A 60,948-nucleotide genomic window follows, 5' to 3' on the forward strand; every position below is an offset into this window, starting at 1 on the left:
ACGCTATATCATTTTATAGCTTTACTGAATATGGTTACCTAGCTTGCTACCCTTAGAATGTGTCTGTAACGTTAGCTCTGCAGCTAACAGCTGAGTTACTGTCGCTAATGGAAAGGTAGATAGCATCAAGTATGTGTGTGAATACACATGCTGTAACGTGAGTTTTGTACACTTCTTTGTTATTTGGATAACCGTTCTGCTGTTGGTGTTATGGCGCGCGCGATATCCGCCTTTCCCCTCATTGAAATGACTGAGTGTGTACCTCTGCAAACCAGGGTTATCAGATGAGAATGGGCAAATTCGAGGCATCTTACAGCAACGGGGCTACAGCCATTGCTATACATCCATTGTAAACATTAGCGCATGGTGCCGCCCCTCCGCTCCTCATTAGCATTTAAAGCTACAGACACCAAAACAGCGCGTTCTGAGGAAAGCTCCTTGTGGGACTGCTAGTAGTGGCTGTAATTCTGCACCAAGGCTGAATTTCGGGAAAGAGACTTCTGATACAGTATTAGGGGACCACTAAGGCCTATATAAAAGCATCCAAAAACTGCATGTCATGTCACCTTTAAGTACCGTTGTACTCCCGGAACAAGTGCATCTTTAGCCAGACAGACAGAGATTCCTGACATTAATAGAGAGATGTAATTATAAGCTGCACCTACTTTCCCCATCAAAAATTATTGGTGTTTAATTCTCTTGTTATCATTTCTTCTATATCTATATTGGATTTCACAGCCATACAATAAATTGCAAATATGGGTCAATTTCCCGTTGTGAAAACAGGCGTCTTTGGGTGTAAAATATAAATGTATGAATGTAATTCTTTTCTTTTTTCTTTTCATCTCACACACCTGCCACTGAGTTGGAATGTAAGAGAAACTAATAGGCTGTTTCTTTTCATGTTACCACCACGGAGCATGAGCCTCATTGAGCAGATGTCTTGTCTTCAGCCAGCTGTTGCTGCTGTGCTTCATAACAGCATGCTGTATGTAGCCATTCAAGATGGCTGCCAGACAACGATGATAAAGCCTCCAACAGGCTCTCAAACGATAATAAACATGGGAAGACGGGATAGATGGGTAGATAAGATGTCATCAACAGAGACCAAGACCTATAAACATGTATTTTAGAGATGTAAGAGTTAAGGTTGGAGACACTGGCCAGAGAAACATGGGCGAAAGTGATTTCAAGAGTGTCTTAAAGGATGGATCTCACATAACAAGTCACCACATTGTCAACACAATCTTCCAACCCTTCCGGCTAATGAACATTGCACGCTACGATTGCCCACTCGAATGCATGTTGTGTGCCTTGTTTCTCATTGTGCCTATTCCAGCGTAGTGTGACTTCCTGCCAGTGCAGTGCTGCCTCTGGGGAATCTCTGAGGTTTCAGCCAGACAGAACCAGAGCCAAGCATTACAAGCTCACTTTTCAAACCCAGCTATAAATACCTGGTGTTCGAGAGCCCTGCAACATGCTAACATGCGTGTCTAGAAAGGAAAGCTGATACTCAGTTAATGCTTGAAATATGTCATTTATGAGTGATGTATGTTGGATGATACCATTCAACCCATTCTGCAGGGGAAGACCTCTGACATAGGATGTTTTAGAATCTGTAAAATGTTAATGAGTTGGAATCCTGGTCTTTAGTTTATTGCCTCTGATTGCCCTTCTAGTTGGATCAGAGTGCCATCGTGGAGTTGAAATCTGATTTAGTTAATTTTGTCTGTATGGCCAAATGACCTGTACTGTAGTGCCTTGCCAATACACAATAGTAGCCTGTGGCTACATATCCTGATGTGTTGGTTTGATGTAATCCTCTGTGTCTGCAGCCCAGAATACAAAGGAACACATTTTTACTGACCTCTTACTGGTTCTCAGACACAGCCTGAGGTCAAGATAGGAGGACAGTCTAGCTTTCGTTTCCGCATAGCAGACTAGACAACGCAGGCAGGCTGAGAGATGCTCTGTGGTCAGGCAGGCCCTGGGGGATCTGAGTAAAGGGTGTGGGGGTGGGCCTGGAAACAGGGTGACAGGGTATCACACCAGGCCACCCTTGGGTAGGTACAACTGGGACATCACTCTCTGTAGTGTCATTGTTCCCATCACAGGTGCTGGCAGTGACTCGTGCCATCCTTGCCTAGCCTGCACAGATGTGTTCTACGATCCACTTAAGCTTATCTTTTTTCCCTTGTTTAATCCTGACCTCTGATGAAAAATAGTGTTTGTTTTTTCCAGCCAAGCCACGTCTTCTAAAATGGTGGTCTTTAGTATGCGTGTTAGCCTTGGAATACATCTGTCTTGCATGGAGACATTTCGTTTTTTTAAATGTTCAGTCAGATATGTGTGTTGGGCTACAGCCTCCATACAGGTCTGCATATTCTCTAGTGTCTGACCAGGCTGTGTTTGTGTTGTAGATGATGAAGCACGCCTGGGATAGCTACAGACAGTACGGATGGGGCCATAACGAGCTGAAGCCCCTCGCCAAGAAAGGACATTCCACTAATATCTTCGGTAAGTGACTCTCGCAAAAACATTATTACCAAATAATTGCACACACAGGAAAACACAACGACAGATACACTTTCTAGCAAAGACATACTTTTCCACCAGAATGTGAGCACCCACTCCGGTTTTCTGTTTTTGCTGTTTTGCTCTGCAGCTGCTGAAAAACAGGCCGGTTGAACTTTGTGTGCGTGTCAAATTTGTTTTCAGACTTCCAAATGGAGCATATCCTTGTTATTTAATGAACAGCTTTTAATTGGTTTCTGAGCTGCTGTGTGGTTCTCCGTAATGTGGACGTCCCTGTTGGGCAGTGGTGTCATGTTAGGCAGTTGGAGGCGAGGCAACAGGTTACGCCCACATGCTAGTTCACCTCAGGCTCTCATTGACAGGGCTCTCTCTGCTTTTAACCCCGCTTTTTGTTCCCCTCACTGTCTGTCTGGGACAAATCGTCTCGACATGAAACTTGCTGGCTGTGTGAGTGAGAGGGGGAAAGGAAATTGGCGAGATTTTTTGAATGTGTCTTCCCTACTTGCCCATGGGGCTTCTTACATATTATACTAACACGCACAAGCACCATGTCACTGCAGCAAATGCAGTTTGCGAATAACATCCTTCGCCTCTTGCTTGTTATGTTTTGGATGCCTTGAAACAGGAAGGCTTTGTGTGTACTTTGCCAGCCTCACTCTGACACAGCAGACTAGAGCCTTGGTAACAAGAGGACTGGGCACTTTAGTCTCACGTAACCATGAGTGCTTTGTTGAAGGGGAGCAGCAGGAACTGGTGTTTACTGTAGAGATTTAGGCCTTTGTCTAACAGAGAACAGTTTTAGCCAGCACATAGAGCTTGCTAAACATTGCACAGTTCAGCCGGAGGTAGCTAAACACTGGTGTTTAGCTATGGATATAATTGAATGGATACATTTTGTTTGCAGTGGATGTTGTTACCATATTTGTTTGCACCTTCTGTCAGTTCACTTGATCATGTTGGTGTCTGTCCTGACCCTTATTGACCCATCTGTTTAGACAGAATGTGACCTGTAGTGGGGTTGTGACAGCGTCACCATGGGAGGCGTCCTGTTGGACAGCATGGGCTCAGATCTCTTTGTAGTGTCTGGAGGAAAGCTCTCCCTGGGGACCTGCGTCAACCTGCATTGATCCGGACTGTAACCAACTCCACTGGCTACGGGAGACACAATGCTTCCCTGTCATGTGAACACCCTGCTCAAGTTTCCCAACATTTGTAGCATGTTGTGTTTTCTGGTCAAAACAGAGTTTTAAATGCTCTCCCTTGATCATTTAGAATTTAGTTTTCAAACGTATCTTTGCAGATATGTGGAATTTGCCTTTGTTGAGCTCACTCTCGTCTCTTACCTTGACGAGCATTTTCACAGCACCTACATGTTGATGGAGGGGAGGGGGTCAGATAAAGCCCTCTCATTGGGTAACTCCCATTGACTGCTGGGTAGGCTTATACAGTGTGAGATCACAACTATTTGCCACACTCATAGGCCTGCCAGGTCCAAGCATTGAATTATAGTCCTGGACCAGACATCAGAACATTCTCCTGTCACATTCTCTTCCAGCAGTGGAAAAATCCAGCAGTGCAAAATCCTGGCTGACCAGTACATTCAGAATCCTGGCTGACCAGTACTTTCAGAATTCTGGCTGAACAGTATCTTCAGAATCCTAGCTGATCAGTACAGAATTCTGGCTTATCAGTACAGAATCCTAGCTGATCAGTACAGAATCCTGGCTGATCAGTACCTTTAGAATGCTGGCTGATCAGTACCTTTAGAATCCTGGCTGATCAGTGCCTGCAGAATCCTGGCTGATCAGTGCCTGCAGAATCCTGGCTGATCAGTGCCTGCAGAATCCTGACTGTAACTCCTCACACTGCTTCTCAAGTTCTGGATGCCAGCTCCCCATTCCAGAAACTCACTCGATGTTGTTTTTCTACATGTAGGTCATGTCTTGATATCATTGGTTCCCTGGGCGGAATAGCAAAGTGCATCCTGGGAAGGGTTATGAACAGGCGCCATGGCAACCTGCCTGTGGGAGTGGGCGGATTCATACAGTTGAGGAGAGGCAGAAGCAGTCTGATTATAGACTGACTGGATAACCTGATCAGCGCATTCAGAAGATAAACACTACCTAACATTGGAGTATATAGCATGAAAATACAGTCTAGAAGGATAGAAGAGAGAGGGTGAGGGGGCGATAAAGGATAGAAAGGGGCAGAAGGAGTGGGGGGAGGGGAGGGGAGAAAATGGATAGATGTGAAATGAGCAAAGAGAGAAACAGTATGAAGGAGGTGTGAAGTTGGAAATGTAGATGTTACTGGAAGTTCGACAGATGGACAGACACAAGGGAACATAACAGAACTTGTTTATGTGGAAAACGCCAAGATCATTGGGCACATGCGCTGTCCATACCAACCACAAACATATTCCACTTCAGTTACTCTCAAGTGCCTAAATGACATGCTAAACATGACATTTAGGGCTTGCTTGCATAGTATTTGATTGCAAACGTGACAACTGATGTATACATCTATATAACGGTATACATCCATGTTTCCCCCCACTGAATGTGAACTTCTGCCCCGAGGTTAATCCACTCGATGAACACGATGATACCCTCGCTAAGTGCTGTAGTCACGGCACAGGCTTCTCTTGGGGACACAGTGATGCTACTCAATGTGTTTGTCCTGTCTACTGAGGCATGCAGTGCCGTTAACTGCTGTAGTGGATAATGCCTCAGTGTGACTGCTCATGTGATGACTACCATAAGGCCAGATCTGCATGATAAGTGGAAGGACAGTACTATCCAGTGCTCAGAAAAGAGCACACACCTTGAAATCTGCACTGATGGCTAAATCTCCCCAGAGGTGTTCATTTGGGTGAATGTACTCAAACGTTTGACCAGGTTTATGTTGATTATGTTTGCATTTACAGTTGAAGTGCTATAGGCACAATTTAGCATTTTCACTAAGTACTGTGTTGCAGAGTACCTGTCGGTGTATATCTATGATCTCTATAGTTTCCCAGGCTGCAGAAGTTTCAGAGGGTCTGTCTTGCAGGGTCTTGTCCTTGTCAGAGTAATTGCTGTGTTCTAAATAGTACTGGTCCCTCTGGATGAATCTGTGGGGACTAGTAACTGCATAGTGCCCTGATTTAAGTAACTTTCTTTCTCTGTTGCTGTAGTTTGGTGTTGGCAGCAGTATAGAGCAGTGAGGGAAGCGCTCCCTACAGGACTACAGATCTCCCTTATGCCCAGCGTTTCTCTCCGGCTAAACTTTTAACACGGCCACTGTGACGCAAGCATGGTGGCCAGAAAGGGTCAGATTTGCCTGCCGCTAAGTCCATGAGGAATGTCTTTAAGGCCCACAATCAGTTTAACTCCGTAGAACAATCCACTTTAATGACAACTACAAGCTATGTATAACTATTTACAGTTGTTGGTTATGACCAGTTTAGCTAAGGGACCAGATGAGTGGAGTTCGTTAGCGATGCTGTGATTGGATTAGTCATAGAGTGGGCTGTTGGTTGTGTAAATGTTATACTTGACTCGCAAACTACACAAACTACAAAATAGTGTTCATACACCTCCCACACACATATTCACACAGTGATGCTAACCCGGTGACTTTGTTGTTAGAACAGAAATCGCTCCACAAAAATCAATTCCATTACACATTGTACACATTAAAGGAAATAATAATCTATTCTCGTGCATTGTGAATGGTTTGGCTGTTTATTTCTGTGACATAAATGCGTAACTTAATTAAAGGGAGTTTTATTTTGTGGGAGTGGTCCAATCTGAGCACTAATGGACAGATTATTATTATCTATTTACCCACATTACTTTTAAATTAATTTGTTGGCTTTATTTATAGAGACAGTTGGAGAGAAAGACAGGAAAGCAGGGAGAGCGAGATAGTAAGACTTGTGAAATGTCCCGGGCAGGAATCGAATCCAGGCCCCTCTGCGGCCTTAGTGGTACGCAATGAGCCCCTGAAGCTATGTATTTATTTATCTGCAGGTCTATGCAGGGAATGCAGACCCTTGCATTTTGTCCCAACTTTGTGTATTCATCCAAATACCTTTCCTCAAGTTCCAGAACTTTGCCACTAAAGTGGACTGATTTGACATAGGATATGGAAATTTGAAGGGCCCCAGGCCACTTGGAGGAACACAAATTGGACATTACAAAGACCTCTTAAGAGAGCTCTACTGCACAAAGGAACCCAGAAGGCAATCCCCCCCCCCTCCCCTTCTAGTTAGGAGTTCAAAGTCCTGCATGATCAGTACTTTAGTCTTGCATATGGGTAATTTGACTTATTTGGTTCTCCTCTTAAGAGAAAACGCAGAAAGAAAGCCAGAAACTTTTCCAGACAGTTCTTTGTGGTGTGCTTGGACCAATCATTTGAAACCTTTGGGAGGTACAGTATGAATCCCCTCCATTTTTGCCATAGAACAATGGACCTTATTGTTAACAGCAGGTTACACAGGCCTCCTCAAACATATTAACCACCCTCCTACTCCTTCGCTGCTCTGAGTACACTCCCGACTTTGTTTATGCAGTGCTTCTTTGTAGAACAAGAGGGTCCTCCGCTACTCTATTGACCTGAAGCATTGGCATAATCACACTTCCATAGCACTATGAAAGGAGCGCCACTTCAGTAGCTTACACACTTCCTTGGGAGCAGCTGAACCTGCCAGTCATGTGTCGCTAGGTGCTTAAACAGGACGTGTGGGCGGGGCCATGGGGCTAGATCACAGCACTGTGGGCGGGGCCATGGGGCTAGATCACAGCACTGTGGGCGGGGCCATGGGGCTAGATCACAGCACTGTGGGCGGGGCCATGGTGCTATAGCACCCACACAGCAGAAGCTCTGCTCTTTTGCCAAATAAGTTTAGTAATTTGGGTACTCTTGTGGATGGAGATGGAGCACGTTCTGACGTGGCCACGGTATGCTTTGGTTGCTCAGCCAGTGTTAAATGATGTCCCAGCAGAGAGGAAAGAGAGAACCGGAAGAGGGGAAGAAAGAGGGAGAGGGGTGATGCAGCCAGAAGTGGATATGTCTAATGTCTCCTGTAGGAAGAGGAGGAGAGTGCTTGCAGTGGGGACAAAGAAGAGAAAGAGATGGCAGGAAAGAAGAGAGGGCTTAACCCTGAACCCTCTGCTTAGGCCCTCTGGCTCGCCTCTATTCCTCCATCCCTTCTCTATCTGACCCAACACACAGAGACAATGTAGCCTGAATTATGAAATCATAATGTTGGATTCATACTGGAGCCCTAGCGGAACTGCTAGGGAGGGTGGGGGGTGGGGGCGGTGAGGGGAGGGGAGGCTTGTGTGTGTGTGTGTGTGTGGTTGTGATTAGTCTCTAAATAAACCTCATCCCAGTCAATTTGTTTAAGATAAGCAGTGTCTGGCATATCTAAATGTTATCTGCTTTAAATGCCAATCCTGCTCCCGTTAATTTGATTTGCCCAATTTGAGAGGTTGCAGTGTGTGACAAGTAAAGGGATGGGTTTAAAGGAGTTGTTGATGATCAGACTGATGAAGTGAGAAATGTACCCAGGAATGTTACATGGGAAGATAAATAGGACTCGGGAACAGAGAGATTTCATACAGGAGAGAGAGAGCTTTAGCACGGTGGGGCAAAAAAGCAGAAGTTAGTGCCAATGGGAGTCAGATGGCTGAGCGGTGAGGGAATCGGGCTAGTAATCCGAAGGTTGCCAGTTCGATTCCCGTCATGCCAACTGACGTTGTGTCCTTGGGCAAGGCACTTCACCCTACTTGCCTCGGGGGAATGTCCCTGTACTTACTGTAAGTCGCTCTGGATAAGAGCGTCTGCTAAATGACTAAATGTAAATGTTCTTTAAATGTGTAAATAAATGCTTTAAAAATGATAAAGGTTGTAAACTGACGATGGGAAAAGAGGAAGGGTAGATGGAGGTGTCAGACAGAGCTGTCTCTGCCAGCGTGTGTAGATCACTCACTGCCTACAGGAGGGCCAATCTGTCCAGATTAGGAAGGCAGAGCCAGTTTCAGAAAGGGCTGTACTGGTTAGAGTAGAGAGAGTACAGGGCTGTACTGGTAAGAGTAGAGAGAGTACAGGCCTGTACTGGTTAGAGTAGAGAGAGTATAGAGCTGTACTGGTTAGAGTAGACAGAGTATAGGGCTGTACTGGTTAGAGTAGACAGAGTATAGGGCTGTACTGGTTAGAGTAGACAGAGTATAGGGCTGTACTGGTTAGAGTAGACAGAGTATAGGGCTGTACTGGTTAGAGTAGACAGAGTATAGGGCTGTACTGGTTAGAGTACAGGGCTGTACTGGTTAGAGTAGAGAGAGTATAGAGCTGTACTGGTTAGACTAGAGAGAGTACAGGGCTGTACGGGTTAGAGTAGAGAGAGTACAGGGCTGTACGGGTTAGAGTAGAGAGAGTACAGGGCCGTACTGGATAGAGTACAGGGCTGTACTGGTTAGAGTAGAGAGTATAGGGCTGTACTGGTTAGAGTACAGGGCTGTACTGGTTAGAGTAGAGATAGTACAGGGCTGTACTGGTTAGAGTACAGAGAGTATAGAGCTGTACTGGTTAGAGTAGACAGAGTACAGGGCTGTACTGGTTAGAGTACAGGGCTGTACTGGTTAGAGTACATTTACAGTTAGGTCCATAAATATTTGGACATTGACACAATTTTCATCATTTTGGCTCTGTATACCACCACAATGGATTTGAAATGAAACAATCAAGATATGCTTTAAGTGCAGACTTTCAGCTTTAATTTCAGGGTATTTACATCCAAATCAGGTGAACGGTGTAGGAATTACAACACATTTTATATGTGCCCCCCCCCCCCCCCCTTTTTAAGGGACCAAAAATAATTGGACAAACTAACATAATCATAAATCTAATTGTCACTTTTAATACTTGGTTGCAAATCCTTTGCAGTCAATGCCTGAAGTCTGGAACCCATAGACATCACCAGACGCTGGGTTTCGTCCCTGGTGATGCTCTGCCAGGCCTCTACTGCAACTGTCTTCAGTTCCTGCTTGTTCTTGGGGCATTTTCCCTTCAGTTTTGTCTTTAGCAAGTGAAATGCATGCTCAATTGGATTTAGGTCAGGTGATTGACTTGGCCATTGCAGAACATTCCACTTCTTTGCCTTAAAAAACTCTTTGGTTGCTTACGCAGTATGCTTCGGGTCATTGTCCATCTGCACTGTGAAGCGCCGTCCTATGAGTTCTGAAGCATTTGGCTGAATCTGAGCAGATAATATTGCCCGAAACACTTCAGAATTCATCCTACTGCTTTTGTCAGCAGTCACATCACCGATAAATACAAGGGAACCAGTTCCATTGGCAGCCATACATGCCCACGCCATAACACTACCTCCACCATGATTCACTGATGAGGTGGTATGCTTTGGATCATGAGCAGTTCCTTCCCTTCTCCATACTCTTCTCTTCCCATCATTCTGGTACAAGTTGATCTTGGTCTCATCTGTCCATAGGATGTTGTTCCAGAACTGTACAGGCTCTTTTAGATGTTTTTTGGCAAACTCTAATCTGGTCTTCCTGTTTTTGAGACTCACCAATGGTTTACATATTGTGGTGAACCCTCTGTATTTACTCTGGTGAAGTCTTCTCTTAATTGTTGACTTTGACACAGATACGCCTACCGCCTGGAGAGTGTTCTTGATCTGGCCAACTGTTGTGAAGGGGTTTTTCTTCACCAGGGAAAGAATTCTTCTGTCATCCACCACAGTTGTTTTCCGTGGTCTTCCGGGTCTTTTGGTGTTGCTGAGCTCACCAGTGCGTTCTTTCTTTTTAAGAATGTACCAAACAGTTGATTTGGCCACACCTAATGTTTTTGCTATCTCTCTGATAGGCTGAAAAATCAAAACAAACCTAACGATGGCTTGCTTCACTGATGGTGACAGCTCTTTGGACTTCATATTGAGAGTTGACAGCAACAGATTCCAAACACAAATACCATACTTGAAATGAACTCTAGACCTTTTATCTGCTCCTTGTCAATGAAATAACGAACTCCCATGAGGGAATAACATACACCTGGCCATGGAACAGCTGAGCAGCCAATTGTCCAATTACTTTTGGTCCCTTAAAAAGGGGGGGGCCACATATCAAATGTGTTGTAATTCCTACACCGTTCACCTGATTTGGATGTAAATACCCTGAAATTAAAGCTGAAAGTCTGCACTTAAAGCACATCTTGATTGTTTCAAATCCATTGTGGTGGTATACAGAGCCAAAATGATGAAAATTGTGTCAATGTCCAAATATTTATGGACCTAACTGTACATTTACATTTAGTCATTTAGCAGACGCTCTTATCCAGAGCGACTTACAGTAAGTACAGGGACATTCTCCCCGAGACAAGTAGGGTGAAGTGCCTTGCCCAAGGATACAACGTCAATTGTCACGGCCGGGAATCGAACTGGCAACCTTCTGATTACTAGCCCGCTTCCCTAACCGCTCAGCCACCTGACTCCCTAGAGTAGAGATAGTACAGGGCTGTACTGGTTAGAGTACAGAGAGTATAGAGCTGTACTGGTTAGAGTAGACAGAGTATAGGGCTGTACTGGTTAGAGTACAGGGCTGTACTGGTTAGAGTAGAGATAGTACAGGGCTGTACTGGTTAGAGTACAGAGAGTATAGGGCTGTACTGGTTAGAGTAGAGAGAGTACAGGGCTGTACTGGTTAGAGTACAGGGCTGTACTGGTTAGAGTAGACAGAGTATAGGGCTGTACTGGTTAGAGTACAGGGCTGTACTGGTTAGAGTAGAGAGAGTATAGGGCTGTACTGGTTAGAGTACAGAGAGTATAGGGCTGTACTGGTTAGAGTAGAGAGAGTACAGGGCTGTACTGGTAAGAGTAGAGAGAGTACAGGGCTGTACTGGTAAGAGTAGAGAGAGTATAGAGCTGTACTGGTTAGAGTAGACAGAGTATAGGGCTGTACTGGTTAGAGTACAGAGAGTATAGGGCTGTACTGGTTAGAGTAGAGAGAGTATAGGGCTGTACTGGTTAGAGGGAGTATAGGGCTGTACTGGTTAGAGGGAGTATAGGGCTGTACTGGTTAGAGTAGAGAGTATAGGGCTGTACTGGTTAGAGTAGAGATAGTACAGGGCTGTACTGGTTAGAGTAGAGATAGTACAGGGCTGTACTGGTTGGAGTATGGAGAGTATAGAGCTGTACTGGTTAGGGAGAACACAGGGCTGTACTGGTTAGAGTAGAGAGAGTATAGAGCTGTACTGGTTAGAGTAGACAGAGTATATGGCTGTACTGGTTAGAGTACAGAGAGTATAGGGCTGTACTGGTTAGAGTACAGAGAGTATAGGGCTGTACTGGTTAGAGTAGAGGGAGTATAGGGCTGTACTGGTTAGAGAGAGCACAGGGCTGTACTGGTTAGACTAAATGGCTGTAAATAGTTTGAAGAGAGTGCAGGGCTGCACTGCCTTCCACTAATTGGTTACAAGCTCACACTAGTATTAACGCTGAACTGCTGGAAGGATGGAAACACCTGAACACATACCGTGTATTTGAAGGGGAGGATAGGTTAGGGATGGGCGATTCAATAACATTTATTTTCAGTAACGATTTTGGCTTCCAACGATTATGAAAACAAGACTATCAAGATAAAATGATATTATTGTGCGTTTCACAGGGATGCTCTCGTTTTGTCTTGTGTTTTAAATCCAGAGCACCCCTTTTCTTTATGGCGGAATGCTTTCACCCCTCTCCCAAACTGTCTCTCAGCTGGGCTGTGGGACGTTATGTGCATGCACACCCCAAGCTCTTTCTATGGGCTGTTGTGACTTCCTTGCTAGCACTCTGCTACGAATGGCAATTTTTCTTGTTGTTGTGGGGGTTATTTTTAAGATCAGTAATTGCATGCTTCCAACGTCAATGAGTAATTGCATTTAATAACCTAGATCTAGAAATTGACCAAGATTGTCGTGATTATGTTTTTTGCCATAATCGAGCAGCCCCAGGATAGGGTGTAGTGGTGGAGCATTTGATGCTGCTGTCTAGAACAAGCAGACTTGATGCTTTACATGGATAGAAAACTATCTTACAAACATCCAAATACACGCACTCTACCTCTCCTTGCCTCTTTTGTGACATTGAAGGTGAGGATGGATAGATAGTAGAGGAGGGAGTGGTTTGTCTGTCGGTCAGTTAATTAAGATCCACACTTGAGTAATGTTGTCTCCTTCCCAGCCAAGGTGAATAGCAGAGGACAGAAACCTTTGTAATCCCAGAGATGCCACCTACCCCAGAGACACCCTCAGTTACCCCAGAGATCCTCAGTTACCCCAGAGATCCTCAGTTACCCCAGAGATCCTCAGTTACCCCAGAGATCCTCAGTTACCCCAGAGATCCTCAGTTACCCCAGAGATCCTCAGTTACCCCAGACATCCTCAGTTACCCCAGAGATCCTCAGTTACCCCAGAGACACCCTTAGGGTTCAGGAACCCTTAGGGGGTCTCAGTCTTGCAGCCCACAAAGCTTATCTTGAATTAGATAACCATGTGTTATGACCTTCTAAGTCTACGGAGGACAGGCCTAATTAGGATTTAGCAAACAAGTGACATGAGTGGTATTTGTGGTATTTATTTACAACAATCGCCACAGGAGAACAATGGAACAACGAACGGTGCCAAAGAAGATACATTTTACTACTGATAAAACTACTTAAAGATCCTGTAAAGTGGAATTAAAAACGAGTTTCAAGTTCACCACACCACAGAATAATGTGTTATTAACTACCCATCCAAATTCGAATGGAAAAAAAAACACCGACAAGTATGTTAAATTAGGCTTTGAAATCGTAAGAAAATCAGCAGTCTTCTCTGTTCAAGACTGGGGGGGCGTGTCGCCTGAAGGAGCTGAAGCTCGGCCCCCTCGCTGGAAGGCGCCGCCTCTCTCAAGTAAGCTACCTACGACCCAGATAATGGACGCTACGTCAAGCCGAACAAAACAGTATATGATTTGAATTTATTTGTTCAATGAGTGAAACATACAGATGCATATAAATGAAATGTTCCCCTGAGATGTAACACAGGAGTAGAAATTGACACCAGAGACAGCAGACAGTGAGCTCTCCAACTACTTCTAGCACATTAGCTACCATTTCACCAAAATACCATCATTCTACACCGAGTAGCCTAATATCAAGTTAGCGGTTTGCACTAACTCATAGCAGAGATACCTCTGGAAAAGTTATCTAGTATAATTATAACAAGCCCACAGAACTGAGTGATGAACTGCTGGCGGCGGTGGATGATCCAGGTGCGACCGGAGGATGAACGGCCGGGGGGGCGATGCTCGGTACGGCTCCACGCTGCAAGAGAAGCCGTGTGTTGGTGAACCCCGTCTGTCTCTGGTCCATGTTAAAACTGTCCGCCGTGAAATGGTCAGTGCAGAGGCGGCTGTTGGAATTTATCCGAAGCTTTCCATGAGCATGGCTCTTCACAAAATCTATCCACCTATTTTTCCTTTCATTATCAATAGGGAACTTAAATGGCATTGCAGCGCAGCTGGATTTCTTGCATCCAGGGAAGATGCAATTGCGGGTGGTGAGAGACATCCTGAAGCTAGCTAGCTAGCTGATGTAAGCTACAATAACAGTACAGCAGGAGGAGCCATTCAGTGATCTGACGTAGATAGGTCGAAATTACGTAGATAGGTAGTTTTTTGGCTCCGGCCATTAAAACCTGATATGAAAACGGAAGAGAAACTGTTCTTCGGTCTAACTCCACATTTCAGTGCGACAAAGTTTTAGCGCTTTGCACATGCTTTCAGGAACTAATTTCACACATATATAATGTACTTAGAAGCAAAACATGTAATTTACTTTACAGGATCTTTAACTGAAAATGCGTCCCTATACTAAACACATGAGTTGGCACCCTTTCCTTACCTAGGGTGGTTAACAAAGGTTTGGCATGTGATGGGGTGTACTATAACGACTATAAACACATACACGAGACACTCAAGAACAGAGGACAGGTGAGGTTGAAATTAAGACGTAACACCATGTGTAGTTCTTCCATGGATGGAAAAAGAAATCCTGGAGAATTTCAGCAAATCTTATGCAATCCTTCACATCTTGTGAATATTATATCAACTAACCGGCAGACATTTAAGATTTTAACTGCCACCGCAGTCATATTAAACCACACAATTTGTATTTGATGCAGACCTGTATGTCATTTTGTGTAGGTGTTTTCAGAATGTTCACCTGTGGCTATCATCTGAATGCTTGTCTCTAACGAGGGTTGCTTGCAAATGTAAACAAGATTGGACTTTGTCGAGCGGAGCAGCCTGTAACTGTTGTCAGATATAATAGGCTACTGCTCAGATGCTTGTATTCAGGTGGTGGGGAAGCCAGCTGCACTCACTAGGTGAAACACTGTCGTGCACAGGATACACACATGATAAGGCATACCCAATAACACAATATAATACAGCATAGCATGCTCCCACTGTCAAGGGAACCTGCAAGTCATCCAACGTGTGAGAACTCTGTATATAAACTAAACCTGAATATAAACGACAATATTATTAATGATAACATACGTAATAGACGCTGATATTGTTTTCCTTGTTGTTTTGTATGACCAGGTAATTCGCAGATGGGGGCTACTATTGTGGATGCATTGGATACCCTCTACATGATGGGCCTGCATGACGAGTTTAAGGACGGGCAGGAATGGATTGAGCAGAACTTGGATTTCAGTGTGGTGAGTGCTTGACGTTCAGTTCCAGGCCCAGAACCAAACCCAGACCCCAGAACCAGAACTAGACCCATGCTATGCTGTAGATGTTTTTTGGTGGGCTTTCTGCTTGTGGTTTAAAGATAGACGCATATACGGCAGTAACCAGGGAACTGGAGTTGGCACCATGGAAACCATGTGGGCAGGAAGAGGAGGGTGGGGGGTCAGGAATGGAGAAGGGAAGGCAAAGAAACAGAAAAAAGATAATGGACTTGAAACCAGTGCAAATGAGCAGTAGCGGTATACTGTGCACTCTTTTAGTCGCTGTCTCTTCCACTGTCAGACTGAGCCAGCTTGCTCCTGGCTGTCCCTCATCCTATCTCTGGTTGTCTCTCATCCCTTTTTTGTCTCATCCAATCTCGGTCTCTTATCCTATCTCTTTCTCTCATCCTTTCTCTGGCCAACATTTCAAGTTCTATAACGCTAAAGGGTGCATCGATTATGAGGTATCTTTGAAGCGTTCTGAAGGACACTGCTTCTGTGTGTTGTCTCTCTATGTGATTAATCCATGTCCTTCTGTGTGTGTCTGCAGAATGCAGAGGTGTCCGTGTTCGAGGTCAACATCCGCTTCATTGGAGGACTTCTGGCTGCCTATTACCTTTCTGGACAGGAGGTAAGTACTCACCTAGGGTGTTCGTGTGTGTGTGTGTGTGTGGTGCGAGCAGATACTCGGTTCATGTTTATGCATTCGATGGGCACAAGATGAAGCACCGGGGGTTTCGCTGGAGAGGTGAGGGAGGCAGGGGAGAGCGAACATGAGAAATGGGGTCAGATTAAGAACGCAAAGAGAGGGAAATCGGAGCGGACAGGGAAGAAGTGATCACATCTCCATCTTTCATCCCCCGGATGCCACAAAGAGACGTGGCTCAGGGCTGACTCCAGGGATATCAACCTGTCCTTCAGGTGCCCACGTTAATGACCCACCCTCCCCTCATGCATGCACAAGCACACATCCAGCACTTGAACCTGTTATGAACCACACACCCTGTCTCACCCATCCCTCTTACTCACTCTGCCTCCTGTGGTTCTCGACCATTGCACCTCTCTCCCTCTCTCTCCTGCTCCTTTCCTTTATCTCTACCTCTCCCTTCCTCCCCTACTCTATCTCTCTTTCTCTCTTGCCTCTAACCATATTCCTTCTTAGAAAGGTAAAGGTACACTGAAATACACCTCAAATAGACAGCCGTTGACTTTAATCCCTGTTCTACCTTGCCCCTGGGCCTGCTGCTAAGCAGACTCATTCACCAGATTTCACAGGAACCCATCTAATCCTTTTTATGCGCTCCAATACTCTACATGTTAATGGTGGCAAGCTCTCCTCCACTGGGCGAGGGAGAGAGCGAGAGGAAAAGGAGGCGAGGCAGATATACCCACAAATATGCTCTATCTCATTAACTTCTGCTTATCTGCCTGTGTGTACGTGTGTGTGCGTTGTATGTGTAATAACAAGATAAGCTGATGAGTTTAGAAACCGTATTGCCTGGCCTGCAGTCCAAATCTGCACACAAAGTACGTAATAGGCATTCTGCCTGGCTGCAGGCCTGCACCCAACACCAATCCCCCTAGAAAGAAACTCCACATTGGCTGTGTTTAGCTTGTTTAGTTTGGTAGCAAATCATGCCTAGTCTACATTGGCTGGTAGATGCTACAGAGACAAGCCCTAGTCTACATTGGCTGGTACGGGAGTCAGGTGGCTGAGCGGTGAGGGAATCGGGCTAGTAATCAGAAGGTTGCCAGTTCGATTCCCGGTCATGCCAACTGACGTTGTGTCCTTGGGCAAGGCACTTCACCCTACTTGCCTCGGGGGGAATGTCCCTGTACTTACTGTAAGTCGCTCTGGATAAGAGCGTCTGCTAAATGACTAAATGTCAAATGTAAATGTAGATGCTACAGAGACACGCCCTAGTCTACATTGTCTGTGTTCAGCTTGGTAGAGAGACATGCCTGGTGTACATGCTACATGTCTCTGCTAGAGAGAAACATGCCTAGCTGTAGAGGAGCTGAAGGAAGCCATGGTTCCAGGTCATCTACAGCTAGCAGGGAAGACACACCTTGGTTTATAAACTAGGCCATGGCACAGCTCAAGATATTGTAGACAAGGCTATGTAGTTTCTCCCTCCTCTCTACATTCCTCTCTCACACATTCTACCTATCTTCCATGTTAAATGCTTCCTCTCTTTCTCTCTTCCTCCTACATTGCATTGCATTACACTTTCCTCTCCTCCCATGTGTTACCTCTTTTTCCCTCTCTCCCTCCCTGTCTTAACCTTTCTGTCTCTTTCTGTGGTCCTCCTCCAGGTGTTCAAGCTGAAGGCAGTCCAGCTGGCTGAGAAGCTGCTCCCTGCCTTCAACACTCCCACAGGGATCCCCTGGGCCATGGTCAACCTCAAGAGGTGAGTCACCCATGGCTGCTCAAGACCTCCACCACCTCCTCTAAACCTCCACCACCTCCTCCTCTAGACCTCCTCCTCCTCTAGACCTCCACCACCTCCTCTTCTCGGCCTTCTCCTCCTCTAGACCTCCATCCATTTATTTGTAAAAAAAAAAAAATAAAAAAAAAAGGCCTTGTAATGAATTGCTTTGTTAGTCCTTCTCACATTGATTTATCTCTGTCCCCATCCTCCCCCAGTGGAGTGGGTCGTAACTGGGGCTGGGCGTCTGCTGGCAGCAGTATCCTGGCTGAATTTGGGACCCTCCATATGGAGTTTGTCCACCTGACCTACCTGACTGGAAACCCTGCCTACTACCAGAAGGTAAAGACCTCCTGATCCGTGCTGTACATGGACGACCCTGTGTGAGATTGTCTGCCACTGTGTGCCATGTTTCCAGTGTGTGTTTTTCCTTGAGACATATGCTCTCATGTGTCAGGTGATGCACATCCGCAAGCTGCTGGCTAAGATGGACCGTCCCAACGGGCTGTACCCAAACTACCTGAACCCTCGCACAGGCCGCTGGGGACAACGTGAGTACAGCCACCTCCCTGTTTGAAGGTTGTATCTGGGGATAACGTGTGCAGTAACTAGGGTCAAAATATTTACAGATTTCAACTTAGATTTTTGGAGGAGTTCACTAAAAGCGCCTTTTATGAACCAAAAGTCTAACCCGAGCCTTACCATTTGTAGTTCAGGATTTTAAGTATACACATTAGTAGATGCACTGTCATAAGTGATCTTATGTGTGTGTGTGTCTTGCCCTGTGCTATGTAAATATGTGTATTGTATGTGTGTCTGTTTTTGAGGGTTTCATAAAGATAGTAATTAGTCTGTCAAGCCACTCCTCTGTCTTAACTAACTTTGTTAATTACTGAGCATGCTCAGTTTTAATTGCTGCCTCCTTCTGAGAGCTGAACCTGATATTCCCACTGAAAGACATATAGCACATATAGCATGGCACACACATCCAGCATGGCACACACAGCTAGCATGACACACACACACACTTTTGTCATGCATGTACATCTAGCATGACACACTCACATTTAGCATGATATATACATTTAGCATGACACGCACAAACGCACACAAGTCATACACACATCTAGATGTGATCTGCATATTAGCATTAACACCGAGAAAGTCTCATCTGCTTCAACTGATTTCTGTAGTACCAATAAACAAGACCTGGTGCGCGTGTGTGTGCACGTGTGCGCTCGTGCACAAGCGCGTAGGCTCTTCCCTGCTAATGAGTAACAGGCTGTTCCACTAGCAAGACAACAGTGCTCTCTCTCTGTCTCTGAATCTCTCTCTCTCTCTCTGAATCTCTATGTCTCTCTCTCTCTCTCTCTGAATTTCTCTGTCTCTCTCTCTCTCTCTCTCTGAATGTCTCTCTCTCTCTGAATCTCTCCTTCCCCTAGAGGCTGGATGTTATGACTCACTGAGCGGCAGAATTGTCATTATTATTTTACTTAATCATCCTGGTTTGTTCTCCAACAGCCTGTGCCAGCCAACATCTGCTCCAACACACACTTGCATATGTATGCAACCACTAACACAAACGCACACAAACACACACTGAGGTACATGCTGTGTACTCTGCACACAAACACACACTGAGGTACATGCTGTGTACTCTGCACACAAACACACACTGAGGTACATGCTGTGTACTCTGCACACAAACACACACTGAGGTACATGCTGTGTACTCTGCACACAAACACACACTGAGGTACATGCTGTGTACTCTGCACACAAACACACACTGAGGTACATGCTGTGTACTCTGCACACAAACACACACTGAGGTACATGCTGTGTACTCTGCACACAAACACACACTGAGGTACATGCTGTGTACTCTGCACACAAACACACACTGAGGTACATGCTGTGTACTCTGCACACAAACACACACTGAGGTACATGCTGTGTACTCTGCACACAAACACACACTGAGGTACATGCTGTGTACTCTGCACACAAACACACACTGAGGTACATGCTGTGTACTCTGCACACAAACACACACTGAGGTACATGCTGTGTACTCTGCACACAAACACACACTGAGGTACATGCTGTGTACTCTGCACACAAACACACACTGAGGTACATGCTGTGTACTCTGCACACAAACACACACTGAGGTACATGCTGTGTACTCTGCACACAAACACACACTGAGGTACATGCTGTGTACTCTGCACACAAACACACACTGAGGTACATGCTGTGTACTCTGCACACAAACACACACTGAGGTACATGCTGTGTACTCTGCACACAAACACACACTGAGGTACATGCTGTGTACTCTGCACACAAACACACACTGAGGTACATGCTGTGTACTCTGCACACAAACACACACTGAGGTACATGCTGTGTACTCTGCACACAAACACACACTGAGGTACATGCTGTGTACTCTGCACACAAACACACACTGAGGTACATGCTGTGTACTCTGCACACAAACACACACTGAGGTACATGCTGTGTACTCTGCACACAAACACACACTGAGGTACATGCTGTGTACTCTGCACACAAACACACACTGAGGTACATGCTGTGTACTCTGCACACAAACACACACTGAGGTACATGCTGTGTACTCTGCACACAAACACACACTGAGGTACATGCTGTGTACTCTGCACACAAACACACACTGAGGTACATGCTGTGTACTCTGCACACAAACACACACTGAGGTACATGCTGTGTACTCTGCACACAAACACACACTGAGGTACATGCTGTGTACTCTGCACACAAACACACACTGAGGTACATGCTGTGTACTCTGCACACAAACACACACTGAGGTACATGCTGTGTACTCTGCACACAAACACACACTGAGGTACATGCTGTGTACTCTGCACACAAACACACACTGAGGTACATGCTGTGTACTCTGCACACAAACACACACTGAGGTACATGCTGTGTACTCTGCACACAAACACACACTGAGGTACATGCTGTGTACTCTGCACACAAACACACACTGAGGTACATGCTGTGTACTCTGCACACAAACACACACTGAGGTACATGCTGTGTACTCTGCACACAAACACACACTGAGGTACATGCTGTGTACTCTGCACACAAACACACACTGAGGTACATGCTGTGTACTCTGCACACAAACACACACTGAGGTACATGCTGTGTACTCTGCACACAAACACACACTGAGGTACATGCTGTGTACTCTGCACACAAACACACACTGAGGTACATGCTGTGTACTCTGCACACAAACACACACTGAGGTACATGCTGTGTACTCTGCACACAAACACACACTGAGGTACATGCTGTGTACTCTGCACACAAACACACACTGAGGTACATGCTGTGTACTCTGCACACAAACACACACTGAGGTACATGCTGTGTACTCTGCACACAAACACACACTGAGGTACATGCTGTGTACTCTGCACACAAACACACACTGAGGTACATGCTGTGTACTCTGCACACAAACACACACTGAGGTACATGCTGTGTACTCTGCACACAAACACACACTGAGGTACATGCTGTGTACTCTGCACACAAACACACACTGAGGTACATGCTGTGTACTCTGCACACAAACACACACTGAGGTACATGCTGTGTACTCTGCACACAAACACACACTGAGGTACATGCTGTGTACTCTGCTTCAAGGATTTTATGCTCATCCTGCTCTCAAAACAAGGTTGGAAATAATCCATATTCCCTTCACAAACACACACGCATCATATTTCTTACAGTGAATATGTGTAGTTCCTAGACACCTCTACCTCTCATTTCACTGACAGGTATACTTTTTCAAATATCAATAGATCTTAAAACCATGCTCCACACTCACGCTCAATCCCGAACTACACTCTGCAGTGTCTCTCCCTGCAAGGTTGTTTCTTTCTGAATAATTCATCACAACTCGATTCAACACAACTCATCACAATTCTCTCTGTCTCTCTCTCACCAGGGGCACATCAATCCCACACAGATATTTGCATAGAAAACATTTTACTTTGTGTATGTGAGTCTCTGTAGCTCATCCCCCGTCAACATTGCTGCTTTGTGTTCAGAGTGTCTGTGTTTGAGGCCTTTGCCTAACATTACTGTGTAGAACCACCGATTGTGTATACAACAGCCCATTCTGTCCTTCGGTGCAGGTCATGCTGCCAGGCTAGGCTAGGCTAGCCTTCCGTCCATCTGGGCTAGCCATTACCATCTACCATTAGCAGCGTGACAGCTCTCAAGCTGAGCCTGCTAATGACAGGAACCACGGTTCTCAATGACACTGTGTGTGCCTGTTAGCATCATTAGCTTCAGTCTTGTTGAACTCTGCTGAGTCATTAGCTTAGTTGGACTACGTTAGCCTTAGGGTTGTCTGATTCTGCAGTCAACTGTTGGCTTGTGGTCAGGATCTGAACTGAGTTGTCTTGTACTGTAGTTGTATGAGCCTTAACTAATACGGAAACCGCAGAGACCTAACTCTCTTACACGTCAGTGGATACTGGAGATTGTATGAAACTCACTGACTTTCTGCATTGTTCCATCTGGGGACATGGCTACATGAATGTGACAGGGTTTAACTAAACTAAATTTGATTGGGCTGTGTGTGTGCGCATGAGCGAGTGCGTTTACATTTGTTTATGGGGTGTTTGTCCATTTCTGTGTTTGTTTCTTTGTGTGTGTCTGCGTACCCATCTGTGTCCTGGCCTTGAGTCAGAACAGACACAGTCCACTGCTCATTGTGGGGAGAGGTTATTGTAATTAGGCCAGTCATAAAGGATGGATACACTTCTACCGAGACATTTGGGATGTGCGAATACAAAGTAAACTGAATCTGAATCTTACTGCCAAATATTTCTACCCAGAGCCTTCTCCTCTTGAAACTTGACCCTCTGAAGATGATTGTTGGCTTGCACTGCGGTTCCGAGGAGAATGAATAATTCTCTTTGTTCGCTCTCTTTGTCCATCTGCTTTTAACCCTGACATTGCCCTTCCCTCCGTCTGTCTTTTCTCCTGCGTCTATCTGTCCTCCCTCCCTCTCTCTCTTCGTTCCTCAGACCACACCTCCGTGGGGGGCCTAGGGGACAGCTTCTATGAGTACCTGCTGAAAGCCTGGCTGATGTCAGACAAGACCGACACAGAGGCTCGCAAGACTTACGATGACGCCATCGAGGTAGGACCCTCCTCCTTCTCATCTCCACGGTGATATGATTAGTTTGAGCCGTGAGACCGGATCTCCAGGGCAGATGTTGGTGGCGTGGCGGGTTCACGTAGACACTGTGAAGAATTTGTTCAATGTGCTTTGTTATCGGGTCTAAGGAGCAGGGAATGTTCTCATCTGCTGTGATGGATAGAGAAGACAGAATCGTCAGCATGAGTAATGCAATCAGCTTTTAGATAAATACCTGATGGTCTTCTTTGACCAGATATTATTACTATTATTAGTAGTACCGTATTTTACGGAAAAGTAAGCCGCTTCGAAATATAAGCCGCACAAGCACAAGAAAACTGTAAAATCCGAGTACAAGCCGGGCTTATTTTCCGTAAAATACGGTAGTAGTAATAGTAGTTGGTACTTAATTGATCATCAAGGGGAATTTGGTGTGTTGTAGCAGCCAAGATATATATATATATCATGGTAACCATGATATAGATGTAGATGTGTTTTTTGGTTGTATGTTAGTGTCGGTGTGTCCATCCAAATAGGTGGCAGGAGGCAGACAGCCAGCTGTCATGCTGTTCTCAAGGACTGAGGACTGAAAACTGCTCTTCCTTTTATGTTCCCTCTCAACTCCACCCCCTCATACACATACTCCCTTTCATATACACACACTTATCACCTGCCTTGCCCTGCCCACATACACACACTCAAAAAACTCTATCCCTTCCTTCACACCTACACTGAAACCCACATAACTATCCTCTGCCCTCATACACACACACACACACCTCCCCTAACTCCTGCCCGCGCACACACCAGGCCATTGAGCGCCACCTGATCCGGAAGTCCAATGGCGGCCTGACCTTCATTGGGGAGTGGAAGAACGGGCACCTGGAGAGGAAAATGGGCCACCTCACCTGCTTCGCCGGGGGCATGTTTGCGCTGGGCGCCGACGGCTCCCCAGACGACAAGGCGGGACACTACCTCCAGCTGGGTGCAGAAATCGCTCACACCTGCCACGAATCCTACGACCGCACTGGTGAGAGACGGGCTCGTGTGCAGCGTAATCACTTGTTACACGGTGTTAAATGAACGCAACTGACTCACACACCCCCCTGACCGTTTAGCCGACACACACAAGGACATAAGACGTTGGGGGTTCCCCATCAGAGGGAGAGAGTGTGGGTTTTCACATGCGACAGATTGAAATGTTCCATGGCGTCTCCCATCACCAGTGTATTCCAGTCGTCTCTCCTGTCATCTGTTTACGTTTAGCATGGCCTAACTCTGCCTTCTCTCTTCCCCCCTCAGTGTTGAAGCTTGGCCCTGAGGCGTTCAAGTTTGACAGTGGTCTGGAGGCGGTGGCAGTGCGTCAGAATGAAAAGTACTACATTCTGCGTCCAGAGGTCATCGAGACCTACTGGTACATGTGGAGGTTCACCCACGACCCCAAGTACCGGCAGTGGGGCTGGGAGGCAGCACAGGTAAGAGGACCACTCCAAGGTGATGGTGAAGGGGAGAGGACCACTCCTTCTCCTGTCCTTCATCTTCACATTACTTATTTGGACAGGCTTTGAGTGTAGATACTATGTGCATGTGTCTGTATGTTTATAAATAATTTGTGTGTGTGTTATTCTATATATACATTGCACACACATACATTACGCCGGATGGCTGTGGTTGGGGTGTTCGTGGTCAGGATTACAGATGGCGGTGCATGACACTGCTGTGGGTATGAAACGCATTGCATGCAGTGGTCCATGAAGTAGAGTAAATGGTTTCCAGCCTGCTATAGAAGGATATTTGTGTCCTAGTGGGACATTATTCGGGAGAGAGACCAGGACGAACGCAGTTAGAGAGGAGAGAGAGACGAGGAGAGAGCTTGAGACAAGGACAGACCCAGAGAGAGACAGAGACAGGGACAGACCTAAAGAAGGAGATTAGGACACTCCCAGTGAGAGAGATCGGGACGGACCCATAGAAGGAGATTAGGACAGACCCAGAGAGATCAAGAGATTAAGACACATAGAGACCTATGGGAGAGAGAAATGCATTATTTTGGGTTTCTGCACGGAATACGACTCTCGCTCAGTCTCCATTTTTTTCTTTTTCTTCCCTCCCTTTCTCCCTCCTCCTCCTTCCCCCTCCTCCCTCTCTCCCTCCTCTTTCCTCTCTGCAATCCCTTCTGCTCCTCCTTCCCCCTCCTCCCTTCCTCTCTCCCTCCTCTCTCCCTCCAGGCCATAGATAAATACTGCAGGGTGAGTGGGGGTTTCTCCGGCGTAAAGGACGTCTACTCCTCCAACCCCACCTACGACGACGTCCAACAGAGCTTCTTCCTGGCCGAGACCCTCAAGTAAGATCATGTCTGCTGGCAAACTGGTCCACCCTAGGGATTAAGACGTATTAACACTTTCAGATGCATCCCTGTCATTCATATGAAGTTTGGCGTATATGGAACAATGTTAGGATATTATGTATTGGACAATCTCATGGCACAGAAGTGATTTCTTGAGCTGGATTTGTGAACCGTGTACTTTGCTGCCTCCTGGTGGCCAAAGCTGAAAACTGCCATTGATAGAGAATCATCAGATCATGGATACTGACTTGTCTCTCTGGCTCTCCCTCCTCCCAACCCCAGGTACCTGTACCTGCTGTTCTCCACTGATGAGCTGATGCCCTTGGAGAGCTGGGTGTTCAACACAGAGGCCCACCCACTGCCCGTCCTCCACATGGCCAACATCACCCTCCCTGGCAGTCAGGCTCAGCGGTAGAGATGCATCCACACCTCCAGGGGCAGTCCCCTGGTCTTCCATCTCTGACTGCTACAGACCGTACTACATGGAGGGGGGGAGGAGGCCCCCGTAACACTGCAGAGTGAAGAGGGCTGCACCTGGAACAGCCTCTATCACCATCTCCAACTCTCATTCTTTCTTTCATTCTCTGTGTTTTCCTCTCTCCCACTCTGTCTTCAGAGCTATCTCTCTACGTATATCAGGGGGACGGAATATGTACTCAGTTCTGTGATTGGCTGGTATTTTGAAGCCCTGAATATGACTACTTCTTAGTTTATTGAAGGACTGAGTTCCAATCAGGAGGCTTGATTTTCCTTGATTTTTCTTTCTTTTTTGTTGTTGTTGAAAACTTGACCAAACTATCTCTCACATGGACGCATGTTATGCGGGGGAGTGCGTGGCGTGTCTAAACAAACACAGCCCAGCACAGGGTAGGGTGCATCACAGACACAAGGAGGACTTCACAGGGTTTGTTTTCCGCCATCTGGACGGTAACACAAGGACAGGGACGGTGTCAGATGAACCACCACTCCTCTGTCCTCTACTTACTGTTTACCGTTTCACGTGAACTTTGACCTGGAACTGCTTCGGTGTGGTTTTGTCAGCAGGAGGAACGCCAGCCTCATGCCCGCCCCCTCCCCCCCGCCTTTGTAAAAGCTGACGGCCTATAGCGGACCACCCTGGGACCCCCCTCCCTCTGATCTATGGTTCAGTCGCTCATCACTTAAGCTGATCCTCAACACATGCTGCTTCTGTTTCACCACCCCTTCCATCATCCTCCTCCTCTCTTCCTGTTTCTCTCCATCACGCTCTCCTTTAGTTTGGTATCATCATCCTCATATAAATCTATCAGACAAATACTGCAGGTGGTCCTGATGGTGTTGGAGGTTGCCATATGTCCCTGTTCTGAAGGGTGTCTGTGGGTTCCAGAACCATCTAACATGTAGAAGGGATCTGTTCCCTAGTAGTCACTCTGTATATGGTGTCCCAGCGGTGTCCAAAATCTCAGTCAGTGGTTTTCACCTTCACTGACATGGCATGGTTTAGGTGTTACCTCAATATTCCTTCTATGTCTACATCCTTCTAGGAATATTATGGTCTAGCTAAGTTGACGTGACATGGTTAATGTTATTTATATGCAGCCTGCATTCCAATGACCACTTTCAAATAAGCACTTGATCTCCATAACTTGCATTGTGTGTGTGTGTGTGTGTGTGTGTGGCGGGGGGGGGGGGGGATGTGTGACATGTTCCCTTGTCATTGTGAGTTCTTAGGCCTATTTGTCCACTAAATATTACTGGAGTCTGAAATGTTTCTAGAGCACACAGACCACCGCAGTACAATGTGAGGACTCCGTGAGATGGTGATATGTTCAGAGTAAAGGTTGTTCTTAAAGCATTATCAGTTTGTGGGTGAAAGGTTGTAACTTGTTTGTTTTTTTGTTTTTATCAAACACATATTGATTTATTTCAAGCCTTATCAACTGTTGCTATGTGACGCCTTTGGCCAATACTGTGCTTTTTTCCATCTTTTCTAATTTAAACAGACTCATGCTTATTTTCTAAGAGAAATATCACCCAGACGTTTAGATGTTATTTTAGCATAAAGGAAAAATGTCAAGTTCATGTGTTTGACTAAAGGTTGCCACTCACCTCAGTCTTGAAGCCATAGGTCTCTATACTCATATCTGGCCGAGTAACAGCGACATTCACAATGTTCACAATGCTGGTCTAATGGCCCATGTAGGTGGCCTAGCCTCGTTTGGAGAGGTCAGACAAGTACGTCTCTTTCACAGTCCACTTCTACATGATTACTATCTCTGACTGCAAACTATGCCTGCTATCTCCAGATGACTCTCTATTCTGTTTCCCGTTTTTGTTTACTGTTCTACCAATCTAGACTCTGGATGCTCCCTCCAGACCTCCATCTAGCCTTGCCCATTCTTGACTCTCCCTCTCCTCTGGACCCCTCTCTAACCCCTGCTCAATGCTGTTAGTAGTGGCAGCCTGCTGATGTTGTACAGTGTGAAGTCTGCCCCCCACCATGCACCCTTAAGATCACAAAGTCCTGTCTGGGGTCAAGGCCAATCTAACCCAGGCGCCACTTGTTGCCGGGCAAATGTTGATTTTGAAAACGAAGTGTTCCGTATTTGTATTTTTACTGAACAAAAACAAAACCCTGTAAATATGTTTAAAACGAGATACAAATTCAATAAAGATGTTATGAAAAGTGAACATAATAACAAAAATGTGACTTTCATTCTTGATTGCCATTGCCAATGTTAATGATTCCATATTTCTTCATGAACTGTTCAAATGTCTCCTTGGAAGAGGCATGGAGTAATTTTGACTTATTTTGTTGTGTTTTTTTTATTGTATTGTTATTTTGTGTTTGAGTCCCTTTGTCACTCAGTGTTGCCTTATTTGAACAATTATTGCACAACATGATACAGTGGCAGTGCAGCTGTTTCAACAGCAGGGGGAGTCTCACTGACCACAGTTAAACTGTACTGGAACTACAACATCACACAAACATTACAATACTGCCTACATAATGACTCAGAATTACTTCCTTTTCAGTTCTATAGAGTTATGTTGAGCATCACGATGATGGTGGTAATTCTTCAAACACGTTGGCATGTGTGTAATTCCAAGTCTGACGAGTCCCAATAAACACTGCATAATGACAGGCCCTTTTACAGTAACACACTTGTTGGGGACTGGATGGTCTCCAATTGACTGTTTTTTGTAAAGATGGACCTATAAGGACGGTTCATTTTAACCTGTGACCTGACTGTCATCGCAGATAGAATGTCACCTGTTTACAGGACTTTCAGCCATGCAAATTAGTCCCCATTCTCACTTTCAGGACATAACCCCAAGAGTTCCATCCACGAAAATAAATCATGTTTATTCATCCTCCACCGTATTTCACATGGTTCTTCTGAATGGCTAGTGACTCTGAGGTTATTGCACAGCTCTGGAAGTATTGTTTAGCTCATGGTGCCCCAAACTCGCTCTGCTGTTTCTCTATGCAGCTCTGCCTTTATAGAGCGTGACAGACACATTTATTTTCAGCTGTACTCTATTAAATGGTAATTGCTGAGCAAGCGCTGTTCAAGTCAGGCAAGCAAGTTGTACATGAATGTTTAAACTACGCTGTGTATAATACCACAGATTATTCTAGTGCTCTTGTGTGCTTGATATTCCATCATGACACACGTATTGTCCAGTGGCTTGTATGATGAAAGTGCAGTGATACGGTAGGTTTCGTCTTTATAAGGTGCATGAGCAGAGGCAAGCCTTGCATTGTGGTATTTTGTGGCAGTGTACATGTGTCACTACATTTTGCATTGCTTTGAGATGTTCCACTATAGTAAAATAAAGTGGTATAAAGTCCACTATATAGTCAACTTGTGGAATTCTGAAATAAATGTAGTGCACTATACTGTATAGGGTAGGGATTATATAGCTGTCAGACACAGAATCTCTGCAGAGCATGTTTTGATTAGAACTAAATTGACTTGAATGTATATCCTTTCATGCACTCATTGTGATGAGACACAACCATGCCACCCTAGGATCGGTAGCTTTAAGGACAAGGGCTTCTAGCCCTGCATAACTATGGTAATGGTTAAGGAGCGGGATTGTTGCCTATCAACAGCCTTATGGAAACATACAATAAGTTGCTGATGATGCTGGAAATTCTGGGTTATTATTAACAATATGAGATTAGCAGGGACGTCTACAAACGTAGGGGAGTGTTCCACGTGTTAATGGCACTGGTCCCTGGACTGTGAGTCATATCTAGTTGGCTGTGTGCCCAACAGCAGCAGGTGGCACTGCCTTCCCTAGCTCTGCCAGATAAACAGAGCCTACCAGGAACACACACACACACCTGGCACTCGTACGGATCCAACTATTCACAGCAGCTGCAATTCACGCACCCAATAATTCTCATCGTACCTAAAAACAATATCAAATATCTCGTCCAGTCACAACGCCAAAACAACAACAACCACAGAAAAAGTTGCGTAAGGTTATTATTTGGAATAAGGGGAGTAGACCTACTACAGCCTCTGTTAGAAAAGATGTTTTGTATGAGGTTTTTTGTATACACAATCTCAACTAGTATGAAGTAGAATGTACATTGAGCACTGTTTGTCCATCTCACCTCTATTCACACTGAAACGTTGTATTTGTGTTGTGGTACTGCCAGTGTGGACTAGAATGTCGACATAAAGGCCGTTTTGCATTCAGTTGAGTGACTAGTCACTGGTGTGTATATGTCTCAGCAGCTCACATAAACACACAGTCCTTACAACTGTCCCTCTTGTAAGAAGTACAACAAATACAGTAGAATAAGAGAATCGACAAAAGGGTCATTATGTAGGTTTGACCTACAATAACTGCTTCCTGTTAACCCAAAACAGTAATTTGGACCTTGAATTGGACATAGACCTGGCCAGGACACAGTGGGATCACTGACTAGGTGTGATCACCTAGTCTTTGTGTCACTCTTGGTGAACAGAAGTAGGTTCTCTTTGTTGATTGATTGATTCTACTGAAGGCTTTTGGCATGTTTCTCTGTGCCCATCTTTGTTCTTAAGTTCAGTGTAGGCTAAAGCCTGACCTTTGAATGTAATAAACCTGGAGCCGTCTCAGTAAAAGTTAGCAGCCCAGAGAAAGAGGCAGAATATTAGCTCAGTGGTTAAAGCATTTGACTGCAGATTCAAGTCTGAATCCTGCCTGTGCTGTTGCCAACATTTATTTGGATTAAAGGGTATTCTAAATGAATATATCAAAGAGAATTGCAGATGGAAATTCCCCCAGTTTCACGTCACATATGAGTATTGAGAGTATGTGCGATTACCCATCAAGGAGAAAAACTCCATTCACAACTTTCTAACTCATGGGGTAGCCCCTAAAGCATACACTTTCGCATCGATGTATTTGGTTTTTGATGATACTACTGAATAATCACTAGAGATTTGCGCTTGGGTCATATCTTCAGAGAAAAAAGGTTTTCTGTGCTTGTTTCGCTACGCTCAAAGAAGGTGTTGTCCAATGGACAAGTTAGCTAGCTAACTTTTATTAATGACGGATTTGGGAGTTGTAATGGGTTACATCAATTACCATGTTTAATGTTTAGATCATTATTAGGTTATTTTCACCCGTACCCCGTAGTTGGTCTTGCTTTTGTCAATGTTCATTTCAACACGTCTCATGCCTAGTAGCTATAATCTGCCTATGTACAGTAGCAGCTGTTTTACTTTGCTGGCATTATTAGTTACCATTCGATAACACAAATATATTACTAAAGCAACACATTTAGAGTTTTCAAAACGCATGAGAACTATTCACTAAATAATCACTAAATTGTGATTTGATGAAGTTCATTTATCGGTGCTCTTGTAAGAAACCACCAGCCCATAGCATAATTGTCCATATTATGATTTTGGATATTTTTATATCGACGTTTTCACGTTATTAAATTGTTTTAAAGCTATATCAAATGTTTTCTGTTATTACATAGGCTACAATTAGACCTAATTGGTTTTGAACTTGTTGCCGGGTGAATGAATGCAAACTTGTTTGTCCACTTGTCTGAACAAAGGCTACGAAGTTTTCTTTGCTGCCATCCTCACATTTTACAAATGTATCGCTAGAATGTGCATGATACCAGTTACAACATCATCATTCTCGGAAAATATTTGAATTTAAGATTATACAAATTTACATCAAGACACATTTGCACAACTGCAGAAAACGCATGCGGTCCTTGGCTTGCGTTTCTTCACCACTGAAAAGAGAGAGGCTCCGCTACACTTGGGAAACAGCATGATGCTGCACAGTCTTTCGTTTTTACATTTTCTGAGACAGAAATTATTTTGCTTTTCGGTCCGTATTGACCTGTGCTGGGTCCAGACACATACAATGGTCCGCCATTTGAGTATGAGTTATGAGGGCAAATAACCAGAATTGACATGTCTTTGAAGTTCGTCATCGCTGGGTAATAAGGGGACTACTTCATTCTGAGACTGTGGACGCTTCAGGTTACCTAGCAACACAAAAACCTCATTGGCCAATCAATGGCTTTGCTCAGCGCATTAATACCATCAAATGGAACGCTATGGTTGTTTTAAAAACTCGGAATTATCTCGCTAGTCGCTACAAATTTTTCTGTGTTGGAAGTTGGATGATGGTAAATATTTGTTATGTTATTTTCTATTGGTGGACCTATGAGTCATACAGCTAACAGACAAATGGAAAACTGTGCCTGAGAGTGTAGTGCTCTTGCTGCGCATCTGTGTTTCTGTCAGTTGCCATTCGGCTTATAAGGAAGGCTTTTCTTCACTTGATGCGTGTACAACACTGAATTTCGGTCTCTGGAGTCGACGTACGCAAGTGTCTGCACGAATGCCAAGTTAAAGTCTTCTTTTGGAAATCGAATGTCTTCAGAGGATATCTAGAAACCGTATGTACATTTGGATTGTATCTACTGATGGTGTATAGTACTTTTTGCAACTTATGTTAACATTGGCTTTCGCTACAACTGATACTGTAGCCTAACAAATTTGATGTCCGTTTTTGAGGTTTAGCTCGTGAGTAAAATGTATCTGAATTGTGAATCCGATTTATACGCTCTCCCTGGTTCTTGTGTGCCAACATTTAAATATCAAGAAATGGCTTCCACGTTTGCAAAAACTGTCAGCTTGCTAACGTTAGCAGCTCGTTTTAGTTGCCCCAGGCGCCAGTGTGTTCAAGCTATATAGTCTAACCTACTGGCATGTGTTGGTCATTTTTGAAGGAATTGCAAGATAGGTTACGTAAATGTAGCTGTGGAAACATCAAATTACGAGCACTTGCTGGGAAATTTACCTAACGCTTTTAAAAATATTATTACTGGTTAGAAGCCAACTGTAGATTTCTACCGAATATACTTAAACAACCGGTTGTCTCCGAAGTTCATTTTGATCCGTGTATAGTCGTGGTATGTTGCCTAGTTCACTTGAATGTGTTTCGTTTTTTAGTAGCCATGTTTTGAAACATCAGATGGATAGCTAACCCCCCAGGTACAATACAGCTGATGGCTCTGGAGCACCTCTTTAGTTCTCCGATGAAAGCGTGGCTGTTCTAGAAGCTCGCGGAGTCATCCCATTCTTTTGCTGTCGCAGATAATGAGTTGAAATAGTTGTCTTTTGTGGTCATGCTGCATTTGTTTCTGTTCATTACATTGGTTATATTCTATGGTTAACATGTTTGTTCTATAGTCATTAATTTGGCTAACAGTTTTGAAGTTAGTTGACATTGCAAAAACGACTTGTTTCCAATCGGTTTTGAATTGTCATCAAATGGTCAGCATTAAATACTTAAAACGTTAGATAAAGCATGGCAAATTGACTTTTACCCACAGAATCCAAGGTTAACTCTAACCCAAAGTTTATGGCCCATGTAGAGTTTTTTTTGGTAATTTGATTGTATGAAAATTCTTGATATTATACACTAGATATTATACTAATCATAAACTCTTGTCTCCTAGTTTATTTGAATCAACTTTGAAGATGGCTAACAAGGCGGAATCAGTGAGCAGCAGTGAAAGCGTTCTGAGCTGGGAGCAGGTGAGCCGCCTGAATGAGGTCCTGACGGAGGCGGTGCCTGTCCACGGTCGGGGGAACTTCCCCACTCTTGAGGTGCGGCTGAAGGACATTGTGCAGATGGTGCGCACACGTCTGGAGCTGAGGGGGATTAAAGTGAAAGATGTCCGCCTAAACGGATCCACGGCCAGCCACGTGCTGGTCCAGGACATTGGCTGGAGCTACAAGGACCTGGATGTCATCTTCAGAGTGGACCTGCCCCGGGAAGCAGAGTTCCAGCTCATCAAAGATGTGGTGCTTGGAACTCTCCTGGACTTCCTCCCTGACGGGGTGAACAAGGAGAAGATCACCCCCATGACCCTCAAAGAGGCTTACGTTCAGAAACTGGTTAAAGTCTACACAGAGCAAGACCGCTGGAGTCTCATCTCGCTGTCCAACAACAACGGCCGCAATGTGGAGCTGAAGTTTGTGGACTCCATCCGCCGGCAGTTTGAGTTCAGCGTGGACTCCTTCCAGATCGTGCTGGACTCCCTGCTTTCCTTCTACGACTTGTCCAAGACCCCCATGTCTCTGCACTTCCACCCCTCTGTGAAGGGGGAGAGCATGTACGGGGACTTCAGCATGTCACTGGACCACCTCAGGAACAAGCTGATCGCCACCAAGCGGCCAGAGGAGATCCGTGGCGGTGGGCTGCTGAAGTACTGCAACCTGCTGGTGCGTGACTTCAGGCCCACCTCGGAGGAGGAGTTCAAGGGCCTGGAGCGCTACATGTGCTCGCGCTTCTTCATCGACTTCCCCGACATTGGCGAGCAGCAGCGCAAGCTGGAAGGCTACCTGCAGAGCCACTTTGTCGGGGAGGAGAAGAGCAAGTATGACTACCTCATGATCCTGCGCCGCGTGGTCAACGAGAGCACGGTGTGCCTCATGGGCCACGAGAGACGCCAGACCCTCAACCTAATCTCGCTGACTGCTTTCCGGGTGTTGGCGGAGCAGAACGCCATCCCGGACGCCTCCAGTGTGACCTGCTATTACCAGCCAGCGCCCTATGTCCGAGACCACAACTTTAGCAACTACTACGTGGCCTCGTGTAACCAGAACATTCCAACATGGCTGCCATGTAACTGAGACACAGAGATGAGGACTGCTTTGTGAGGAAAAATATGCCAAAAAAAGAATTGGCCCATAGCTGATGTTTCCCTCTAGGCATAAAGGATATATTTAAATGGACATGTTTTGTTTTTTGGACTCCCTTTTCCTTTCTCATTCCTTGTCTGCAGAGATGTCATAAACATCAGATATAAAGTGATATTTTTTAAGTGTTTGGACGGATTATAGTTTTTGGACTTGTCCGGATAGTATAGTTTTGTTTCCCCATGTGACCATGTCCCAGTTCCTAATGAATGTCCTAATTCAAGACTGAGTTGTCCTTGGTGCCTTAACCCCAGGTGTCCCCCAGTTTGTCAACTTAGTAGATGGTTCATCTCTAAAGAAGGGGAAGTCACCATTGCATTGAAGGTCCTGTGTTTTGAAAAAATGTGGACAAGAAAATCAGAAAATATTGTTAAGGAAAAAAAAAGCATAAAAGACAAATTAAGTAAAAAGTATATAAGATAAATTGAAAAAAAAATGGCACAGGTGTTTAAAAAAATAATAATTATAATATGAAGATGGTCAGTTAATCGTGGAGTGGTACAGATTGCCCGTTTAGTGTGTTGCAGCCTCCTAGGTGAGGGAGGAAGAGGAGTTGCTAATTTGTTTTAAAGTGTAAAGAGAGTAAAACAAATCCTTTTGGGACAAATATACCCTCTCAGTGTTCTCCATCTACCCCTGTGGTGCCTATGGTGTGGAGACTACTGGGAGACTGTATTTTATTTTCTACTGTGAATGTTAAGCTCCAGGACCTCCCTTAAATGAGTTGAAATGGGATTAGAATATACATTTACAGTGTGGGGGGCTAGTAGAGCTACTGTGTCTGGAGACCTTTTGTCCTTTTAAACCTCACACCTTATCCTTCAGCATGGTGAAAACTGCATGCCTATTGAGAGGGCCGCAGCTGGCTGGGTCTGTCCCTTCCCTTAGAAGGAGCTGCACATGGCTGGCCACGGCCGCCCAGCGCAGGCTTGGCACCAACAGATGGCTACGCCAGCAGTCTATAATTACACGAGGGGAGGTTGTGGGGTGGGAGTGGTTGTGAGTGCTGACAGTGTGTGACTGCTACCTTACATGTGCTACCTTACATGTGCTGACTCACTGTGCCTTGGGTAGCTGGGGCAGGTGGGAGTCCTCTCTGGTCACAGGAGGACAAGGCCTGGCACATTCACAGAAATGTATTACTGTCTCCCGGTTGGAATTCCTCTCCCATTTTGGACTGCTTTTGATTTATGTGTCGGAACCCCCACTCCCCTCCTTTAATATTTGGTATTCCAACCATACATTTTCTTAACTACCAGGATTGTTCTCAGCCAAATCCTCGACTGTTTATTTTTTTAACGATTTCAAAGGCTTCTGCTTGGAGCTCCCCTGGTTTTCGATTCCACTCTATTTTTGTAAGGCCCCTGCCTCTCCAGAAACAGGCACAGGTTGTGCAAGTGTGCGCAGCCAGATAAGAGCAGTGTGACCAGTTATCAGTGCAGGAAGGGTCAGCGTGGGCCTCCCAGGTGGCAGAGAAGTCCCCGGTCAGGGCTTCCTATACTGGGAAGGGGGACGACGACGTGACGTGGACACTGCAAACTGGGGTAGATGGCACATTCACTGTGGACCAAGTTTGAATCAACAACAAAGTGCCTTGTCTTACTCCAGATCCAGTTGATCCAGTTGGTTGAGAATGTATAGTAGCTGTGGAGGGAGCAAGTTCTCAGGGAGATGTGTTCAAGGGCTGTTTCTACACTTGTAGGGCTTGGATGAATTGGTGACCCCTTTTGTACTCGCCTTTTTGGTATTTTGTACTGCTTGGTGTATTTTGGCAGAAGGTGTCCATCTCCCCATTGACACCATTTTTAATTTGTAACAGAAGGGGGGGGGTCGCCCAGCTCTCCTGACGATGAGCTAGGTCTAATGTGCACTTATTAGAAACACTCTGGGGCACAGCTGCCACATCACCTGATGGTTACCTGCTGCAGTGATGCCTTAATGTGTTGAAAGCCGTGTGGTCTCTGTTAGAATATACATGCCGTTTATGAATGGTGGAGACCAGTATCTAGTGAATGGTGAAGACTATTATTTAGTCAGGTGTGTGTGGTCCCTTGGCTGTGATGTAACTTCCTCGTGGGTGGTCTGTATGTCTCATGAGGTGTTTGTGGGGATACTTTAGATCTTTTTCTTTCGTTGGTCTCATTGCTTTGAGATATTTACTGGCATTGTAATCCCTCCCTCTTCATTTTTCATTGTTGTGCTCTGTGTATAAATGCAGTGTATATGGCACCTGTAGATGTCTTCTCTTACAAGGGAGTAGAGTGAATGGTTTTCGGTTGGGGTATACTTGTGTAAAGTGTTTTAGCTCTTGGGGAAGTAGCCTCATCAAAGCTGTGCATCACTGTTTTTTGCATAAGAGTTGTGGAGTTTACAGCCAACAGTGTTGACCTGTTTGTGTGCGTGTGTGAGGATACCAGTGAATGTGAGTTCAAAACCCAAAAAGAGAAATGAATATCGCACTATATACTTTTTTGAGAAGCTGATGCTTCTATGTCAGCATATAAATGAATGACTGGTGATCGTCAGTTGTAACATTTCATTTTTCACCACTCTTACCTCACCTTGAGTTTTCCTTGTGGAGGGGATTGTACATCAGAAATGTTTGAGGGGAAATAAATAAAGTATTGAACCCCACATCATTTGTTTAAGTGATCATTTTGTATTTGTACAATCTCTTAGCACACCTTCACACATGTCATTATGTATTTTATGACTCGTCATTCTCGATCTTAAAACCACAACATGCACCTCCAGAATCGGTTTATCTGTATGCATGTGGCTTGGTATACTCAAGTCTGAACTTTACCCATTATGCTTCCTGCTTTTGCCATCTCTTCCAGTTGTCAAGCAAGCAAACAGATCACAGTATTGGCTCCTGTTCACTTGTTAGTCGAGGTGACCCTGTTCCATGGGCATATTTACCCCAGCCTATTGAGTAGAAATTACCCTTAGTTATTTCAGTTCTCTAATGTGCAGCAATATGTTTAATTCCCTCCACAAAATGACCTGACTGACCAGATTGGCAGAAGGAGCAAAATATATCAAATATTTTCATGCTTAAAATGAAATTGCTAACCTCTTGTCTTCAGTCTTTAACCGAATGCTGTTCACACGTCATTCGCTATGTCAGTTTCCACACTGATGGGAATCCACCACCCTGAGTCACCGTTTGCCATTAATAAAGGTGACTCATGCTACTGTGTTAACTGATTGCTCAGCCCTCATGGTTTTTGTAGCGTGGATTAACTTTCCCATTCCTTTTTAAATGTCTTTCTAGGGATTAATTAAATCAGATGAACACATGCGCACACATGGACAGCAGGCATAGGACTGCTGTGTGGGCTGATCATTTTTACTTTTTTAGGTGACATCAAACTATAAAAGCAGGATTCTGTGTGTCTCAGACTGAATTATCTGAAGAAACGGGCATTGTATGAAGTTAAAAACTCCTCAGACCCTGACCAGACATAGAACCCAACACTCAGCCCCTGTCATGGAACCCAACATTCAGTCCCGGAACCCAACATTCAGTCCCAGAACCCAACACCCAGCTCTTCATTCCTGAGCTGAGCTGCATGTATTAAACTGGCTTTACTGTCCAAGGCTTGAGAACTGAAGCAGCTTGAGCAAACTGTCCCTTCTTCAACCTGCGCAAACACTAACCACATCCCCTTCTAGGAAGCTTGGAGGAAGGTGTCATTTAGATAGAAGCAGGTGATGGGTGGGGTAGAGGGGAGGGTATCCTTAACCCCTTAACCCCCCCCCCCTCCCTCCGAGCCAGATGGTCGTGTGGCTGAAACAGAGATAGAGAAACAGAGACTTGTGCCATTGGCTGGCTCCTGACACCGTCATTTCTCTGAATTGTGGCTATCTCCGCCCCACCTGGTGTTTTTACCTTACTACCATCTCCCTGTCCTGCCTCTACGACCGTCCCTGTGTTGTGTCCAGCTGCCACTACCTGTTACAAGTGTCTCATGTGCCAGAATGTCTAATGCTGCAAATATGCACGTACACACACTGTACAGGACAGCATATTTCTGTCTTCAACTGTGTGTGTGTGTGTGTGTGTTGGAGTGTGTGTGTGTGGCGCATGCATGTCTCATACTCCTCCTCCAGCATGTGACCACAACCACATGCTGTTCCTGTAACATGCTGTTCCTATTAGCAATGCACATTAGCACTGCCCAGATAGGAGTCCCCCCCCCCCCCAACTCTGATAAAACATCTGATCCCTTTCCAGTCAGACAAGAAATGTGTTACACTCTGCCCCAGAATAACATTGTTTCTCTCCTATCACCGCAAGACCACGGAGCTCCGGAGATAACACAGACTGTCACAGGAAACAATTTATTATACAGCATATTCTACTAAAACCTGACTCCTGGCACTCAGGTCAGTTCTTCATGCTGCATCATATTTAATAGAAACCTAATGTTCTGAAGGGGTTTCCTATTCGCTCATTTACTCAGACTTTTACAGAGAGAACGAGAGTAGACTGACAAATATTTAGTAGTCATTTTACTTCTTGTTGTGTTGACAGAGACAAAGCTACAGAGATACCAGGGGTATGATTGCTGGTAGTTCTATGTGGGTTGATCCGTAGAGCTGCTTTGTTAATGTAAAAGCGTTGCCCCATGACCTGTAAAAACAACACTAAGATGCTGGAAGGCTTACCTCCATGACAGGTAGTCTCCAGGCCATTGAACTGTTTGCTAGTGTCTACCTGGGAGAGCTGGTCGTCAAGCTGCTCTCTTAGTCACCCTGTGACTAACGCAGAGAAAACGGTAAAAGTGATTTATTATCATAGAGCTTAGTTTGAGTATCCTGCATCAGGCTCCTGTGTAGACAAGGTGTTCTTCTCCAGCCATCAAAACAACCACAGCAGAGCAGAGAGCCAGGTGCGTGTCCACAGCAGGCCAGCTAATCCCCTGGCCGTCACAGAGGAAAGTCCGTAAATGATAGATTTACTCCTATGCCCTTCTCTCTCAAAGAGAACATCCTGACATCCACCTCTATTACTTTATCTTTCATAAATAAAGATCCTCTTTGATGAATGAATGTCAAAAAAAGTCGTGTGCGTAGGGTGGTGAGGCTAGGTGGGAAGAAAGGGGGTAGGACAGTGCTGTAGGTGACAGGAGAGGGGGCAGGAGAGTTTTATCAACAACACAACTTCACATCTTCAGTTTCACAACTTTTCTGTGGGACATGAGGGAGGGGTAAAAAGTTATTGTGTGTGAAACACCTGCTGTTTTTGTGTGAAAAGGACAGAAGTGTGTATTAAACCTTCCGTCAACTAGGCAATTATTCATCACATTGACTTTAGAGAAAGATGGTCCATTACAGGCCAGCAAATGACATAAAGGTTAACAATTACAACAGTTTTATACACATGGAAACACAACACAGTTCCCAAATTACAATTTCAAAAACTCAATTTCTTTGTATCAGGGATTGCATTATACTCATAACACAAAAAGCGTAGAAGTTAAGGGTAAATGGTGAAATGTTACAATTGTCTGGATATCAGATGAAGGTGTATAAAATAAGAAGTGAATGCAATCACATGCACCAAATGCACCAAACACACTAACATAGACCACAGCTCAGAATGGTAGAATAGTTTATTTAGTACAAGTGTTGTAAAATCCATCCTAAAATTATGTTTGATGTGGGAATGTGTATGTGATAACTGCATTTCGGTGCAATAAGTAAATCAGACTAACTCCAGCTGAGATACATGCCGCTAAATAACAGCTGTAACCTGACTGCATTCACTACCATGGTCCTGCTCACACAGGAGTCCCAGATGTAACGTTGCAGTTCTGTTAATAAACAGTAGAGAAGGATCACAGAAGTGGTCTGCATCCATATTAACAATCATCAGTTCATTTGGTTTTCACTACAGGAATACCTGCCTTGAAATTATTGAGACCAAACTTCTGCTACTTAGGCAACACGCGTCTCAAAAAAGGCAATATGAAAAAAGGAAGAATCAAAGAAAATATATTTCAAATGGTACAGTCATAAGACACTAACAGGAAGGAAAATTACTTTAAAATGACAGCATTAAATTCAACTTCAATTCCTCTACCTCTAATCTCATCCCAGTTTAATTAGACAAGCAGAAATTTAATTTGAGTTGAAGTCAATCAGAAAATACACACTGAACATTGAAATTTGGCTTACTTGAAGAAAAGAAAAAAGCATCTCAGCAAAGTGAGATTGGGTACAATGCAGGTAAACCATAAATTAACTTTTCAATGTGAGGTGTTGCACACTGACTCTTTGTTAAGTACTGTCAACAATGATTAAACAGATGTAAAGTAATTAGTATGTTGAAACAAAAAGGTAAAAACTAAAAAAACCTTCAGAATATATTATATACTTTTCAGATAAAACTGTGAATGTAGTTCTACTAAATGCCTCCATTGCAATAGTGCAAACCACTGTGACACTTCTAATATTTCAGTGTGTTTAACACTCACATCATGAGGAAGTTCAGACATCCTTCAACACATTTTAAATGTTTCCAAGATGAACAATAACTGCAAATGCTTGTGAAACAATGAAACAAAACTGAAGTTGTAGTGAAGTTTCAACATGTAAAACCATGACATTAGTTGTCTGACACTGAATATTTACACCTGTACATGCCACACACACAAATACAGTTTGCCATTTGAAGGAGGAGCCGTCTGTCATCTCACTATGTTCACGCTGGTTTACAGGAGAACATCGTAGATGAATGAGTCTTGACTGTCACAGGGTGCATGTGTCCTGCATGTCCGTCAGTGTCCAGACACCCTGGCTCCATCAGGCCCGAGGCCCAACCCAGCAGGCCAGTTCTTGAACTTTCCCCTTTGCGAGAGCACTGAATGGTTGGTGGTTACAGGGTGGAGGAGTGTGAGGACTGGGAAGGCCTCTGGATCTAAATAGGAGGCACACGCGGTATGTGGTCAGCAGCATCTGTACATTCAGATTGATAGGTAATGTTTGCATTCAGATTGATTGGTAATGTCTGCAGATTTATAGGTTATGTCTATATTATGTGGTGTTGAGGACATGCATCTACCAAGAACCCGGTCCTGACATGAGCACCTAACCAAGCACAAACTTCCAGTACATCACAATACTGCTTGAGCCCCATTGAACCCACCCAGACCTATGACCAACAGACACTCCATCTTTAGGCTGGTTTACCTGCTACTCAGCATAAGCTTCATCAGTCTAGTGAATCCAGATGTATTAGCCCAACTCTACAAACCTACCTGTCATCTGAAGTTGTGGGGAAGTGATTGTGGCATTACCCCTCGACTGTCAATTCTCAGTGCAAGTGAGATATTTAATTAACAGGCTATTGTTGTTTTGCTCTCATTGATTCTGCATTGTAACTCGTTTTACCCTGGTCTGAATCACTGATAACACAAAGACTACCGGAGTTGGCTGCAGGCCTGCCTATGTTGCAGGTTTAAAACTAGACATCGTTCTGCTTGTTGTCTGTAGACAACCATGTTCTGAAAAAACAAACCTTTGCCCTGAACACACTCCAAACCAGTCAAAACTGACCAGTAAACAGCAACTTACACAAACTCCTGCCAGCAGCTAGACCCTGGAGATTGACACTCCAGCAAAGTACACAGGCGTGCCCTTGCCTTCCTCTCACCTCAGGTCTTTTGTCTCTCAGCCAGCCGAAGGTAACAGCTCGACTTTCTACTTGTCTGAGGTAAACCTAAGTTATTGTTGCAGCTCTCACCCTGGAGTCGTATTCCAGTACGAAGGGCGGGATGTCGATCTGCTCGGGCAGGATGCAGGTGAACAGATGCTGCAGGGTGTCTACGTGATGCACCTTCTCCTTCATCCCGGACACGCTGAATGTGGTGAAGAACCAGGTGGACACCTGAAACAGACACATGGTCACGGTTCGTCAGGGTTCAGAGTTACAGACTGAGGTGAACCGCTTGGGGCTGAACTATTTCCATACGTTGTAAAACACTAGTGAAACGTCTAGAGCTAAGAGGTTACCTTGGAGCGGAATGTAGGGTGCACAAAGTAGAAAGCCTTTAGGTTCTTCTTGAACCTGTGTGTCAAACAAACAAGGAACATCAAAGATGGCACCAACAGCTAGAATTACACGTAAATATTGTAAACAATCTGTATCCCAGCACTTTTTCGTCTTAGTTGAGTCTGGATGCAGAAGAGTTATCATTATCATCAGTTATCATTAGTTATACCAGGTACACACACACACACACATATAGGACAACCACTCCTCCACCATGTTTCACACGGTTCACCAATATAGGATTTCACTGCACATACGGTTGTAGCCTTATGTTTTCCAAATCACCTAATGCATAGTGCATTTTGCATCCTCTAATACCCCTTCATCAGAGAAGAACACGCCACCCACGTTGTGAGTAAGTTGTGTTGCCAACAGCTCAACATAGCGAGGACTAGACAGAGCTGAACATATGGGTGCAGGTCTGGGCTATGCTGCCCCTAGAGCATAACCAGAGAACTGCTCCCATAAACATTAAAACGGTTGGGTTTCCTGGGCATAGAAAGCGAGTCCAGGACATTCTCCGGAAAAGGTGACATAGCCATTCAATGTTATTAATGAATCTATTTCTAATTTGATACTTGAAAAACAGAAACCAAAGTTGGTGTTGCCTTTCATCAATGGGGTTTTCCAGTGAAACAGGAAAGCTGGTTATCTGATCTAGAAACTGACATTCAAAGAAATCTTGTTTCTCATGATTTGTCCAAACATTCCAGTCAGAGATGGACAATATGAGATGTGACCTGGATGTGTTCTCATTGTCTAGTGTAGTCTATGGATGGGCCAGTGACTAGTGGAGAGATGACTGGTTTTCATTTTGAGTTTGTTGTTCTGTGAAAAAGCAGTGAGAAAGCGGTGAAAATAGTGACTGCTTGTTGACCTCATCCTCTTTGAGCAGATAAGACAGATAAGAAGACATGATGAGGGTAATATAACTGCTAGCACCGCAAAATGTACCCTTCAGTCTATTATATATTCATGTTAGAACTTCAGTAACTTTTTAGCAAAAACTTTATAAGGTTCAGTACCAAAAGACATTAAAGGCAGATTTTTGCTTTAGTCGATGTTATGTTAAATTATTTAATGGAAAACATATGCTTAACTACACAGCAAGAACACGCTGAACTCTTACTGTCCAGAGTTGCCTGGGACAACACAATTGTTCCAAACATTAGCATGTGTAACAATGTGTCACCACTAATACCCTCCCCTTGAGAACCCTCTCCAAGTTTAGGTCCTGTTCCAAAAGTCAGATCCAGGTTTCCAAAGCAAAAGCTAGATCATTTCACTAGCCTGAAAGGGATGTGATGTGACCCTGGCCATACAGCACCATTTGTTTGGATGAGATTAAACCTATCCAGGGACCAGAGCTGGCCAAGAATATCTAAAATGCTGGCCAACTGCTGTTTGTTTTCACAGAGCAAAATGCATCTGATTTGAGAGAGGACTGATGGTGGTCTCATTTTATGCTACCATCCCAATTACCACATCTGGATGGATTCTGGGTGTAGCTTAGTGGTTAGAGCATTAGACTGCAGTCCAAGAGGATGAGGTTTCATATCCCCCTGCACTAATTTGTCGCTTTGGATGAAAGTGTTTGCTACTGTAAGTGAATATATTATTATTATTCTCTACACTTTCAGCACTTCAAACATCCTTTGCGAACCACAGCCCTTCACAATGTGAAGCTTAGTACACACACACACACACGATAATGACCTACTTCCCTGTTTGGGAACCGCAAAGTAAATACAAGCTTTGTATGGGTTCTTACTTTGCATCTACAATGTCATATAGCTTCTTGAGGAAGTCCGAGTCTAGATGATTGTGTTCCCCTGTCAGAGTGTGAAAGTACACCATCACGTACTCCTTCACTGTGATGTTGTCCATGACGTGGATAAAGTATAGCAAGGCCTGCAACGACACACACAGACACACAGACACACAGACACACAGACACACACACAAAAGGTGAAACAAATGACCACATTCAAGAACTGAAGGTGCAGTCCTCACAGGCCGGTCTGTTACCTTCTCAATGTCTATGAGGGTGACTGGAATGTTCCTCCCTACCAGCACCATCACAGTCCTGCCACACATGTCCACACCTGAGGGAACACACATGCAGCTGCATGAGACAGAGGGAAGTGGCGTGCTCTGCTCCAGTGACCACACAACCTTTCATTACTGGCTACATTTAATCCCGAGAACAAAACATTTGAAAAGGGATTACTGCTGCGGCCCGCTGCTGTGTTCAACGAGGTGGAAACAAGACGTAACTGGCCTCTATATAAGACTGGTTCTCACACACGCACAGTTCTCACCCGTCTGATATAAAGCCTTGAGTGCTGCTATGTCAGACAGGTCTTCTGCTCTGGCACGACATAACCACCGGTTATAACTGCAAGAAAGGACAGGGTACAGAATTACCAAAAAGGGTTAGGGTATAGGGTGCATGTGGTTAGGTGCAGGGGACATGTGTTTACGGTGCAGGGGACATGTGTTTACGGTGCAGGGGACATGTGTTTATGGTGTACGTTAGGGTGAAGGGTACATGTGGTCATGCAGGTGTGAAAGGGAAATGCGGCTGGTGGTTCAGAGACTCACTTCCTCTGGTGCTGCTTCTGCATGGTGGCTTCAGAACGCTGGCCCTGCAGGATGAGTTTGCGCTGTTTGTCCACGTCTCCCTCCATGCGGGCAAAGGCATGTGTTCCCACCTGGCCCAGGTCTGAATCCAGGCTTTGCTCTTCCTGACACTCATCTACACAACGGTTCACATGTACACCATGTTAGCGCTTTTAGTACGTGTATTACCGAAGAAACAGAACTTCCTGATTTATTGGTGTTGGTTTATTGGTTAGAGACACTCCTATTGGACTCATAGTCTATGATGGCTAGCCGAACACAACTTGGTAGCTAGCTGAACATGCTGTTCCCTCAGGAAGACAGCTCCTTGTATGATTAATGCTAACAAATGTGTGTGTGTATGTGTAATGTTCCACTGGCAGCTGTGATGTGTCCATTCAGCCATGTCCACAGCTTGGGTTTCTATGGAGATTACAGTGTTTTTACACCAGACTGATTAGCAGGAGAGAATGAAGTGATGGCAGCTGTAATTCCATTATTGCCCAGCACTAATACAGGCCATCACACACAAGAGGAAGGGGTTGCTATGGTAACAATTGAAGAGCCCCAGAATGTCAACCAAACAATGAATCAAACAGGCCTAGTAGTAATCGATGTAAGCTTCCAGAGTCGGTGTCTGTGTTGGCTATTGTCTATTGCGCCAGTTATGTTGTGAAGCAGCCGTGTTACCTTCCAGACTGCCTGGCTTCTCTGTGATGCGTATCTGTCTCTCTGGGACCACAGGCTCCCCTTCAGAGTTGCCGATATCAGCAGGGATGAGGGGAAGACAGGCCCGCTCCTCTTCCTCTGACCGAGGGAAGTACAGAGGAAACAGCTTCCTGTACACAGGCTGGAGGACGGAGCGCACACACCACACACACACGCGATTATACAGATGCACACAATCAGGTGAACCACATACACGACACACACATGTACAGACACATGCTGTATTTTTCTTATTTTCTCCTTCAGTTTGTAGTTTTTTCCTTTAAAGCATGATTAATGACCTCAAACACAAAAAATGTCACATTATATTCCTATAAGAAACGAGAAGAGCCACTGACCTCCTCCACGTCAGACACAGCAAACACCACCGTCTCAATGCATTCTCCATGGTTCTCCAGGAACCTACGCACTGTTCCTGCAACACACACAGTAACACACTTCAACAAGCATTCTACACACAGTAACACGCCTCACCATGCCTGCTACACACAGTAAAACACAACAACAAGCATTCTACACACAGTAAAACACAACAACAAGCATTCTACACACAGTAACACACAACAACAAGCATTCTACACACCAAGTAACACACTTCAACAGCCACGCCCTCAGACCTTTCCAGTAATTTCATATCAGCACATCATTATAAGTCTGAGATCCAGTCATGTCATGCACTTAAGACGATGAACATGACCCACGCACAGTACCAAGAGCAGTTGGCTAACTTGAGGTATCTGTCTTTGTTTAATACCAGTATAGTATGTATAGTACCCATGAATGCCACAGTGTGTTTGGTTGACTACTATGCTGTTTGTATATGGTCATTAAGATGGCATGTGAGGCTTGCCATTATGTGGCAGTATGAAAGCTACAGTTTGTTAGTGAATCGAGTTAGTTTGTGTGACAAGCCACTGACCGAACCATTTACTGAACTCATTGTGAATTCTGGTTAGAAACCTGGAGTAGGACTATGAGTGTCCTTCGACCTAATGAACAACACATGTAGGGATTTTTTTTCTTCTTCTAAGGATATGCTATTTGCCTAAAGAAATGATTGTGTATTGCATGAATGTGTAACTGTGGGTATGTGTGTGTATGTATCTGTTTGGATATGTGTGTATGTTTCTGTGTGTAGCTGCGTGGTTGTGTGTGTGTAACTCACTGAAGGCTATGTGCGTTGCGTCCTCCAGTGGGTAACCTCTCTTGGCAGTGGTCACCACACAGAAGCCAACAGATGTCATGGACTGCTCTCTGGTGGGAGGAACAGGAAGAACATCATTGCACATCTGTACTGACTCAAACACACACACACACACACAACATATGTTTACCTGAGCAGAGAGAATTAAACAGATTCCTAAACAAGACTTGTTGATAAACAACTTCTCAGGACACCTACTTTCTATCAGCTCCTGAAAGTAGAGTTTTCAGCTGGTGTTTCAGTGAGAACACTGAAACACTACCGAAACTTAAGCTGCAACCATACTGTATATCTTCTTCAGACAGAGCCATACGGTATTTTTTGTGAGAAATGATTTGGAACGCATCTCTGGGCAAACTACATACATTTATAGAAAACAATATTTCAAGTTGAGCGGACTTTGATGAGATTTTAAGTATGAAAATGCCTTGAGTTGACCTTTAAGTCAACCGGAGGAGACACCAGTCTAGCCACTAGGGCTAACTTAAATAATTGATTACTGCGTCACCTATGGGTGTATCGCAGCAGTACTTTCGACATGACCAAGCAGAGATCTAGTAAACAATGAAGGAGGAAAAACCCTATTGAATTCCAAAGTAAACCCATGTTTGTGGCTACAGAACCCTCAGTACAGACAGGCAGCTCCCTTACAGCACCATCCTGTACATGGCCCTCAGTGCAGTAGGCCAGCGGGCGTCTTACTTGGCCAGCTGCATGACGTTTCTGTAGCAGCTGTGGAGAGAGCTCTCCGCGGCTGTCCTGTATCTGGCCTTGTACTTGGGGCCCACCGTGTGGATGATGAAGCGAGCCGCCAGGTTGAAACCTTTAGTCATCTTCGCCTCCCCTGTCCGGCATCCTAAAGGCAGATGATACGCATATTGATAGGTTGCATCTCACCCAGCAAAAACCTTAACTCAACCCCCAACCCAACATGATGATACACTTGATCTCCCCCAACCCTAACCCCAATCCTTCCTGTTCCAGATGCTAAAAGCAGAAGATGCACGTATGAAAACCCTGGGTGTGTCTGGGAGTGGCGCCCCCTACCTTTCAGCTTGAGTAGCTCCTCCCGAAGCTCAGGTCCAGCGTGCTGGTGGATGATGTCAGAGACGGGGTTCTTGTCTGTCAGGGTCTCGTTGCTGGTGTTGACGATGGCTGTGCAGTTCAGCAAGGCCACGTTGCCCGTGCTGACAGGTGAGAAAGGATCCTCAGTGAGTTAGGTTACAACCTGATTGCTACACTTACAGTAATAACCTTCATAGAGCTTGGTTTGGCTTTTTACGTTGTGGGAAAAAAATATTAAAGTATTTTCTCAAGCAATCAGGACTATTTCCACTTATGTAAATCTAGATCCTTGAGATACATAAATCATAGTGAGTCTCCAAAGGTAATATCAATGTTAGAATTGCACAATGTGAGATTCACCACTCAGACTTTGTTACAACACGAAATCAGGAAGTACTCAAGTTTACACAAGTTGAGGCCCAAGTCTTAACATTTATGAAAGAGGAATCGTTGTAATTTCCAGTTCAAGTTAAAGCCTAGTTTACAGTCTCATTTGTGTCAGTTCTATTTCACTAACTGTGCTGACACTTTATAGAACAAACCACTTTAACAGGTAGGATAGTGGAAAAAGTTGATTTCATATTAAATAAAGCTGAGTACTTGAAGATCCCAGCTTGGTAGGGAATTAACCTGCATCCTTTCAAACCAGACAGCCCCTTCATAGGTATCATGATAGTATTTTCCAGCTGCTAAAGCTGGTTACAGAGGGCTTCGGTGGCAGCGTGAGGTATGTGCAGCAGGAATGTGGGAGGCCTGGGTACAAGGGCCTTACTGAGAGCCTCCTGCCCAGCGGAGACCCAGGGCTGTCATGTGCTCCTGAACAAAGAGGACTTATCAAGGGCTGTGCCCACAGGAGCTGAAGGGAGGGTCAACCCAGTGGCAGCGCAGCAGGAACAGGAGCACTTTGAAGGCTGACCTCAACACCCCTTAGGTGTTATTTCTTACAGCGGTTTAGAGGTCAAAAGGTTACGGCGAACTAGGGAGGGACGCTCAGGATGTATTTAAGATTTACTCCTATTATTTAAGATGTACTCCTATATGTTGAATGTATGCACCTTCCTGCCAAAGTAAATTCCTTGTCTGTGCAAACTTTCATGGCGATTAAAACCCTTTCTGAGTCTTCTGATTCTGAGGGGAGACATGACAATGGGACAGCAGAGGAGAGAAAGGCACCATGAGACATGCAGAGAGCAAACTAGAGGCCAGGTGAGAGCACAGAACGAACGAGCCAATAGAAGGAAGAAGCCGAGGAGGAAGCGGTGTTTGCACGCAACACTGGTAGAGCCAGACTGACAGGAGAGCAAGACACTCACAAGAGTACAATCTTGCGGTTGATGTCCTGTCTGAATGGGAAGGGGGAAGGGAAGGCCTGCTGGCTGATGACACTGTCACACTGATCCACTGGGGCCTCCCCTCCTTCTGGATCCTGCTGCTGGTCCCAGGAACACAGCGTCTGGACGTCCACAAACTGCGAGCGCGCTCCCAGCGGATCCATCCTGCCCTGGCTGGACCTCACAGCTCCACACTGCCCACGCTGGTGGAGGAATACACAGCCACAGAAACATGAGCCCCCTCCAGCCTCACACCTTAATAAATGCGCGCACACACAGGCAACCATGGATGTCATGTACTAGATAGCAGAATACAGATCGGCTGAACAACGTAATTCCAAAACAGACTTTCTCCAATGATGGTATTTGATTACCCAGATACTGAAGAATTGGAAAACAACAATACCAATGCTTATCCATAATACAGCAAGACTGTCATATTTTGACAGCCATTCTTAACCTAGCTAAAGGACTATTGCACGTATTTGACGTATAAGTCTACAACAGCCCTCCAGGTAGACGGAAGTAAAACTTGTGTCAGCGATCCAAAATACAGTAATTGAGCTAGCTAAGATTGCTGGAAAAACACAATTTAAATATTGTACCAAGCCCGAATACACGCACCGTCCCTTTTTACCACTGGTCAACCGAAAGTCCACTTAAACAAAGTCTACAGAATGCGACAAAAATGTTTACACCAAGCGGCGAATATCGAGCGTCCTCATGACCCTCTCATCTCCACAAATATTGCAAAATGTTTTTACTAGGTTTATTGTGAGCGTGATTCTGCGTGAACCGATCTTTCCTGGTCAGCTGACTCCTGATAGCTGTTTCCGCTTTGGTTAGGGACATACAATAAAATGACATATTTAGTGTAAAAGCATAGCTTGTTGTCAGAAAATATTAAAAATATAAAGAACAGAAAAAACTTTGCTTACTTATCTTATATGTCTCTGGCCCGATGATACCGTATTTTCAAGGTCCTTGGTTGTATGGTCTTGGCTTATTTCTATTTTTCCAGTTGTTCTTCGTTTTAAGAAAGTATACTAGTTGCGTTCACAGGCTGTAATAATGGATAACCGAATGTGTAAAACCAAAACGTTTTTACACACCAGCGTTGTACTCTGCAGTTTGAAATATGTAAAAGTGAAGACAAAATGCTATTTTAGACTGGGACGAAACTCTGGGACTAGCTAAATCTAAAATATCTAATTGATTCGATGTTGATTTATGTTTGATTAGTACGGACTAACAATGAAATCAAGCGAAAACTCTTCAACCTGAATGCTAAGGACCTACCAATCTAGACAGACGCCTATTTTCTACAGTTTTTACCAAGTAAGCTTAACATTTTAGTCATGTTACACTACATTTTAAGTTGTTTGTGTAGCAATATATGTTGCAATGAGTGACTGCAGTACATACACAGCATGCATTTTGTTGCAACCTCGTTGACACGCTGTATGAAACAACACGTGGGTATGCTAGTAGTAGCAGCTACTGAAGGGTTATGCTGTCAACATTGCTGTAGCACTTTGTTAGCTACTGTAACTACCTATCCAGGATCATCAGTTTATTTGGGAATTATGTGATCTAATAGTGTCCACATTCAACATCTGCTCGCCTACTTGCTATTTGCCGTAGTAGCTCGCAGGGAGAAAACTTCTTATAGTGGGATCATACACGTTGTTAATTGAGATCTCTCAGGCACCAGTCATGTTATGATAAACTGTCACCTTCAAATATCTTTGTTCTCAATTATCATTAATAGGCAAGTCACAAGGCTCGCGGCCATGGGATTAACCAAGCAGTATCTGCGTTATGCCGCGAGCGCAGTTTTCGGTGTGATTGGCAGTCAGAAGGCCAACATTGCCTATGTTACGTTGCGGGGCGGCGAGAAGGGACGCTACGTTGCAGTAGGAGCCTGCGAACATGTTTTCATATGGGACATACGTAAAGGAGAGAAGGTGAGTTGGAATTGGAGGTTAACTCAATAGTAGACCGCAGTTGCACCATAACCGTTTTGACGCCGCCACATCACATGTGCAGTAGACCTCTGACTTGACCTGGCTGAAGGTCCATTCGTTATAGTAAATGGGCCCTCCATCACCCATTTCTCCACACCTATCCCTCCATCACCCCCTTTTCCACACCTACCCACCCCACTGCAGATTCTCATTCTCAAGGGAAATAAACATGAAGTGACACACCTGTGCGCCTCCCCTGATGGCGTCCACATCGCCGTGGGTTACGAAGACGGAGCGGTGCGAGTGTTCAGCCTGATGGATGGCGAGAGCAACGTCTCCTTCAGCGGACACAAGTCTGCCGTCACAGTCCTACACTACGACTCCCTGGGAGCCAGACTGGTGACCGGGTCCAGGGTGAGCTACCATCCCACAGTGGCCCCAGGTCCCCCAATGAATGATCTGTTCAGGCCTTATGGGTTTAAAGATATTACGTGTTTGTGATATGATTGTTGTGTCTCCATTGTTTAGGATACAGATGTGATAGTGTGGGACGTAATCAACGAGTGTGGTCTGTACAGGCTGAAAGGGCACAAAGATGCCATCACACAAGCTCTCTTCCTCCAGGACAGGAACCTTCTGGTTACCAGGTAACACACATTCATACTGCAGACAACAGCCTATCACCCCGTACGTGATGAACCCTGTATCTATAATTCGGTAATGTATCTCTTGTGTTCACAGCTCTAAGGACAGCTTTGTGAAGTGGTGGGATTTAGACACTCAGCACTGCTTCAAGACCATGGTGGGCCATCGTAGTGAGGTGAGTTTTGGTAATAGTGTTTACACTGTAGGACCCTTTGCTGAGACGAGTGATTCAATCAATCGATCCATTGTCTTACTGGAAAACATTGTTGCTCTTGGAATTTTATTAATTGTATTCGTTATTGGTTTGAGAAGTAATTTTATTATCTTTTGGTCTGGTAGCATTGATGAATCCCTGTGTCAATGAGTACAGTATGCATCACTTACTGAATCTTTAGTTGATCCCTAGGGCGGTTGATCACTGCTGTCTAGATAGGCTGTTAAGTGTGTGTGTGTGTGTGTGTCAGGTGTGGGGCATGGTGCTGCTGAATCAGCAGAGCAGGCTGTTGACGGGCTCTGCTGACAGTGAGCTGCGTGCCTGGGACATCAACTACCTGGACAAGGTGAGCTCTGATCCTACTGCAATCTGTCTGTTCTTGGTGGAGTAGGGCTGCTGGAATACATGCTGTCCTAACTCCGAGAGACTGAAGTATTTACATTTAGTCATTTAGCAGACGCTCTTATCCAGAGCGACTTACAGTAAGTACAGGGACATTCCCCCCGAGGCAAGTAGGGTGAAGGTCCTTGCCCAAGGACACAACGTCATTTGGCACGGCCGGGAATCGAACTGGCAACCTTCTGATTACTAGCCCGCTTCCCTAACCGCTCAGCCACCTGACTTTAAAAACTGATCTTCTGTTACTGTTGCCTAATTCTTCTGGGTAAGGGTTTAGGGTTAGTTAATGCTGCTGTCTGTTCCAGTATTAAAGACTGATCCTCCTCTGCTACTGTGTTCTCTTTTCAGGGAAAGGAGACAGGCGAGCCCAAGGAGAAGAAGGGGAAAAGCCTCCTTAACGATGATGGTGATGAAGAGGAGGGTCCAGACGAGGAGCTGGAGGAGGTACCAACTTTACTTTATTTCCCATGAGTCTCTTCAATGCTCTTTCCTTTCTCAACTTGTCTCTCACTCTCTCTGTGCTCTTTCTCTCTTTATAGAGCTTTCACACACACACTCTTTTTAAAATCGTTCTCTTCTTCTTTCTGCCCACAGAGAATCCTGAGCTGTCAGAAAGCTGGGTCTCTCTTGAGAGAGGCCAGGGACAGGGTTGTCTCCATGACAACAGATGCCAAGGCCAAGATTATAGCGTGCCATGTAAGTGTGGTCTGGACCAGCAGGAACACACTGGTTATGATCAACTATGATGTTTGAGTCTGGGCTGGTAGTGGACAGTGTTTGAGTCTGGGCTGGTAGTGAATAGTGTTTGAGTCTGGGCTGCTTGTGTCTCAGGGTACTGACTCAGTGCTGGAGGTTTTCACTGTGCTCGCTGAAGATGAGGTGCAGAGGAGGATGGCCAAGAAGCTGAAGAAAGCCAAGAAGAAGGCCCAGTAAGTTGGAACACATCACTGTTATCACCAGCACCATTTCAGCTCCTGAAGATGTGAAGTGTAACGGTATTGGACTCCTGGTATAGAGCTCAGGACAGTGTGGAAAAGGAAGTCCCAGACGTGGTGGTGGAGAAGACCTTGGGAGACGAGATCTTAAGACTGACCACCATCAAAGCTTCCTCCAAAATCAGGTTGGTTTAAGGCCAAACACACACCCCACACCACACACACCGTGCTTTAGAGACACCCGTTGGCTGACTGTTGTGTCGTCAGGTGGATGGACTGTGTCCTGTGTGCTGGAGGAGAGCTGAGGCTGGTTCTGCTGCTCCAGAACAACACCGTGGAGGCGTACAATCTTCGGACCGGGGTCAAGACTCCCACCCCGGCCAAGACCGCCCGCCTCACCCTCGGGGGACACCGCACCGACGCTCGCACGCTCGCCTTCAGCTCCGACAACATCGCCGTGCTGTCCGCCTCTGGGGATACCGTCAAGATCTGGAACAGGTGAGACCCAGTGTTTCCTGTAGGACTTTTGTTAGCAGTGGGGGCAGGTCTGTCCGAACCCCCCCCCCCCCCCCCCCGCCAAGACAAAGTTCTAACCCTATATTACCTATATTATGGTTACACGTTACACTCATAAAGGAGCGGTTACGGAATCGGGCTAGTAATCAGAAGGTTGCTGGTTCGATTCCCCGGCTGTGCGAAATGATGGTGTGTCCTTGGGCAAGGCACTTCACCCTACTTGCCTCGGGGGAATGTCCCTGTACTTACTGTAAGTCGCTCTGGATAAGAGCGTCTGCTAAATGACTAAATATAAATGTAATGTAAAGAAAGTATGTTCTAAATGGCATAAATGCTGCCAATGAATAATTGACCTAACAACTTATTGTAAGTGGTCTTTAGCCTAGCCTATCGATTAAGGTAGGCCACTCAGAAGCATGTACACTGTCTGCTTCATTTGATCTTGATAGGCTAAGCATTCTGTAGCAAATAATAACAATAAACCCACTATTTATTATTAAAACTACTTCAGCATAATAATGCACCTAAAATACAAACATGAGCAAGGGCAGCAATCGCTATCGAATCAACAGACGTGCAATTTAGCTAGCAGGGGAAGAATACAAACAACGAAAATCACCAGTTAACTTAATTAACATTTGAAAGAACTATAGACTTATACAATAACAGGCTTAAATGAACTGACACAATAAGTTATACGACTTACAGTTCTCAAGGACACACGCATGCAATCTCAACTGCGGTGTGAAGTGCGTGTCCGTGCTATTCTCCGACATGCACTCTAACAATCACTGCTGATAGACGGCCTAAAATTTTGTACAGCCCTATTTCTGATACTGTGGCGGCCCGCCACGGCAAAATCAACATAGAGGAAACACTGTGAGACCAGTTCTATAGTAGCACATGCTCTGTAGAGGTACAGACACTCTATAGAAGTACAGATACATTGTTGTGGAAATTACTGTCCCGTTCCCCCTAGAACGGTGTGACTCAGTTTAGGTTCTGGGTTTGTTAGTATTAGACAACCAGTTGATTGGAGAGAGAGTGTTAACACACACACTTCAATACGAATAATGACCAGTTTAGAGACACAGTGGTATGAAGTCTTCTCTGTTAGTGAATAGAGAAAAAAGGTAATATGCTGCCAACAGATGGTCTTCATACACTCAGGGACTCAATCAGTGCACATTATAAGTTACAGCAGGAACGCATAAATAAACAAATAATAAGACAAAAGAACAGTAAATTAAACAAATAATAAAGCAATAGCTGCTCGACTGATTGTGATTAGGCACAATCTGAAATGATTGATGTCTCCCAAAACTCTCACTAGACAAGTCACTCTACAGCAGTACAGACACGTTGCTAGTATAGACAGATCCACTAGTCCAGAGGTACTTGGTTATTTCACACATGTGGAGTTTTAAAGGTTTTCTAACAGGAAGAGCCGTCTCTTCACAGGTCAACGTTGCAGGTGATTCGTACCATGGAATGTGAATATGCCCTCTGCTCCCTCTTTGTGCCCGGGGACAGACAAATCATCCTTGGAACCAAGGTATCACACGCTTTTTTGTTTTACGCACGCACGCATGCAATGTTTACACACGGTGTTTATGCACACACACACTGTGTTTAAAAAAAGTAATTTTGTATCCTCAGTCCAGTTGGACCCATGCTGCTGTTTCATGTCTCCTTTCAGAGTGGAGGGCTTCAGATCTTTGACCTGGCGACAGGAAGCCTTCTGGAGACGGTCGCTGCCCACAATGGCGCCCTCTATTCCCTCTGTCTGTCCCCGGACCAGGTCTGACCCCTGACCTTCTGGTCCTTCTGTCTGACCCCTGACATTCTGGTCGCTTGTTTGTCCTCTGACCAAGTCTGGCCTATCCTCTGTCAGAGAGAGAGATGCACCGCTCACCTTGCTGTGTGTTTGTTGTCTAGAGGGGGATTGTGACTGGTGCAGCCGACAAGACTGTGAAGTTCTGGGAGTTTGAGTTGATTAAGGACGAAGGTTCTGCACAAAAGTAAGCCCAAGTTTCCTCTCTGGAACAACATTTCAACATCTCTTTTTCTCTCACGCTGTAAAAGGCCCTGCCCCATCTCCGGTCACGAGAATGCTTTGACATGGGAATGAACACAAATTGTTGTTGGTCTAACAGTGTGTGTGTGTGTGCGCGTGTTGCAGAAGACTGACGCTAAATCACACACGGACTCTGCAGCTTGAAGAAGATGTACTCTGTGTGAAATACTCTCCTAACCAGAGGCTGCTGGCTGTCTCCCTGCTCGACTGCACTGTTAAGATCTTCTACACGGATACCCTGAAGGTAGACATGCACACACACAGGCCAAGTGTGATCACTACATTACAGTTGATTTATGTACTTATAATGAATGTTGTTTCCATCTGCTACAGTTCTTCTTGTCTCTGTATGGACACAAGCTGCCTGTGCTGTGTCTAGACATCTCTCATGTGAGTACTCAGCCTGTCAATACAGCATGACAACAACAAGGCTTTGAAAATGTATGCTTAACCACCTGTGGAATTTGTGTACATTCATATGGATGTTTGTCGTAGGTAGGGTGGTGATATTTGAGTTTGCACTAGTGGTCTTTGTATAGATGGTAGTGTTAGTGTATGTGTGCACTTCTGTCGCGTGTGTGAAATGCTGTGTGTGTATATTGAGTCTCTATCTTGCCCTGTAGGATAGCAGCTTGATTGCCACGGGTTCTGCAGACAAGAACGTGAAGATCTGGGGGCTGGACTTTGGGGACTGTCATCGATCTCTTTTTGCTCACGATGACAGGTGAGCTTGTGACTCCAGAGCGTTCTGTTCCCCCAAGCCCTCTCATGTGAGCTGGTTGTGCTTGTTGAATCAACCAAATGTTGTTCAGTCTCAGTTCCTGAATTTGAGATACCCAAGATCTATTACCTCATCTGCAGATTTGCTGACTGTCTTTATGTGGACTTCATGTCGACATCACATCCTATTCTGCATCAGGCAACCGGTTTTTCCCATCTGTTCTTTTCTTCTCTTTCAGTGTCATGTTCCTTCAGTTTGTCCCCAAAACCCACCTGTTCTTCACGGCAGGAAAGGATAAGAAGATCAAGCAGTGGGACGCAGACAAGTTTCAGCTCATCCAGACCCTGGAGGTGACCTTTGACCCTCCCTTGGTTCCACAGTTTAATCTGCCAGAATGTTGATGTAGTTGTTAATCAGAAAGAGTGTCCTTTAGAATTAGGGGCTCAGTACAGGACTAGTAAAATCAGTAGAATGATAGTGTAATCATTTTGCAGAAGCTTTTCTCAAAAACAACTTATAGTACAAGGGGGATTTGAACCTGCGACCTCTGGATCTGTAATCAACTGCTCTTACCACTAACCTCCAGTCTTGGGATATAGCTCTACCAGGGTTAAGATTAGGGTGCCAGTTTACATCCATCTTTCATAGAGCTTTTCTCCTGTACCAGGGTTAGGGTACAAGGGTCCATCCTCCTATCCCGAGATTTCGAACACATGAAGACTATAGAGCGCCATTGCCATGTAAACAAAGCTGTATTTGTAGAAACCGATTGTCTTCCAGCCTCTCCTCTGACCCCCAGGGTGTTTGTGTCTCCAGGGTCACCATCGCGAGGTGTGGTGTTTGGCCGTCAGCCCCAATGGGGACCACCTGGTGTCCTCGTCACATGACAAGTCCCTGCGCCTCTGGGAGAGGACGAGGGAGCCCATCATTCTGGACGAGGAGAGGGAGATGGTAGGTAGAGATTCAGAGAGGGGCCTGGACTATGGGCAGACACCCCTGAGATGGACCTAGGCTCCAAACCGTTACCAAAAAGTCGATTGTAACCCCTGTTTCACCAGGAGAGAGAGGCGGAGTTCGAGCAGGAAGTGGCCAAAGGCGAGGAAACTGTGGTGAGTGATGCTGGTGGGATCTGACAATCCTGAACCTGGTCTGACTTGTCTCTCCACTGCTTTAAATGGGTTAGTCTCCTGACTGGATCTCTCCTGGTGTCTCAGGTTCCCGGAGAGACCAAAGGAGAGGCAGCACTAGCAGGGAAGAAGACAATCGAGACTGTCAAAGCTGTGAGTAACATTTCATCATGTTATCAAATTATAAAAATTAGGGCTGTCGAGCGCAACATTTTTTTGCAAGAAAGATATTTCAGGGCTAACAGGGATGTCTGCATTAGCTGTGTACTTGACTAGTAAATGGTATTTAAGACTAGATGTAGGACTAGGTGGTAACTCAATTCACATCGATAGTAACCGCAGATAACTTTGGTCTTGTCGAAAGACCCATCTAACAGGGCTTTGTAGCTGAACTTGCTATTCAAAAAACACATTTCTGTTGCTAGTTATTTGCCATCCTATGGGAAGTGTTAGGGTCAGGCATGTAGAAGTTTAGTTTATTCCGAAAATACAGAGACACTTGTTTTCTTGGCCCTTTAACTCTTTCACACCATCCGACCAGTACCTGTGTAAACATTTTTGCGTAATTATTTTTATCTTAACACATTTGTGTTAAATTCTTATCTGATTAACTTTGACAGCCCAGCCATATATAATTTTTCCAATATTCTATCAGATTGTGTATGTCTGTCTGTGTCATGTGTGTATTTCTGTGCCCGTGGAGCACTGTGTTTTCGAACCGTGTGCGTGTAACACTGCATATGTCTATCGCTGTATGCTGTGTTCAGGCCGAGCGCATCATGGAGGCTCTGGAACTCTACAGGGACGAGAACAGGAAGATGGAGGAACACAAGTATGCCTGTGAGTCAGCTGGCAAGCAGGTACGTGAGACACACACACACACACTCACTCACTCAAACTCCAAGTCAGTTTTTTTTGCTAATGGCCTGTGCTGTGTTTTACAGTTGGCTCTACCCAAACCCAATCCTATACTAGTTGCGCTGGGAAACGTGTCAGTAAGTAAACAGAGGCCCTGCAAACTAACGCACACACAAATGACCATAGTACCTGTCTCAGATCCACACACACACATTACCATAGTAACGGTGGTCCTGTCTGTCTCTAGCCATCCCGCTATGTCCTGGACGTCATTAGGAAGGTCCGGTCCAGGTAAGGATACACACTAGACTGTCTCTCTTCTATTCTCTCTCTCTCATCTCACCCCTGCCCTCTCTCTCTCTCTGTCTCTCTGGGCTCTGTCTCCTTCAAATGGACGCTCTCACCTCACCCCTGCCTTCTGTCACCTCGCCCCTGCCCTCTCCCTCATCCTACCCCGCTGTCTTCAGTGAACTGGAGGAGTCTCTGCTGGTGTTGCCGTTCCCCTATGTGCCAGAGCTGCTGTCCCTGTTCAACAGCTACATCCAGGACGGGCTGGAGGTGGAGCTGGTCTGCCGCTGCCTGCTCTTCTTGGTTAGGTACACAGCACTGACAACCTGCAAGCCCTTACACTACAGCTGTGTGTGTTTTGTATTGCCGTGCCTTCAGTATTGTCCTTATGTGTGTCCAGGATCCACTTTGGCCAGATCTCCAGTAACCAGATGCTGCTGACAGCCATAGACGGGCTGAGGACCAACACCATATCCAGAGTACGCCAGATCCGGGTGAGTCACGCCTCCCATGTCCCTTCTGCTATGCCCCAGCCTCATCCTGCCCCAGCCTCATCCTGCCCCAGCCTCATCCTGCCCCAGCCTCATCCTCTCCCCAGCCTCATCCTGCTCCAGCCTCATCCTCTCCCCAGCCTCATCCTCTCCCCAGCCTCATCCTCTCCCCAGCCTCATCCTCTCCCCAGCCTCATCCTGCCCCAGCCTCATCCTGCCCCAGCCTCATCCTGCCCCAGCCTCATCCTGCCCCAGCCTCCTCCTCTCCCCACCCTCATCCTCTCCCCAGCCTCATCCTCTCCCCAGCCTCATCCTCTCCCCAGCCTCATCCTCTCCCCAGCCTCATCCTCTCCCCAGCCTCATCCTGCCCCAGCCTCATCCTGCCCCAGCCTCATCCTGCCCCAGCCTAATCCTCTCCCCAGGCTCATCCTGCCCCAGCCTCATCCTGCCCCAGCCTCCTCCAGTCCCAGTGTCCTCCCCCAGTCTTGTCCTGCCTCAGCCTCATCCTAGCCCTGCCTCATACCCCTACATCCTCCTGCCCCAGCCTCATCCTACCCCATCCTCCATCCTGCCCCAGCCTGATACCCAAAACTGTTACCTTCTGGTGAATGATCATGTTTAATGTCTGTGTGCAGGATGTTATGGGCTTCAACAGTGCGGGTCTGCAGTTCCTCCAGAGGGAGATTGAGAGCAAGGAGGATGTGATGTTCTTCGCAGACGCCACCGGTCGCCTGGGGGAGAAGAAGAGGAAGAGGAAGAAGAGGGAACGAGCCATCCTCGCCATTGCTTGAATCATGTCTCATTAAAACTGATTTTATATAAATCCTCCCCGCCACCAACATTCTGGGCTCACAGGAAGGAATGACAGATCATTAGATGTTTTTGTATCTAAAGACTCGCATAGAATGTAACAGTGTTCAATGAAAATCTTCACGTACCAAATAAACTGAGTCCTGCTCGTGCTTAACCCTGCCCAGGCCCCTGCCTCCTATAGCTTGCTCTCCCTGTTCCAGTCAGCCAGTCTGGAGGAGTGCAGCTCCCAGACCCATATAAAACACTTCGATATTAAACTGGGTCCTTAAAAGATACATTTCATGTTTGACTTCCTCCCTGCTCCTTGAGTCCCACACACAGAGGCAGGACAGGTATGATTTATGTCTGTTTCTCTGGGTT

At 45.3% G+C, this 60,948-nt stretch overlaps 4 protein-coding genes across 11 annotated transcripts in view; 3 read left to right on the forward strand and 1 right to left on the reverse strand.

Annotated features, from left to right (window-relative positions):
* man1a2 (mannosidase, alpha, class 1A, member 2) overlaps nt 1–27,982 on the forward strand; it is a 45,277-nt gene extending 17,295 nt beyond the window's left edge. For all 6 annotated transcript variants that reach the window (XM_062457605.1, XM_062457601.1, XM_062457603.1 and 3 more), the window contains exons 5-15: nt 2,421–2,517; nt 15,164–15,282; nt 15,848–15,928; nt 17,614–17,708; nt 17,945–18,068; nt 18,184–18,277; nt 22,841–22,956; nt 23,764–23,983; nt 24,256–24,428; nt 25,182–25,297; nt 25,583–27,982. In XM_062457605.1, the coding sequence (XP_062313589.1) occupies nt 2,421–2,517; nt 15,164–15,282; nt 15,848–15,928; nt 17,614–17,708; nt 17,945–18,068; nt 18,184–18,277; nt 22,841–22,956; nt 23,764–23,983; nt 24,256–24,428; nt 25,182–25,297; nt 25,583–25,715 (1,368 nt within the window). In that variant the 3' untranslated portion in view covers nt 25,716–27,982. The remainder of the gene's footprint in view (nt 1–2,420; nt 2,518–15,163; nt 15,283–15,847; nt 15,929–17,613; nt 17,709–17,944; nt 18,069–18,183; nt 18,278–22,840; nt 22,957–23,763; nt 23,984–24,255; nt 24,429–25,181; nt 25,298–25,582) is intronic.
* Nucleotides 27,983–31,943: 3,961 nt separating this feature from the next.
* tent5c (terminal nucleotidyltransferase 5C) lies at nt 31,944–34,960 on the forward strand. The gene is made up of 2 exons (XM_062457646.1): nt 31,944–32,213; nt 33,279–34,960. The coding sequence occupies exon 2, from the start codon at nt 33,301–33,303 to the stop codon at nt 34,456–34,458; it is 1,158 nt and encodes a 385-aa protein (XP_062313630.1). The 5' UTR covers nt 31,944–32,213; nt 33,279–33,300; the 3' UTR covers nt 34,459–34,960.
* Nucleotides 34,961–40,511: 5,551 nt separating this feature from the next.
* Nucleotides 40,512–50,566, reverse strand: gdap2 (ganglioside induced differentiation associated protein 2). Of its 3 annotated transcripts, none has more exons than XM_062457615.1 (14): nt 50,476–50,566; nt 49,520–49,740; nt 48,189–48,328; nt 47,844–47,997; nt 47,103–47,191; nt 46,276–46,352; nt 45,899–46,058; nt 45,191–45,344; nt 44,908–44,984; nt 44,615–44,691; nt 44,358–44,497; nt 42,547–42,601; nt 42,278–42,421; nt 40,512–41,490 (listed from the first exon to the last, which is right to left on the reverse strand). In XM_062457615.1, the coding sequence occupies exons 2-14, from the start codon at nt 49,699–49,701 to the stop codon at nt 41,338–41,340; spliced, it is 1,602 nt and encodes a 533-aa protein (XP_062313599.1). In that variant the 5' UTR covers nt 49,702–49,740; nt 50,476–50,566; the 3' UTR covers nt 40,512–41,337. The 3 variants fall into 3 exon arrangements, with proteins under 3 accessions (XP_062313599.1, XP_062313600.1, XP_062313598.1); XM_062457616.1 differs by lacking the exon at nt 50,476–50,566 and adding an exon at nt 50,162–50,345 and having other exon boundaries at nt 40,512–41,452; XM_062457614.1 differs by lacking the exon at nt 50,476–50,566 and adding an exon at nt 50,162–50,345.
* A 160-nt stretch (nt 50,567–50,726) lies between these two features.
* wdr3 (WD repeat domain 3) lies at nt 50,727–60,747 on the forward strand. The gene is made up of 27 exons (XM_062457588.1): nt 50,727–50,875; nt 51,309–51,504; nt 51,709–51,918; nt 52,033–52,151; nt 52,246–52,324; nt 52,614–52,709; nt 53,111–53,206; nt 53,357–53,458; nt 53,594–53,691; nt 53,778–53,882; nt 53,965–54,195; nt 55,675–55,768; nt 55,913–56,014; nt 56,152–56,234; nt 56,396–56,534; nt 56,624–56,680; nt 56,914–57,014; nt 57,250–57,361; nt 57,828–57,962; nt 58,070–58,120; nt 58,226–58,291; nt 58,906–58,998; nt 59,083–59,133; nt 59,244–59,287; nt 59,464–59,592; nt 59,685–59,778; nt 60,411–60,747. The coding sequence occupies exons 2-27, from the start codon at nt 51,331–51,333 to the stop codon at nt 60,564–60,566; spliced, it is 2,817 nt and encodes a 938-aa protein (XP_062313572.1). The 5' UTR covers nt 50,727–50,875; nt 51,309–51,330; the 3' UTR covers nt 60,567–60,747.
* The last annotated feature ends 201 nt before the right edge of the window (nt 60,748–60,948 follow it).

The sequence above is a fragment of the Osmerus eperlanus genome, chromosome 3 (genome assembly GCF_963692335.1).
Source record: "Osmerus eperlanus chromosome 3, fOsmEpe2.1, whole genome shotgun sequence".
NCBI lineage: Eukaryota > Metazoa > Chordata > Actinopteri > Osmeriformes > Osmeridae > Osmerus > Osmerus eperlanus.

What these genes read in the sequence shown, in the direction of transcription:
- tent5c (XM_062457646.1), top strand. Translation starts at nt 33,301, where the DNA reads ATGGCTAACAAGGCGGAATCAGTGAGCAGCAGTGAAAGCGTTCTGAGC.
- gdap2 (XM_062457615.1), bottom strand. Translation starts at nt 49,701, where the DNA reads ATGGATCCGCTGGGAGCGCGCTCGCAGTTTGTGGACGTCCAGACGCTG. An exon ending in CGCAACGCACATAGCCTTCA is followed by an intron (nt 46,353 to 47,102) that starts GTGAGTTACACA and finishes TGTGTGTTGCAG; the next exon opens with GAACAGTGCGTAGGTTCCTG. An exon ending in ACCCTACATTCCGCTCCAAG is followed by an intron (nt 42,422 to 42,546) that starts GTAACCTCTTAG and finishes TGTCTGTTTCAG; the next exon opens with GTGTCCACCTGGTTCTTCAC.
- wdr3 (XM_062457588.1), top strand. Translation starts at nt 51,331, where the DNA reads ATGGGATTAACCAAGCAGTATCTGCGTTATGCCGCGAGCGCAGTTTTC. An exon ending in GACGAAGGTTCTGCACAAAA is followed by an intron (nt 56,235 to 56,395) that starts GTAAGCCCAAGT and finishes CGCGTGTTGCAG; the next exon opens with AAGACTGACGCTAAATCACA. An exon ending in CCAAAGGCGAGGAAACTGTG is followed by an intron (nt 58,121 to 58,225) that starts GTGAGTGATGCT and finishes CTGGTGTCTCAG; the next exon opens with GTTCCCGGAGAGACCAAAGG.